The sequence below is a fragment of the Ochotona princeps genome, chromosome 4, assembly GCF_030435755.1.
Source record: "Ochotona princeps isolate mOchPri1 chromosome 4, mOchPri1.hap1, whole genome shotgun sequence".
NCBI classification, from domain to species: Eukaryota; Metazoa; Chordata; class Mammalia; order Lagomorpha; family Ochotonidae; genus Ochotona; species Ochotona princeps.
The window spans coordinates 26,179,973-26,250,910 of NC_080835.1; the positions used below are offsets into that span (position 1 = coordinate 26,179,973).

The 70,938-nt window shown below is 48.0% G+C and overlaps 1 protein-coding gene across 3 annotated transcripts; it reads left to right on the forward strand.

The window, feature by feature from the left end:
- Nucleotides 1–29,890: 29,890 nt before the first annotated feature.
- On the forward strand, nt 29,891–42,904 carry LMO2 (LIM domain only 2). Of its 3 annotated transcripts, none has more exons than XM_058663188.1 (4): nt 29,891–29,905; nt 30,591–30,810; nt 35,774–35,989; nt 41,918–42,904. In XM_058663188.1, the coding sequence occupies exons 2-4, from the start codon at nt 30,770–30,772 to the stop codon at nt 42,135–42,137; spliced, it is 477 nt and encodes a 158-aa protein (XP_058519171.1). In that variant the 5' UTR covers nt 29,891–29,905; nt 30,591–30,769; the 3' UTR covers nt 42,138–42,904. The 3 variants fall into 3 exon arrangements, with proteins under 3 accessions (XP_058519171.1, XP_058519170.1, XP_058519169.1); XM_058663187.1 differs by lacking the exon at nt 29,891–29,905 and adding an exon at nt 30,221–30,377; XM_058663186.1 differs by lacking the exon at nt 29,891–29,905 and adding an exon at nt 30,315–30,462.
- The last annotated feature ends 28,034 nt before the right edge of the window (nt 42,905–70,938 follow it).

A 70,938-nucleotide genomic window follows, 5' to 3' on the forward strand; every position in this document is an offset into this window, starting at 1 on the left:
TTACCAGGCCACAAGCAGGGAGCTAATCAGAAATGAAGCAGCCAGGACTTGAACCAATACTGACATGGGATGCCTGCGACATAGGGAGAGGATTAGCCTGCTGTGTCATCATGGTGGCCACCAAGAAAAGTCTTTGATTTCATTTTTTTCTTTTATTATAGCTCTCAGGCTGTGACTCACCTGGAGAACCAGTTTTGCTCAGAAACACCTCTATTTTCCTTCTTCTAATACCTGTTCTTCTTAATTATTTTTTGAAAGGCAGAGTTATAGAGAGAAAGGGAGAGGGAGAGAGAGAGAGAGAATCCTCCATCTGCTGGTTCATTTCCCCAAATGATTGAAATGGCCAGAGGTCAGCCAGGCCACAGCCAGAAGCTTCCTCCAGTTTGACCCACATGGGTTGTAAGGTCCCAAGCACTGGGGCCATCCTCTGTTGTTTTTCCAGGCACATTAGCAGGAAGCTAGATTGGAAGTGAAGCAGCCAGAACATGAACCAGCACCTATACTGGCTACTCTACTAGCATTGTGTGTGCTGTGCCACACCACCGGCCCCTACTAGTTATTTTGCATGAGAAAAAATGTCCCTTCAGCTTCTCTCCACTTTGGGACAAGCTGTCATCTGAGAAGTTTCTTGATGCTGCAAATTGGTCCTGGACAGAAGGTGGCCGGTGGCCTTCTAGGCAGGTTCTGAGAAGTCCAGGCTGCCTTTTCTGTCAGATGGAGATGGCAACACCCTGGGAAAAAGCTGGGGCCATTGCTTTGCTGCTGTGTGGGAGAGCAGGGTGCGCGCCTTGCCCAATAGGAAGCCAGCAGTGGTCTTGGTCACCACTCTGAGAGGAGTTTGGCCACTTTGTCAAGTTTTGCCATCTGAAAGTTTTCTCTCCATAAGTGTTAACAGTCTGGAAATCCAAGGATGATCCCACTCTTCTTTTTAATGCTTTTCTATGTATGAAAGAGAAATAAAAAGAGAGAGAAAGCCTTCTGATCCACTGGTTCCTACATAGGTGGACTCAGGCTGGGGCCAAGGCTGGAAGGTGGAAATTCAGTCCAGGCCTCCGTGATGAACCATGACTGCTGTCACTCAGGGTATGCATTCACAGACAGCTGGAGTCAGGAGCCCAAGCTGGGAATCGAACCCAGTTACTCCACCAACAGGTGCAGGCATCTTACACCAACTTCAATACCACTGAACCAAACACCTGCCTCTGCCAACCCAATCTTTCTTTTACTATTTAAAAATGAAGTCTCAGCATGTACTTGCAGATAAATGGAAAATAAAGTTCAGCTTTCTGTCTGCCAAAAAGCATACTTACATACAGCCTTATCATAATAACTTCTCTCTACAGCTTTAAGAGAGCGTTGCAGTCACCAGGCAGGATAAAAAGCGGAAGTGGGGAAAGTGGCCTGCTTGCATGGGGCTCCCAGACAGAATCCAAAGCCAGGTTTTTCTAACACAGATCTAGCATCCTCCTAGTGCAGCTTTTTCCTTTAAAGCATCACAGACAACACCGTCGGCAGGCCTCTCCTGGGTTATTAACCCGGGGCCCTCTTCACCACCGTGAATACGCCTTTAGAATTAGAATTGGCAATATGCCCTTAGAATTACCCCAGAAAGACTGGGGCTTGAACTCCTCCCCAAGAGGGTAAACCCTTGGAACTTCCAACCAAGAGTTAGCCTGGGGCAAGTGGACTCTAATTCTCTGATCTGAAACCCAGAGATCTGAAGCTAACCCAGACAGTCTCACCGCTTCCTGGTTGTTGAGACAACTACAGTAGCAGGAATTGCGACTCAGCGATCACTGGGGCAGAAAAGAGGAAGGAAGCGGCTTCATGTTCAATGAGTGTTTTTCAATGAGTGTTGCCCTTGTTCTAGCTACACAGAGCGCAAGAGTTTGTTGAGTTCCAGTGGGACAATCTAAATGATCAAATGCTGAGAGTTTCCTGTCCCATCTCAGAGAGGCTCAGCTCTCCATGCTCTAGAACTCTTTGGCCATTCTCCTGCTACCTGCGCTCGGCTGGTGGGACTCAGAGAAACCCCTCCATGGTCTCTCCAGAGCCTGTGGAGTGCGTCCCAGGTCCCACAGCTAGGACCGTGAGCCACTTAGTCTTCTGTCCATGTTAACGCCCTGCTCTTCTTGTCGGCTTGACTCCATCAGACTTGGTATTCCTTTGATTCTTTCTTCTTCACTTATTCTATGGTGCGTTAGTGAGTTTATTGGGCAAAAACAAAGCATCGTTAATCTTCCTGTTAGAGCTCCACTAATTCTGAAAGACAATTTTATTGCTTCACAAAATCTGAGACCCACCGGATTATACAAAGTATACTTCTTAGCAAAGCAAAAGCTGATTCTTGTCCTAAAAAATATCTTTTTTTCATTTTACTTTATTTCTCCTGAAAACAGAATTATTAATACCACAAGTGTCTCCCTCACCTTTTCCTTTACCGGATTGGCTGACTTGGTCATTTCCTCACTCTTTGATGTGTTCCCTGGAAGGAAAGCTAGGTTAGCTTCCTTCCCCTCCTTTCCCACTCACACAACGCTCTTCTTTTTCTTCCCTTTTTTGTTCTTGTTGTTGTTTGAAATCTAGTCATTTTTCAAAAATTCAAATTTTAATTATTTGAGAGAAAGGGAAAGGGCGAAAGAAAAAGGTCCCATTTGCTAGTTCATTCCTTCAATGCCCACATCAGCTGGAGCTGCGCCAGCCTGCAGCCAGGAGTAAAGAACTCACCTTGGTCTCCTATGTGGGTGGCAGAGGCCCTGCCCCTTGAGCCGTCAGCTGCTGCCTCCCAGAATGTACACCAGTGGGAAGCTGGAGCTGGGAGCAGAGCCGGTACTTGAACCCAGGCACTCTGATGCAGGAGGCAGGCATTCCAAGCAGTTTTACCACCATGCCAAAACCCACCCCTTCCTTCTCGACTGCCACCCCCAGAGCTTTTCATGATGCTAGCCTCACAAGCCGAGGCAGGAGAAATCGGTTTGTGTGATGTGGTTGAGTCAGTCACCACCACATCTTCATCCTCCCTGCTCCACACCGCTCTCCCGCTCTCCCACTCCTCCTGGTCTCTGGCCATCTCTTTGGATTACCTTCCATGGATCAACCACACTAGCCAAGGCTGAGGCAGGACACAAAGGGCAAGATGCTTCCATTTCCTTGTTCAGTGAACTTGCCTGCTGTGGATAAACTGGTGCAGTGTAGGCTCATGACAGGGAACAAGAGAAAGGGAAAGCGAGAGTGAGCAGGACACCAGGACTGTTGTTGCACGGTTTCCCTTCTGCACCAGAAATAGAAAGACAGACTTCCGACTGGCAGAGCCCCTGCACAAACCACCAGACCACACTGCCAGATAAGAGACGTGGTAGATTGTGTCATCCACTTCCTTCACCCACCCTGGTTTCTGAAAATGGCCCTACGTGTCAGAGAGCCTTACCAGGATCCAAGGATAGACAGGATCGGAGAAGGAGGAAAAAGGGACCCAGCATTGTGCTTTTCAGGTTTTTGGATTTGTTGTCACCTGCACAGGAAAAGGTGAGAAAAGATCTTGAAGGCTCAGTAGCTAGCTAACTTCCTCATTTGCATGTAGAAGAGACATCAACCGACACTGAGAGAAGGATCCTTGTTGGTTAGCAACCCAACCTCGGCTTTTTCTACACCTAATTTTCCTTTGTTATGCCTGGGGTGTTTAGCATGGTGCTTGGCACTAGTGTTGCAAGGGGGAACCACACACCTCCTAGCAAAAGCGAGAGGCTGTGGTTAGGTTCACATTCACCTGGATTCCCACCAGTGTGCGGAGAGCTACCACCATCGCGGCAATCATTTTGCTTGACTCTCCATCCAGGAGCAGCCCTGGCAGGTGGCTGTGTTGTCAGCCGTTGCAGCAAGAGTGACGGCTGGGGGGTTGACAGGCTCCTAATTGGAAGGTAGGAGTTGGTGCCAGAGATCAGCTATAAAAGACATCTCTGACTGGGGTGGGCTGCTTGTGTTTGCAGGAGACTTGGGGGTGAGGCCAGGGGAGCTGTCACCCCAGGATAGGATGAGGATTGGGCTTGGTTCAGCATTCAGGAAGAGGCCACCAGGGGTCAGAGCCATTTCAGGGAATGGCAACAAAGGCCTGTGGATGAGGATTTTAGGGACACAGGTTAAGGACAACCTTTAATGGCTCCAAATCCAAGGATGAAAGGGGGCAGCCCCCTGCCCTGAGCAGCTACCAAGAACCTAAGAGAAAACAGACTGACATCTCTTTTTTCTTTTAAGATTTGTTTGTTTGTATTGGAAAGGCAGATATACATAGATAAGAAAATACAGAGAGGAGGGGAAGATTTTCCATCTGCTGGTTCACTCCCCAAGTGGCCACCATGGCCAGAGTTGAGCCAATCTGAAGCCAGGAGCCAGGAGCTTCTTCTAGGTCTCCCACACAGGTGCAGGGTCCCAAGTCCCTGGGCTGTCCTCTATTGATTTCCCAGGCCATAAGCAGGTTGCTGAATGGGAAGTGGAGTGGCCAGGACACAAACCAGAACCCATGTGGGATGCTGACACATACAAGGCGAGGATTTGGCCATTAGGCTATCGCTTTGGGCCTGCAGCATATCTTTTTGTTCAACCAATAATGAATGAGCTAGTCACACTCTGACAATTCTTTTGAGGCCCCGAGGGGTCTGAAGAAGAAAGAAGGCTGAACATTCTGATCAGTAATCAAGAGACAATCAGATCCACACGCTGAGACCATTGCTGGCTAGGACAACGGTGCCCATGCTGCACAACATTGGCACTGGTGCAACCTTGTGTCTGGCGTTCTCTCACCAAGTCCCTCAGCAACCCTGCCAAGTGGGTCCCATGGTCCTGGCTTCACACACGAAGATGCTGAGGCTCTGAGAAGCCATGCACCTGACCCAAGTTTGTCAGGTGAGGGCGTGGCTCAACCTGGACTCCAGTATGTGCATGTGAACCTCGGGACTTTCTGGTGCAGTTTGCAGCTCCAGTTTGTTTTGTAACCAGAATACTAGAAAGAATGCTACCCTGAGCAGGAAAGAGCAAAGAGAATCCCGGCTAATGATGCAGGGCAGAAGGGTGGAGGAGTCCTGGGAGGGAGAGGGAGCCAGGCGGGAGCAGGAACTGTAGCAACAGAGTGACAGCCATGGGCTCCCTATGAACTGGGTCAGAGGATGAAACCCCAATTTGGGATTTGGGCTTGCTGTCTGGCATGGCACTGTGGTTGGCCATCCTTGAAGGCCTGCACAGAGCACTTGCAATATTAGAGTGCTCACAGCAGGTGCCAACCGCTACACACACACACACACACACACACACACACACACACACAAGCCCAGCCCTCTATACTCCCAAACAACAGTTGCTGGTTGAGCAGGAGGGTGAAGGAAACAGCCCTTGGCCCTGGAACAGACTCTGCTGCCCACAAGAGCCTGTGGGTGTCCTGGCAGAGGAAGGAGGTGGCACAGGCACCAGGAGTGGGGATGCCAGGGCCTCCCGAGCAGGAACAGGTGCGAAGCAAGGCAATTAGCCCAGAAGGCACCAGCGGGCAGCCTGCATGATGGGAGCAGGGAGCTACCAGCATGACGTCATCCATTCGCGGCGGGTGCGGGCTTCGTTAAATCGCGGGTGAATGGGGGATGGCAAGGGAACTTTTTCTTCTTCAAGGAGCCAGAAGAGGTGCTAATTAAATTTGTCTTTTCAAAGCAAAAGATTCCAAAGAAGGTGCAAGCCTTCCAGTCTCGCCCCGCCCCCTCCCTCCAGCGTCGGGTACCCTCCCACTTCCCTCTCAAAGGGAGGACGCTCCCGTCCAATGGCTGTGACTCCAGAGTCCCCGCTGAGTCAGGTGCTGGCTGGGTGAGCGGCGGTTGCTAATGTCCTCGGGAACTGCTAATTTACCCATCTAATTTGTTCCTCCACGCCAACCCCTGAGGGAGACCGCTCAATTATTTTGATCCAAGAGAGGCTGGTGTTTACCCGCATCTCCCCAGTAACTGTGCATGTTTGTGTTTGCATAAGCCCCATACTAAACCAGGAGCCAGGGCCACTTCCCTGGCTGGCTCTGTCAAAAGTGCAGGTTCTCGTGGTGTGGCTCCCATCCAGGATGGAATTCCAAATATCTCAGTGATTGGGAAGGCCACAGACCCTCCCCGCCCCACCTGAAGGCGAATCAAAGGGAACAGACATTGCGGGCATCTCTACTTGATGTCAGCCATGTGTTGGAGTTTTACCCAATTCCCCTTGCCCTGCCTCAGTATTTATGTTCAAGAGAAAACCCATTCTTTCTTAGGTCGGTGCTGCAAAGTTGAATCTCCTAGGGAGGCTTTCCTGATTTTATCCAGTAAAATCAGTCAAGTTCTTGGTGCTCCCAGAAAAATAATTTTCAATTTCAGAGGCACGGCAATCTCAACTGTCTCACAGGTAAGAGAGGGTGTACTCGAAAGTCACTGAGAGGTACAAATGAAATCGATCATGGATGTGCTTTGTTGGTGGCTGGTGCTGAGCCTGGGTCCGTCCTCGTTCTTGTCACCCATTACAGTGACTTGCCACTCCGTTCCTTGAGTGGAGGGACAGTGTCTGCTTTGGTCATTGCTCTATGCCAGGACCCTAGTGGAGTATGGCACATGGTGGCTCTCACTTGCTAGCTGCTAAGTGAATGAAGACATGAATGAAGGATAGTCATGTGGTGCTTGCCGACAGGCATGTCCTGTTAAATATGTCACTGCGTGATTTTGCTGCCTTGTGAACCCTGGAAGATTGAGTTGGTTTAGCCGGCTGCACACCTCAGCTGTGTTGTGTCACCTGGGCAGAATGCTATTAGACTTGAATTCGTTAGGTCGTTAGAAAACATTTGTGCATCTAAACATATCCGAAAGGCAGATTTAGGGTATAGGAGGGAATTTGGGGCTCCCCTGTACAGGACATGTCCATGTACAAAGCTTATAGGAATGCGCGCTGCCTTGGGTGAGTCAGGAAGTGTTAATGCCCTCCAGTGCGAAGGCTGAGGACATGGCTGTGCCCTGGACACTTGGCAAACACCCTCCCTTTGGGAAATAAATAGTGTCTAAACAGTCTTTTCAGTCTTCAACAATGAATAACCTTAGCTTACTGAAACTTTTGCTTAATAAACTTAATTTTTTAAAAAGACCTTTTGGACTGTTTTTCAATAGCTTAGCCCGCATATTATAGGCAATAGGAATTTTGTCAGCTCCATTATCATCTCACAAGTCCAGGGTCACATATGTGGTGGGTTGTAGACCGGAACGTTGTTCTGAAGCTCACGCTGTACTTATCTCTTTCTCGCCTCTGTGGCCTCACAAGGTCAGGCCCTGGACAGACCTGCTTCCGCATCTGCAAAGTCACTACTTTGTCCAGCTCCACATGGCTGCGCGGGGACTCTTCTGCACAAACACGGACAGTAGGGTGCTGCTGCCCGGCCAGCGTCCAGCCTCTTGGCTGGCTATGTTTGCTGCCACCCCATGGGTTCAGTGAGGGTGGTCTGACACTTCATCCCTAGATGGTGAACTCCTCCAGAACGGGAAGAAATTTTGCAATTTTTCCATCCTCACTGCCCAGCATAGCTCTGGCCGATAGGAAGTGCTCAAATGGTTACCCCTGGACTCAAAGGTGAATGAGCACCAGATGATTCAATCATCTTTCCTCTGTCGTCACCCAAACCCATTCTGTGTCCTGGTTTCCTGAAAAATCCCTGTTTCCTCCATTGCAAAGCCCAGAACACCTTCATTCAGCTGTGATGGCAAGGTATACAGGCTATGTGGTCATATTTCGCTAACCTTGATCTTGGTCGCCACTAGATATCAAGTTAGGAGAATAACACATACTTTATTCATCCATTAAGTTAGCATTTTTAAAAAGCTTTACTTACTTGAAAGAATTTACAGAGAGGGGAGATGAGCACACATATCCCACAGAGGGAGGCAGCGAGAGAATGAGATTGCTCTGTCATCCAACAGTTTACTTCCTACATGTTTGCAATGGCTAAGTGGAATCCAGGAGCCTGGAATTCTATCTGAGTGGCTGCTGTAGGAAATTCGTAAAAAAAAAAAAAAAAAAAAAAAATAGCAGGACTTAGGGAACAGTAGAGCCGACTGTCTGGAATCTTGAGTCCACAGACTGCTGGTGCTGGAGACTCTGGTCAAATTCTGTGGGCAATGGGACAATGGTCCGAGACCAAGGTCAAGGCCTGTGGGCAGGGGTCTGCAGTTGGGTAACAGTGAGTACAAGGCAACAGAACTGTGTGCTTTAAGAGATCCTTGAGAGCCTGGCATGGTGGCTTAGCAGTTAAAGTCCTCGCCTTGAATGGCCCAGGATCCCATATGCGTGCCGGTTCTAACCCCGGCAGTCCTGCTTCCCATCCAACTCCCTGCTTGTGGCCTGGGAAAGCAGTCGAGGATGGCCCAAAGCCTTGGGACCCTGCACCTGCGTGGGAGACCCAGAAGAAGTTCCTGGCTCCTGGCTTCGGATCGGCTTAGCTACGGCCATTGCATTCACTTGGGGAGTGAATCATCGGACGGAAGATCTTCCTCTCTATCTCTCCTCTGCTCTGTATATCTGCCTTTCCAATAAAAATCAACACATCTTTAAAAAAATAATAAAGATATCCTTGAGACAGTCACATACTGACTTCTGTATTTGGACCATGCTGCTGCTTCCTAATCAACAGCCATTGGCTGGTTAACATCCCAGGGGACACACTATCAAAGTTTGTGCCACATCAATTCCTGCGATTTAACTCCCCACATAGCTCAATAAAAGATTGAGGCAGCGAGCCTTCTAGGCCAACCTTCTTCCTTAGAAAAGGGGGCTTCCCTCTAGCTGTCCCACTTTTGTGGCTTTATCTTGTCTCTGTCTCATTTCCTGCTTTCTCAGTTGCACATCATCGCCTTCAACTCTGTTCATGCTATTGCTGTTGCTGACAGTGGAAGTGGCAGAAGTGCAAGTACTTGGGTCACCTTCTGTTGCTTTTTCAATTGCACTAGCAGGGAGCTGGAGTGTAAGTGGAGCAACCAAGACTCACACCAGTGCTCATATGGGAGGAGGGCATTAACAGGTGCTAGCTTAATCTGATGCACCACAAACCCCATCCCTCAGTCAGCATTGATTGAGCACCTACTATGTGGTGTGAACTGTTCCAGGCACTGGAGCTTTATAGATGTCAACAAAAGAAATATTGCTTTTGCCTGACTGGAACTTTCTAAGAAGAGGGGGGAGGCAGACGTTAAGCCCACAAGGAACCACACAGTGTGATGATTGATGGGGTTGGGTTCTCCAAAGGAAACAGATGGAGTGACTAGGGTGGCAGTCTGATACACACATAGGAGGAAGAAAGATCTTTTCAGTAAGAACTGATACCTGGGAAAGAATGTTCCAGAGAAAAGGAAAAGAGCAAAGTCCTAAAGCTAGAGTTTGGGGCTGGGGAGGGATCACAGAGGGTCCTGTTGCTGAAGCAGAGGAAGGGAGAGCAGAAGAGGACATGGAGGTGGTCAGGGCAGTGCCCCCTCCAGGTTGTGACCTCAGGCCCTCCAGCTGTCCACATGCTTCCCATTGTGATTAACAGGCAGGCCTTCTACTACTCTGCAGCCCATAGAGCTGATGATGTGATTGTGGAGTCTTAGGGCATCGCTAGCCGGCTGTGCCTGATACGGCTGGTGACCTACCTGGCTATGGGTCCCGGGCTCTCTGCCTTTGCCAGGACACCTGGCCAACCATGGACTCCCGAGGCCATCCCTGCTTGGAATATCCAACTCTTCATCTACACTACCACAGGCTAGGCAGATGACACTATCCTGCATAGCCATCAGGACAAACAAAAAGGAAGGCGGTCTTGCAATTTCAGTTCCCCACCAAGCTAAGCTTTATCATAGTTAGGATGCCCAGCCGGTGGCCCAGCACAGGCTGATCCTGTTCTCCAGCTCGCTGTCTGCCCTCTGCCTTGTTGTGACAGGCTTCCAAGTGATCATTATACCTCCATGAGCTGGTGCTGAATCACTCACTCTTTCTTTCTCTCTTTCTCTCTTTCTTTCTTTCTTTCTTTCTTTCTTTCTTTCTTTCTTTCTTTCTTTCTCTCCTTTGGAAAGTCAGATACACAGAGAGGAGGAGAGGCAGAGAAGATCTTCCATCTGCCGATTCACTCCCCAACAGTCAGAGCTGTGCCAATCTGAAGCCAGGATCCAGGAACTTCTTCCAGGTCTCCCATGTGGGTGCAGGGTCCAAGGCTTTGGGCCATTCTCGACTGCTTTCCCATGTCACGAGCAGGGAGTTAGACGGGAAGTGGGGTCGTTGGGATTAGGACAGGCACCCATATGGGATCCCGGTTAATGAAAGGCAAGAACTTTAGCCGCTAGGCTACTGTACCAGGCCCTGGGACTGAATCTTGACTCAAATGTTGGGCTTGCCGAGAAAGCCCAGCTCCACATTGTAGGTCAAGGCCTGGCCAACTGCTACATCCTGGAAGGTGGCCACAGGCAAACTCTGCATCTTACAGAATGTCCACCCAGATGCCCACATCGTCTACTAAGGTGGCCCATGCCAAAGCGTAGATCCCCTGTGAGAATTCCCCCCACACCATATGCAACAGATATGTGGAAGGGGTGGTCATCGGACAGACCGCCAAAGCTCCAACTTGCCTATCCTCTCAACTGGGGACAACAAAGGGTCTTCTCACTGTCATGCAACTTTCCTTCCTGAGCTACCCAATACAAGCCTACTGCTTAAGGCTATCCCTAAGCTACAGCCACATGCCAAGGTGGGGTCTCCTAAAATTTTGGGCCTGTCCTCTGGTCCTGGGCACTGGCAACAATCCTCTGAATCCCTAAGTCTTGGCCTAACCTATGCTGGACAGGGCTGACAGGATGCTGACTCCTGTACTCAGTTTGCGCTTGGCCCAAGAATGCACATCACACATCTATCCCAATGTCCACGTCCTTGTTTGTGTCTTCCTAGGTCCACATAGCATGACCAATGGCACAGTATTGCCCCATCCTTCTGACAGTAAAGCAAGGCGAGATTAGAAGTTCTGAGGGAACCTGTTTGGTAGGCATCTCCCTTGTGATGTTACTGCTACCTGCACTCACCTGCATACCACTAACCCTGACATCTTCTTAATGTTTTCTCTGTCTTCTCTGTGATTGAACCCCATTGGTAACTGTCCACATCTTTCTTCCCTTTGCTCTAGAGACAAGTGTGGTATACACCGGCAAAGAAGTGGGACCAAGGACTCACAAAATGACCCGGAGGCAAAGTAACCAAGGCAACTGAGAAAGCATCGGGTTCTGTCATCACAAAGAGAGCCGCCCTGGAAGCTTCCACTAGTAAGCAGACATTCTCCAGTGACGGGGGCAAAAGATGGACCAGGGCCAGATGACCTGCTTGATGTCCCAGGCGTAGGTATTCTCAAGGGACACCCTGTATCCTGCTGTGTGCGGATAAACATTGCAAGCAATGTTATCCGAACAGCCCACCAAACCCAAAACAAAATTTATACTTGGTACTATGGGCCTTCTGGGATTCCATGTCCCCTGCAGCCTGGGGTGATCTTGTTTTGGAAGGGGTTGGAGTTTCCTCCTACGTTGAATTTCACTTACAGAAATGGCTATATAAAATTGGAACAACCCTCACCCCAGTGTCTTAGCTGAATCTTGGCCTGCTGGGCCAAATGTCAGGGAGTGACAACTTGGGAACAATTGATTTGAGTGCACAAAGTCACTCCTAGTAAGAAGACATTCAACTAAAACATTAACCCCCACCAGGGCAGAAAGAATCAGCTGCTCTAGTCCCACCTCTTCCAGGTGCAGGGTCCCAAGGCCTTGGGCCGTCCTCAACTGCTCTCCCAGGCCACAAGCAGGGAGCTGGATGGGAAGTGGAGCTGCCGGGATTAGAACCGGTGCCCATATGGGATCCCGGGCGCTCAAGGCAAGGACTTTAGCTGCTAGGCCACACTGCCGTGCCCATGGATCTTGGTGGCTTCTTTTGCCACTACTGTGAGCAGCACCGCCAGTCCCAGCCCTACAATCCGATCCTTATGTGTTTCCTTCCAGAGACACCTGCCCTGCTTACTGGGCTGGTTAAGAGAACCGGCCTTACCATTGCTGACTGTTCATCTACGCTCTGTCCATAGTAGCTCTGTGAGCTATAGCAAGTTCTTTTTAGCCTTCATGTGACTCAGTTTCCCCACCCACAGAATCATGATCAAAATCCTTGCTTCACCAGGGTGTTGCAAAGATCAAAGGAGACACTCTGGGTAAAGCTCAGAGGGCCAGCCTCCCCACAAAGGGCATTCCCAAGTACTTCTTGTCATGGGGAAATTCAATTTCCGCTTCCTCCAGAAAGTTCCCCATCTTTGCTTCTTCTGTTTCTCCCTTATCCGCTCTAATGGCAGCTTTGGTCAGTATCTTCCTGATGATCAGGTGTGGGTCTCTCTTCCCTATGAATTCATTTCAATTCCCCGAGTAAGAGATGAGAGTGCTGGAAGGGAGAACTATGGATCACCAGCCTCTCCTGGTGACTTGCTGAGTCACTGCGTACTTCCTGGGATTACATTTCTTTTTTGCTGGGATGGCAAGCCCATGGCCTGTGTTTCTTCCCACAGCCTATTATGATGGGCATCTTCCCCCAGAACCCTTGTAATGCCCAACACAGCTTTGGAGAGTACCCACTAACTAGTTCAATAAACACGGATTAGGAGGGAACACCCCCTTACTGAATGTCCAGGAATTAAGAGCTTTGAATGCTTTGTCTCTGCCCTTATGCAATTTATCTCTTAGAGAAGAAAGGGGATATTCAAGTAGATGAATAAGGAAATGTCAGTGAAGTGTATTGATGTGTTGGTGTGTTAGTGCCTGGGAAGGAGACTACTTGAGGTTGGTTATTCAGGGAAAGACCTCGGGAAGCCCCTGGAGATGTGGATCTGGCACATTTGGTGTAGCCCTAAGAATCTGTATTGTTAACATGTAAACCCAAGAAATTCAGAAATTAGTGGCCTAGGGGATCCAGAGAGGAACTGGACACCTAGCCTTAAATCTCATTGCCTCCATTCATGCAGGCATGTGGCTGGCCCAAAGGGTGGCAGTTCTTGGACCATCGTTGTTCCTCTCTGTCAAAATGCGTTAGCACTTGCCCTGGCCTCAGAAAGCTGTCATCAAGACTAACGAGCACGGAGCCCAGGAAGAGCCTGGCACATACCAAGCACTCAATGAAAGTTCTGCTACTTTCAGCAACAGGCCTGTCCATCCCACCAGGGCATTTGTCTGAATTACTCAGAAAACAAACCCAACACATGATGCTTACTAAGTAAGGAAATTCTTTCTCTTGAAATAGCTGACCTTCCTACGAGTGAGAATGTAGGAGGCCGCTGAGCCTGTGTCTGGTCACCCTCCCATCTAGCCAGGTTTAAGATCCACCAGGGCATCAGCCTTGCATCTTCTGCCGTCGAACAGTAGCGTGGCCACCTGCCCTTGCTAACCACTGCAGAGGCTGCAGCAACCCAGGGAGCATCCAGCATCTTTGGCCAAGTGGGGTATCTCGCAGACAGGCTATGCTACAGTGTCAAGGACAGTATGGGTTGCAGAAGGAGCCACTTCGCATTTACAAGTTGGGCTGCTGCTTGAAGGGGGGAAAAGTTGAGCAGGAAGCAGCCTCTTCAACCAGTCCAGAAACCGTTAGATCCATCTCTTTGCCCTGAGGCCAGCACTCCCTCCTGCCCCACCCAGCTCTGCTATCAGGACCCTTTCCCACTATCAGAAAGCCCAGGGGGCCTTCTCCCGGGTTTATCAAGGACCCGTGGAAACATTTCTCTAACTGCAGATAAAGCTGCTTTCTCACTGAACTCCCCCATTCCCCGCCTGCCCCCTTTCTCTTACCTAGTACAACAGAGGCTTTTCATTTTCTTCCAGTAACAGTCATTCTGAAAAGAAGGTATTTTTCAGTCTGGACTTGAAGTAGCCGGTGGAGAGGCAGGTAAGATGGGTTTGACTAGTTGGCTCATTCATTCCCTACGTGTTTCTTGTGTGCCTTATGTGAGCTAGGCTCTTAGATTGAATTCTGAGCTGTCGGAACTGGCAGTTTAGCAAGCGAGGTCTAGTTAGTAACTACAAGGTATACAAAGATAGATTGGTATGGAAGCTTATATAGTGGGGGCGTTCCATTCTAGCAGTAGGGTCCAGACCAGGTGCTAGAGGACTTCTCTGAGGAAGCTAAAATTTGAGCTAATGGAAAGCATGTATTCTAATCTACTGGCTTATTATACAATGACTCTGGTCTGCCATGTGGATGCCTTAATGTTAAACAAAAAAATAAACCCTCAGGATCCAAAACTTGGTACCCTTGCATGCCAGACCACACTAGCTCCTGATAAAAGGTATTTCTAGATGGAGGGCCATGCAGGAAATACAAATGGAGGTGTTTTTTTTTTGTTTTGTTTTGTTTTGTTTTGTTTTGTTTTGTTTTGTTTTTATAAATTGTTCTTCCTTTGCAAGATATGACAGGAGGCTGACTCCCATCAAATGTTGGGAAGCACTGTAGCAGGAGGTTTGGGGGGAGGGTATTGATCCACGTAAGCCCCTGAGGCCTTTGAGAAAGGGCATTGAAGCTGCTCTGCTTAGATGCGACTCTTTGCCTCCCACCCCCTGCCTCTGTCTCCCAGACCCCCAAATGGCACCTCTACCTGCTACTACACCCTGGCTCTTGGATTCCCCAAGAGGGCAGATGCACATGCGAAGTGAATCCCCTAAAGGACATGGCTTTACATAATCACAGAGTGCACGCCTGCTCCCTCTACTTAGAGCCAAGTGGGCATCTCTCAGGACAGGTGCTTGGACGTCAGGGGCTGGCACTGTTTCCCAGGGCCTAGGTAGGCAAGGATTGTTGTGGGGTGGGGGAGGTGTTAGCATTTCAGGACTGTCATCACCCTAAGGGCAGGGTTGTGCAGTAGATCTGTGGCTGTGGCTGAGCAAGCTGGGGACTGGCTAACATGATACGGAGAGCTCAGTGTGCAAAAACGGAGCTGCATCAGAGAAGGCTCTTTACCTCCAACTAGGTTTTCTGCGCATGCAATAAGATATAAACACAATCAACTTCTCATTTAATCGTTCCCAAGCACACAGTTCAGTGGCATTCAGTGCACGCTGGGATTGTGCGGCCGTACCCACCATCCAGCCCTGGGAAAGCCCCACCCTAAGCTCTGGCTCTAGGAATTTGACTAGCCCAGGTACTCCATAAAAGAGGGATTGTGTTGTCTTTGTCCTCTTGTGGCTGTCTTCAGTCTTCAAGGTTCATCCATGTTGTAGCAATTCCAGGACTTCTTCCCTGTTTAAGGTGGAATTATATTCTGTTGATTGCATATGCTGCTTTCTAAAAATCCTTTCATCTATGACTAGACATTAGGGCTATTGTGGATAATACTGTGTGAGGGCACAGCTATCTCTTTGAGTTGCTGTTTTTAATTCTTTGGGATTCTTTGGAATTTCTGTATCATATGGTAATTCTAGTTTTAATCTCTGGATGAATTCCATAATACCCGGGCCGTTTGACAGTCCCATCAGCAGTGAATGAGGGTCCCAACTCCTGCCTATCTTCCCCAATCTTTGTTTTTAGTTGTGTTTTGGCTTATGATGGTCATTGCAATGAGTGTCAGTAGTGTCTCTCTGTGGTTTTGCTTTGTCTCTTCCTAATGATCAGTGCTGCTGAATATCTGTTCATGTGTTTATTGGCCATCTGTGCATCTTTTTCCAGTTCTTTGTCTGTTTTGAAAATTGGATTGTTTGGCTTATTACCATTCTCAAGTTGTAGGAGTTCTTTCTATGTTCTGGATCTTAACTTCTCATCAGATATATGATGTGTAAGTATATTATTCCATTCTGTGCATTGGCTTTTTTTCTCTATTGATAGTGGCCTTTGATGTATGAAAGCTTTAAATTTTGGTGTCATGCAATTTATCTATTTTGAGCTTTGTTGCCTGTGCTTTTAATGTCATATCCAAGGATCCATTGTGAAATCTAATGTCACAAAGCATTTCCCCCGTGTTTTCCTTCAAGAGCCTGATAGCTTTAGTTGCCAGGTTTTAAGAGGTCTGTGACCAATGCATGAATGCTTCTTAATATGGATTCTGTGGGCACTTTCTGCACCTGTCTGAAGACATCAGGTCTCTGTGAGCATCAATGTCGATCCAGGAATTGGGTAATTGATGACATGCATGTCATATCTGAAGCCTCTAATTCAAAAGGAATTACTGTGTATTTTCAAATTTCCATCAGTACCCTCTGAACTGGTGGCGATGGAAACCGTGGTTTCTCTTCTTCAAGGCCATTTGCTCTTTCTGGACTGGCATGGCATGCACATGAAATCATTCCCCGTCACTGTCCAGGGATGCCCCCAACCAAGCCTGCAGCCAAGAGCTGTGAGGACTTAGGCAGGGGTCAGTCGATGCCATGCTGAGCACGAGCAGAAAGAGGAAGCTTTGGGGAACAGTGGTAGCTTGAGCCTGGGAGGGTGGGGTGGGGGTAGGGTCTACCCACTGCCATTTCCTGATTACTTGCCATGTGCCAGGCACTGTGCTCGGCCTGCTGTACACTTTATCTCCATTTCTGCTCCCAACCGTGTAACTATCACTGCCCTTATTTTATCATTGCAAGCACTGAAGCTCAGAGATTTGCCTCAGATTCCCCAGATAGTCCGTTGTGAAGCAGGGACTTGAAACCAGGTTTATTTATCTCACAACCTTTACTCTCAACCACTCTACTATTCCAGCAGAAGAGCTGTGAGACTTGGACAAGGCCGACAGCCCAGGTGGAGATCCAACAGGACCAGGGGACTTCAAGAAATCTATCGGGGTAGTGTCGAGTGAAGTGTTTAGATTCAATTCTTTTCTTAAAAAAATTTTTTTTATTTTGTTTACTTGAAAGGCAGAACTTTACAGAATGAGAGGGGGGGGGGATTTTCTATCTGCTGGGTTACTCTCTCCCAGATGGCTGCAATTGGGCCAGGCAGAAGCCAGGACCCCGGAACTCCACAAGCCTAGAACTCTATTCTGGGTCTCACATGCAGGTGCAGGGCAGAAGTGTTTGGGCCATATTCTGCTGCCTTCTCAAGTGCATTAGCAAGCAGCCAGGACTGAAATGGCAGCCCGTATGGGATGCCGGCATCAAAAGTGGTGCTTTAACATGCTGCACCACAATGTTGACCATAAGGGCAACTACATTCAAAAAGCTGCCCCTTTTGGAGCAGGGGCCCTGCCATGGAGGGTCAGGCTTCCAAGGTGCCCCTGGGGCTTCCTGACATCATCACTGGTGTCATGGGGCTCCTGGGAGCTCAGAGTTGAGCCTCTCTCCCAAAGCAGACTCTTGGGCCTGAATCATTCATTTTTACTATTTTTTAAAAGATTTGTTTTTATTGGAAAGTCAGATATACAGAGAGGAGGAGAGACAGAGAAAAAGATCTTCCATCCTTTGATTAACACCCCAAGCGGTCACCATGGCCAGAGCTGTGCCGATCTGAAGCCAGGAGCCAGGAGTCTCTTCCAGGTCTCCACAAGGGTGCAGGATCCCAAGGCATTGGGCCATCCTCAACTGCTTTCCTAAGCCATGAGTAGAGAGCTGGATGGGAAGCAGGACAGCCGGGATTAGAACCCGTGCTCATATGGGATCCCAGTGTATGCAAGGAGAGGACTTTTAGTCAACAGGTTGCCGTGCCAGGCCCTACTATTATTTTTTAAATGGCAGAGTGATCCAGAGAGAGGGAGATACAGAGAGAGAGAGAGAGAGAGAGGGAGAGAGAGAGAGATCTTCTATCCTCTAATTCATTTCCCAAATGTCAGCAACAACCAGGGTTGTCAAGGCTGAAGTCAGAAGCCCAGAACTCAACCCTGGTTTCCCACGTGGGTGGCAGAGACTCAAATATTGGGGCGTCTTCCACTGCCTTCCCAGGTGCATTGGCAGGAAGTTGGATCAGAAGTGAGGCAGCCTGGGCTTGAATTGGAACTCTTAACTAGTATGGGATGCTGGTGTTGGGCTACATCACCAGCCCTTCAGGCCTGAATCAGAGTGGCAGCTGGGCCCTTAGCCCACAAGTGATGCTCAAGCAAAACTGAGGACCCTCAAGTTTCCTTCTCACCTTTTACACCAAGAACATTATTCAGGCATGCTTCAGCCGAGGGGACCAGGACTTCCGTTTGTGCATTCATTCAGCAAGTATGTATTTTTTTGCAACCCATCGATGTGTTAGGCTCTGGACACACAAGTGGACTTAAAACAGTTTGGGAAGAAAGGCCAAAATGAAATACAAAAGAACACCCTGAAAATGTATAGGTAGTAAGAAGAAAGTCAATATGACATGAAGCAGGTAAAGGGATGGAGAGGGAGGAGATGCGGGATTTTTACAAGGCACTGCTGAGCATGAAACACTGTGACAGGGACCTGAGTGAAGGCCATGGGAGCCATGGACGGATCTGGAGATAGGGCATCGCAAGCAGAGGAACGAGCAAGTACAGAAGCCCTCTGGAAGGACTCAGCCTGGTTTGTCTTAAGGAAAAGAACAAAGGCTGGTGTGTGACTTGAGCAGAGGAAGGTAGGGGGACTGCTGCCATCCCACAGGACCCCAGGGTCCACTCCTACCTGCTCGGCTTCCCATCCAGCTGCCTGCATAGGCACCAAGGAAAGCAGCAGGTAGATGATGCCTCCAACTGTCAGGCAAATGGGAGACTAGACTGAGTTTCTGACTTCTGGCTTTGGCATGATTACTTATTTCCATTGGGGGAATAAATCAGCAGATGGACAACTAATGTCTCGTCTCTCTTTCTCTCTGTGTCACTCTGTTTTTCAAATGAATAAATCTGAAAGAAAGCAAGGAAGAGCAGTAGGAAAGGCAAAATCAGATGAACCACCAGAGAACTGGCTGGAGCAGGCAGAGGAGCGGGAAACCAGTGAAGAGCCAAGCAGCATACCTTGACCGGGCATGGCCACCAGCCTGTGTTTCTGGCCAGAAGACAGAGGCTCCCCAAGCAAGCCTGAGGCCCACTGCTGCCCCAGGCTCAGGCCTGCTTTCACCTCAGTGAGAACTTTGTATTGGCAGGGAGATGATAGCTGTCTGCTACGGTAGTGTCTATGGCCAAAAGATGGGGTCATTGCAGCAGTCATTCCTGCTGAGCATTTATTATGCATCATTACTGTGGTACAGAACCCTCTGAGAACTCTTACAGAGCAGCAGCGAACCCCACGGCTTCACCCTGGTCCAGGACAGGCTAACTTCACTGGTATGGGACCTCCACATGACGGAGACATTGAAACTCAGAGAGGTTAGATAAGTTCCTCCCAAATCACACAGCCAGCAAATAGCTGATCTATGTCTGAAAACTGTTACCATTTTTCTAAGGCACAGTTGATATGCAGCATTTTAAAGCTTATCTTGAACTCTTTTCTATGGAATAGGAAGCCTGACTGACTTCTCACTAAGGCTGGTAGCAAGTCTAACATTCCGTGAAAACATATCCATCAAGCAGCTCTAAAATATTCTGAGATGAGTTTGGGAGCCAGATGACTACGACAGTCAACAGTTGAATGGTTTAAAGAAATTTTGCATGGGAGCCGAAGTCACATTAAGTTGGATCTTGATTTTGGTTCCTATATATGAATGTCACAGCTAACAAGGCCTATGTCGCAATTTAGCTTCTAATGGCTGGGGGAAAAAAGCTGTAAATTGTCATTGTCGGCTTTTTTCCAGTGACATTTGCATTTTCATTTCTATCAAAAGTCCACTTTAGCAAAGGAACCTAGGCGTAGGCGCTGGAAACTGCTCTTCCCTGGAAAACAATTGGAGCCGTTGTAATCTGCAAAAAGAATAGAAGATGCCCACACGGGAAAGATCGGCCAGGGGGTCAGACGCATCAGGCAGACTGAGTCCATCATCTGACGTTCTTCTTCAAGAGGGAGAGCTGGGGAATTTTCTAAATTGTCAGGTATATAAGAGTCCGAGAAGTGGGAGTGGGGTGGGGAGGGAAAAGGAGTTCAATTTCCATCTGAGTGATCATGTGCAGATTTCCTTAAATCTCAAGACTCATTCTGGCATGTTCCAATCACCTCCTAGCCACGATTGTACTTTGGCACGAGGCATGGACGAGGCTGTGGGAGGAAACATTAAGGTCAGATGGCTTCAAGACTCTTCATAATAAAAACACATTTTGAGATTCGATTCTAAATTGTTAAACTTAAATTCAAGTGATTTAATTGCCCGTTGAATAGAAATGAAATCCCACTGGTAGGCAGTTATTTCTTACAGCCACTGTGTGTGAAATTGAAATCTTCAGACACCATTTCAAATATTCACCTTCTCTGAGGAAGTTCTCCCCAAAGACTTGTGAAAGATAAGAAACTGACCCAAAGTCATATTCAGCAATCCTTTTTTTCTGATGCACTTGAAGCACACAGATAGGACTAAAAGGAAGCTTTATGCCCTGCAGTCGGCTGTTCTGAAGTTACCCCTTGAAACTCAAGGGAGTATTTATTTTCACAATGGATCTGAACTCCATGCAAAACCACAGCAAGGAAGGTAGCAACTTACCAGATTCCATAAAGGCAAGTAGATACAAACACAGGCGCTAGCCACAGAGAGAATGAGCATTCAAGGGGAAGAGGCTTTATTAGGAACTGCAGGGTAAGGCCAAGGAAACCTGGCTTTTTAAAAAAAATCTATATTGGGCCCGGCAGCGTGGCCTAGCAGCTAAAGTCCTCGCCTTGAATGCCCCGGGATCCCATATGGGCGCTGGTTCTAATCCTGGCAGCTCCACTTCCCATCCAGCTCCCTGCTTGTGGCCTGGGAAAGCAGTTGAGGACGGCCCAATGCATTGGGACACTGCACCCGCGTGGGAGACCTGGAAGAGGTTCCAGGTTCCCGGCTTCGGATCGGCACAGCACCGGCCCGTTGTGGCTCACTTGGGGAGTGAATCATCGGACGGAAGATCTTCCTGTCTCTCCTCCTCTCTGTATATCTGACTTTGTAATAAAAATAAATAAATCTTTTAAAAAATCTATAATAATTTTATTGGATATGCAGAGCTATAGAAAGCAGGGGACACACACACACACATAGAATCTTCCATCTACTGGGTACTCCCACTTCCCAAATGGTTACAATGACTGGAGCTGGGCCAGTCTGAGGCCAGGAGCCAGCAGCTTCTACTGGGTTGCCACGTGGGTGTAGGACACCAAGCACTTGTGCCATCCTCCATTGCTTTCCAAGGCTGTACACAGGGAGATGGATCAGAAGTAGAGCAGCTGGGATTCAAACTAGTGCCCATATGGGGTGCTACTGTCTCAGGCAGAATATTGGCCTATTATGCCACAGTGCCAGACCCTCTTTTTGCTTTTTCATAAACATGGAATAGTTTTTAAATATTATTTTTTAAAACTTTACTAATAAAATTAATAATAAAAATAAAATAATAATAAATATTTTATTATTTTAAATATTACTTTTAAAAAGTATAATTTTAACCCTTGTTTCACCCTTAAATTTAATTTCAAGCTTTTAAAAATTTCATTTAAAGATTTATTTAGTCAAAACTCAAAGTTACAGAGAGAGAGGGAGAGACATAAGAAATTGGGAAATTGGAACTGGCATTGTGGCATAGTGGATAAAGGATCACCTGTGATATTGGCATTTTATTTGGGTTCTGGTTTGAATCCCAGATGCTCCAATTCCAATTCTGCTTCCTGCTGATAAACCTAGGATATGAGTGGAAGAGGGTCAAAGTGCTTAGGCCCCTGAATCCACATGGGAGATTTGGAAAAAGCTCTTGGCTTTGGATGGGTCCGATTCTGACTGTTGAGACCATTTTGGTGAGTAAAACAGCAGGTGGAAGATCTCTCTCCTTCTCTGTAACTCTGCCTTTCAAATATATAAAATAAATCAAAAGAAAGAAAGAAAGAGAGAAAAAAGAAATAAATAAAAAAAAGAGAGACAGAGTGGGTGGGTGGGTGGGTGGGTCCTGGCATGGCAGCCTAGTGGCTAAAGTCCTCACCTAAATATATTCAGATCCCATATGAGCGCCGGTTCTAATTCCAGTGGACCTCAAGGACGCCTTTTCTACAATAGCTCTACACCCCAAATCTCAAAATCTCTTTGCCTTTACCTGAAGGGACCCAGAATCCCACTTTTCCACCCAATTATCCTGGAATGTATTCCCAAAAGGCTTTCCAGACTTCCCCACCTCTTTGGCTAAGCCTTTGCAAGAGACCTGTCTTCCTTCTCTCTCTTTTTTTCCCCAAGTTCATCCAGTTTATAGATGATCTCCTCCTTTGTAGCCCATCTCTACAGCATAGTGAGAATGATACTGCCTTCCCACTGAACTCCTTAGCCCACAGAGTATCACCCTCCAAACTTCAACCATCCACCCTTCAGAAAACCTATCTGGGATTTCTCCTTATTCCCACCCAAAACCCTATTACCCTGGACAGAAAACACTTAATTTCATCTTTCCACCAATGTACCACCAAAGAATAAATCCTTTCCTTCTTGGGAATGATGGGCTTTCTCCACTGGAGGATTCCCAGCTACTCCGTGCTGGCTTGTCCTTTGTACAACGCTATACACAACTTTGTGAGCTCCTCCTAGTCCCTATTGAGGGCCCATTCAAAAAACTCCTCCAGGCCCAAGCATTTCACCTACCTGACCTTACCAGGACTTAACTACTATATGTTACTGAAAAGTTAAGCTTTGCTCTTGGGACCTTGGGACACCAACTAGGACCCTCTTTTGCTGAAGTCACCTAACTGTCAAAAAAAGCTAGATCTCACTATCCTAGTGTAGGTCCCTTTGCACCCTGGTGGCAGCAGCGCTCCTCACCCAAGAATCTGAAATACTTTCAGTTCCCCAATAACAACCCTATCCCCTCATCATCTTTCCAAACTACTTACCTATAACAGTCTCCAAACCCTCCTTCCATCTCTCCAGGTCTCACTGGTGAAGGACCCCCACACTAACCTTCCAGAGCTTTCCACCCCTTAACCCTTTTACCCTACTCCCCCTACCCACTCAAACCAGTGCCCCAAATCATTTATCATTCATGTATAGAAACCCTAGAGGAACTAATGCCCCACCCATATCATGAGGGACCACTCCCTCTGGTGGCTCTCAGCTGGTTCACTGACAGAAACTCCCTTATATACATAAAGGCATCTGGAGGGTTGGCTATGCCATTACCACTACAGACACCATAGTCAAGGCCATAACCTTCCTGTAAACACCACAAACCAACAAGCTGAACTAATCGCCTTAACCAGAGCCTTCTTCCTTGCCCAGGGAAGAACCCTTAATGTCTACACCAACTCCAAATACGCCTTCCATGTCTTACTCTCTCACTCAGTCCTCTGGAAAGAAACATGGGGAACATCAATTACCAAAGTTTCCTTAGTTTCTGACCTTATCCAGGCTTCTTGCCTCTCTCAAGCTATTGGCATTATTCTTTGTTAAGCTCACCAAAAAGATTTCTCCTTAGTCTCCAAGGGAAATAACTTGGCTGATAGAGCAGCCCGGGAGGCAGCCCTAGAAATGACTAGCATCTGTCTCACACAGGATGCTTTTTCCACTCTCACCTACTTCTGTCTCACCCTTCCTGCCCTTCCCCCTTCGGTCCCAACTTATCAACTAACTCAGACACCCCCACTATCCACCAAACCCTCACATATCAACATAATCTCTTCTACCCCTACTCTATCAGATCTACTCTCATTATATCCAGACCTTTCTGTTCCTTTTGTCTGAAAACCTTTCCTTTCTCAAATCCCTCTCAACAAAGTGCCCTACTTGCCAAAAAATTAACCTCACCTCCAACCTTCGTCTGCCCGCATTGTGCACACATCAGGCCAGGGAGACATACTCCTGCCACTGATGAGCAAGTGGACTCACCCACATGCCAACAGTCAAGAGGTTTAAATACCTCCTGGTATTAGTTGACACCTTTTCAGGGTGAGTAGAAGCCTTCCCCATCACTAACAGGAGGGCACAGATGGTGGCAACCACCCTGTTAAAAGAAATTATATCTCAGTTTGGCCTGTTCTCTTCCATTTAGTCCGATAATGGTCCTAAGTTTACCTCCCAAATAATCCAACTTATTTGCCATGCCCTAAATCCCATGGCACTTTCACATCCCATACCACCCCCAATCCTTGGGAAAGCTTGAGTGAACTAATAGAACTCTCAAAACTCTCCTTACCAAACTTACTCTGGAACTCCACCTAGACCGGGTTACCCTATTGCCCTATTATATACAGCTGAGGTCCCTCCCTAAAAAACCCTTACTCATATCCCCTTTCAAGCTTACGTATGGCCATGCGGCTTTACCCCCAACTACGGACCCATCCATCTTTATTCCCCTTTTAAATTACCTATGACATCTTCTCTGGCTACCTACAGACAAACTCCTTCCTTCACCCCAACCTCCTAACTCCTTCTACAGCCTGGAGACCTAGTCCACCACCCTTGACCCTTCACTCCCAAATGGCAAGGCCCTGCTCAGGTCATGTTGACCATTCCCACGCTGCCAAGGTTGAAGGCCTTCCTTATTAGATCCACAATTCCCACTTAAAATTTTTTACTCCACCTCCAGATACATCCACAGATCTCCCCCACAACATCTCCAGAGATGCACCCTGGAAGCCATAGGGATACCCCAAAAAAGGCCCCCAGAAATGCCTCCAGAAACTAAGGTTCTTCACTAAGATCAGCTTTCGGAGACTATCTGCTCCTGTGAGCCTCAGGAAGGACTCAACTACTCTTTAAAAGAACTTCCCTAAGTCACCCCCTCCTGAATCTCTAACAATCCCAATTTTTCACAAATTTTTTCAATCCTGTTTACAAGAAAGCCTCCATTATCAAAACACCCATCTAACTCCCCAATCTTGTCTCCAATTGTTGGTTTCAAGGAGACCCATGTGTCTTCAATCCTACACAAATAACTTTCTTTACCTTGTGCTTGTACTTCCTAAAAAAATTTTCCTGGGGTCCCTATCCTGCTACCGCCTGCTCTGACTTCCACTCGCTGGGACAGCGCTAATCTTCGCTGTTGGCCTTACCATGGTTCTCCCTGTAGGATGCTTTTCTACTGTTCATTGCTTGTCCTTCTTCCCGAGTAGCCTCACCCCAACCGCCATTTGGCAATTTCAGATGAGGGGAAAATATAAAGAAATCACCAAAATGGGCCCGGCAGCGTGGCCTAATGGCTAAAGTCCTTGCCTTGAACGCCCCGGGATCCCATATGGGCGCCGGTTCTAATCCCGGCAGCTCCACTTCCCATCCAGCTCCCTGCTTGTGGCCTGGGAAAGCAGTCGAGGACGGCCCAATGCATTGGGACACTGCACCCGCGTGGGAGACCTGGAAGAGGTTCCTGGTTCTCGGCATCGGATCGGCGCGCACTGGCCCGTTGCGGCTCACTTGGGGAGTGAATCATCGGACGGAAGATCTTCCTCTCTGTCTCTCCTCCTCTCTGTATATCTGACTTTGTAATAAAAATAAATAAATCTTTAAAAAAAAAAAAAAGAAATCACCAAAAACATTGGAAGAGCCTATTACCCCACAAGGGGTGTTCTCACACTTTTCTATAGTCTTCCACCACCTTTCAGTCTCACAGGTCTGTTGTCACAGTCCCTACCTGTGTTTCCTCTATGACCAAATTGCCATATTGTAAGGATGCTTATGGAAAAATCTCATGGGGGATGCCCCTACTGGTCATACAGAATACATCATTGGGAATAGCCACTGCAAGAAACCTCAGCAACTTAATTTGCATCTCAAGTACCCACAATCCTAGGCTTAGGATCCAAAACCTTACTATAGTACATCCATGGGACCCTACGTGGACTACCCCTCAAGAAGCAGTTCTGTATTCCACCTCCGTGACAATGCCCCTGCTGCCAAAATTTTTGTCCACAGACAGCTTATTCCTGATCCCAATCTGATGCCTATATCTTTCACTGTTTAACAGAGCACAACCTTACCACCTTACTTTCTGCCGCAAGCACCCTGTATCCCAAAGGACACGACACCTTCTTGCTCCCTGTCTCTAATATACTTCAAGACCCCCTAGATTACAATGGGTGCTCTAGACCTAAAACCCCTTCGCTCTTCTTACTGACACTCTTCTTACTGTCATGTCACAACTCCCAAATTCACTCAGCTCCTGCCTAATGTTACCCACTGTTTCATCTACATCTTTCTCCAAAGACTGTTACTAGCCACTGTCCCTACCCACTATAGTAACTCAGGCCATACGTTCCCTCTAGCACGTCAAAACCTATAAGCTCCACTTCCTTGTGGGAACCTAGTCTTAACAACTTTACCTGCCTCTTTACCAACCAATCGCTAGCTCAGCTATACTATCCCCAGCCTCACTCCTGCACTGTCAGAGACCTACTTCTGGCATAATAAGTTCATTTTTCCCTCCATCAACCCAAGTACCCCTGGGGCGTGTCTCCCAGTAATATTAATTCTCCAACTTAACCTTCTGCACTGAGGGTGAACTTGACTGGCTTCTCCCACAAACATGCTCTAAGCACATGGTCTTCCACCCAACTATGGTGGGTGCAGCGTGGTCACATCCCTTACTGTGACTGACTTGATACTGGGGTCTTTGGGGGCATTCACTCACTTCCACCTAGGACCTTGCAGGCTGCCTCCAAAGCACAATTGATGCCACCTCCACGACTCTAGCCTCTCTTTGATGCCAATCTACCTAACCTGTCTTGCCAGCCCTGCCCCAAGTGTCCCTCTAAAACCAAAGGGCCATTAACCTACTCATCACCCAAAAGAGAGGAGCCTGCCTGCTGCTGGGAGAATGTTGCTACTATGTCAATGAATCTGAACAAAACATCCAAAATCTAACCACTCTTAGGAAACAGCTCTCATAGTACATCAGGAACAATGAGTCTCCCACTGGGTGGTTCCAGTGTCCCATCTGAACATGGGTCACCCTCTTAATCTCCCCCTTAACACTACTCACCCTCCTCTTCCTGTTTGCCCCCTGCCTAATCTCATGCATCCAAAAGGTCCTCCATACCCAAATGCAAAAAGTTTCTATCCAGCCTTCAACCAGCTCCTTTTACAGAGATATCTGCCTCTTCTGGTCTCTCATTCCTCTCCCCTACCCGCGGCCAGCTACTATAAAACTGTCACCTTGAAGAAGTTACGGAAGAAAATAAATGCCCTCTTTGCTTTATATATAACAAAAGGGAGGAATGAGAGGAGTGATTCAAGCCTGGAGTTTGTGGAACCCCACCGCCACCCATGCCATTTTATCTCCTCTCGGTCCTGACTTCTTTAAGGCCTGAGGTTTTGCATCCCTTGTTTCACACCCTTCAGATTCAAAAATTTGCTTTTGGTCAACCTGTTGTGACTCTAGAATCCTCCACCCACCAATCTCCTTGTGATCTTGTGTCCACCAATGTCCTGCTGCTCCTGCCCAAGACCTTCTATCTAAGGACCCCGTCCACCAATTTCCTAGAGCCATTACATCCACCAATCCCCTTGTGGCCTCACCCCTGAATGCCTCCCCCTCTTTCTTCTTAAAACTGCACTTCCCCCAGTCTCTCTGTCTATCTCCCTCCACTCCCTTCCTAGTGGCTGCCTCCTCCTGCACCAAACAAAAGATCTCCTGACTTCCTTCGTCTGACATCTTGGGTCTGTGGAGGCAAAAACTGAAAAGAGCTAACACCATTGAAAAGAGCTAATACTGCCTGCAATACCAGCATTCCATGTGGGCACCAATGCGTGTCCTGACTGCTCCACTTCAAATGCAGCTCCCTGCTAATGCACCTAAGAATAGCACTAGAAGATGGCCCAAGCACTTGCATTCCTGCTACCCATACGGGTGACCTTGATGGAGCTCCTGATTCCTGGTTTGGCCTGGCTCAGGCCTGGCCGTTGCAGCCATCTGGGGAGTGAACCAACAGATGGAGGGTTTCTCTCAGTCTCTCTCTCTGCAATCCCTTCAAATATATAAATAAATTTTTTAAAAGAAAAAAAAAAGCAAAGGGAAATTCACATGCCACACCTTATGAGCATTGATCACTTAAGCTTTTTAATTTTTATTTTTTAAAGATTTATTTATTTTCATTGGAAAGGCAGATCAGATTTATGAAATGACAGAAAGATCTTCCATCCACTCGTTTCCTCCCTTAAATGGCCACAACAGCCAGAGCTGAGCCAATCCAAAGCCAGGAGCCAAGAGCTTCTTCTAAGTTTCTCCTGCAGTTACAGAATCCTAAGGCTTTGGGTCATCCTCTACTGCTTTCCCAGGCCACAAGCAGAGAGCTCAGTGCAAAATGTAGCAGCCAGGACATGAACTGGCACCCGTTTGGGATCCCAGCACTTGCAAGGAGAGGATTTAGCCATTAAGTCATCGCACAGGCCTGTTGATCAACTAACCTATACAACAGCTATGTAGCTCTTCTGTCATCTCCCTTTTACAGATGTGAGCACTCACTGGGAGTTTAAATTCCTGCTGCTCACCCAAGTCCACACAGGTGATGAAGGCAGGGTTAGAACAAAGCATGGCTTCAGAGGTACTACTCAGTACTAGGTACTGCCTTCCAGATTGAGCCATTTTCCCAGGCTACACTGGCTGGTTAAAAAAAAAAAAAGTCTAAATCAAACCCCGAGGACATTTGGAACCCAGTTGCAAAGTTCCAGCTTTACTTACTTACTTAAAGATTAATTTATTTAGCTGAAAAACAGAGAGAGGTGGTTGACTGGTGGTTCACTCCCTTAATGGCTGCAGCACTGGAGCTGGGCCAGGCAGAAGCCAGGAGTCGGTTCTCACGTGGGTGGGTTTTGAGGCCCAGGCACTTGAGCCACTTCTGCTGTCTGAACCAGGCACATTAGCAGGGAACTAACAACTGAGACTTGAACTGGTGCTCCTCTGAGGAATGCCAACACCATATGCAGTGGCTTAGCTCACTGCACCACACACTGCGGCCCTTCAGGTCCTAGCATTTATTCCACTGACTGTCAGTAGGTAAATTGGTCATTTCAGCCTACTTGTTTATTTTCAATTCTTGAAGAAATGAAAGTAGGGTGGTAGGTTAAAAGTCACATAATTTAGGACTCTAAGGACTTCTTTAAAAGCAGAAACAAGGGTCTGATCCAAATATCATTTTATATACAGAAGACCTGATGTGGACCCCAAACTCGCACCATATCCAGAAGTTCACTTACTACCCCCACCCCACCTCTCACCTTCAGGGCGGTTTCATCCAGGCTAGCCAGGCCTTTGATCCATGCTGTTCACACAAAACTACAATTTTGAAAGTGTTTGGTAATTTCCTCCTTGAGAGCCTCAACAACTGGCCTCCTGCATAATCAGGCCTGCCACAATTTCCACAGGCAGACCTTTCAAGTTTGCCTTGCTGGCTGGGGAGCTCCTCCCTCTGCCAGAACTCGCTCTCGAGTTTGGGGGTCTACCCTGAACCCTCAAATCAAATGCTACGTTTTTCCTCTGCCTGCCCCAGGACCCAGTAATGTCCCAACTTGGCAATGTTCTGGACCATTGGAAATGCACTTTTCCCTGTTGTTGGAGCCGCAGCATTCTGCTGCTGGCAAGATGCTGAGGGAGAGAATTCTGCCAACAGCTGATGGAGCAGGGACCCACGATCCCTCCCTCCCTCTCAGCCGCCCTCCCTCAGGGGATTAGCTGCCCCCTATCCCTGCTCAGGCGTCCCCAGTGTGCTGTCTATGCTTGCACAGCTCCAGCGGCGTCGGTGGAGCGCGGGCTCCAGCCACAAGCCGCCGTCCGCAGAGTCGCGCCGCGCACCCGTGGACCTGGGACCTCGAACCCGGGACGCAAGCGAGAGCCACTCGAAACAGCAGCGAGCCAGGACGCGCCTGCTTCGCGTTCTCGTCGTTTCTATCTGACTTGGGCTGCCCGGTGGGTGACTTTGAGCCTTAATGGAAGCTGCTGGGGGATCGCGGGAGCGGGGAAGCCCTTAAGTGTGATCCATAGGGGACAGCTGGCCATCTCTCCAAGGAAAGGGGATCCCGGAGTGACTGTGCGTCCCCGACTCTGGCCCCTTTAAGAAACCAAGTCGGTCCTGATGTGACTACCGTTTGTATTGCTAATCCCCCGGAGCTCTGTTTAAAAAAAAGAGAAAGAAAAAAAAGGGGCCGAATCAAAAAAGGGGGGCGGGCAGCTGTCTCTTTAAATGTGATTTCCTTCTATTGTATTTGAATCGCGATCAGGAAAAAGGAAATGAAACCAGAGACAGAGGGAAGCTGAGCGAAAATAGACCTTCCCGAGAGAGGAGGAAGCCCGAGGACAGCCGCGCCGACCCCTCCCGCCCCACGCCGCCGCCTCCTGGGCTGCCCACGGCGGCGAGCAGCGCGCCGCGACCCGGCCGCAGGTGCGAGGGGCTCGGGCGGCGCCGGCGCGAGCGGGACCGGGCGGCGGCGGCAGTGACGGTGGCGGCGGCGGGACCGGGATGGAAGGTTAAGTCCTGAGCGGTGGCGGCAGCTGCACCCGAGCCGCCCGGGGCCAGGCTGTGCGCTCCGGCCCCCGCCTCGGCCGCCGCGAGCCCGCAGCCCGGTGATTCGCTCTCTCTCTTTGGCGTTTGAAGGGAGCGCGGTGACTGTCCTTGAGCGCCGTGGGGCGAGCTCGCCGCCGGAGCGCCGGAGCAAGAGGAGGTGCAGGAGCGGCGGCGCCCGCGCATCCGAGGGGGTCCGAGCCCTCGCCGCCCGCCAGCCCGGCGCCACAAAGGGAGCGCCCCAGCCGCCCGGCACGCCGCCTCCCTCCCCAATGTCCTCGGCCATCGAGAGGAAGAGCCTGGACCCGTCCGAGTAAGTGTGGCGTCTCTGCCGTCTTCCTCTCCCCCCGCCCCGTCCACTCCTACCCCGGCGTCCACGGCCCCGGGCCCAGGCCCGGAACAGCGAGGTGGCGCGAGCGACCCGCGCAGAGCTCCAGGTGCGTGCCCGCAGCCTGCCCTTGGCCCCTTCTGCCTTGTGCGCGGCTGTTCCTTACGCGGTGACTTGGAGGAGCACTGGGAGAGGAACCGGGCGGTGGGCAGCTGGGACCAGGGAATCGGGGGAGAGGGGGCATCAGAGCAGCGCCCCTGTCTGCCGCTCCAGACTGCCCGGGACGCTCCCCAAAGCCACCGCGGGCCAGAAAGTTTGCACCGGAGAAGGCACAGGGGGAGCTCAGAGTCGCGCAGGTGCAGACTAGAGAACGTTCAGGGCTTGGCTGTGCGCCCTTCTCCCCATCGCCCCATCCCTGCCCTCGTTCCCTTTGTCCATTTGGTACTGAAAAGAGGGGACATCCCCAGTGGAAGACCCTGGGGTGGGGGGTGACGACCCCCTTCCGGATCTGCATGTTCATCGACTGACGGCAGGCGGTAAAGGGCTGTAGAGGGGTCCCAACCACCCACCTCTGGCCTCAGAGACTTCTAGAGCAGTCAAATCAGGAGTTAATTGTGGGTACAGGTGCCCCGGAGCGGGCGTGAGCAAAGGAGTCTCTCCAACAGTGAGGGTCCGTGTGTCCCCGAAGTTAGTGCCCTTTTTTGTAAGTACGTATTTTTCGGGGAGCAGAGCCTCACCGTTTTGTGCCATAGGCCGACAAGGGCTTGGGGGCTTTTCCCGCTCCTGTTTTCTGAACCATTTGCTGGTTTGGAATGTTCCCCATTCCCCTTGTGTTGGCCCAAACCCATCCTCCTGCTGTTCCTGTGGGCAGCAAGGGTTTTTAAGATATCATTTTCCCGTCGAGGCAGATGCCCTTTTAAGAGTCATTAGCTGTCTGATTTTGAGAATTTTTATGCCTTTGAAGTGCCCATCTAATCCTTTGAAGGGATTTGTTACACAAGACCAAAGGAGCTGGTTAATGACTTGTCCATTTGCGCCTTTAAAAGGCTTTCTTTCTTTTTTTTTTTCTTTTCCTACGTTAAAAGAATTGTGCTTTCCTGCTTCAGGCCCTCTCCACCTCCCCCCTCCCATCTCAGTCTTCTATGATGTTTATTTACCTGGATTTTACCCTCCGTTACCAGCAGAAAAGCATGTTCTCATAAAACACAGGAAGTACCAGGATTCAAACAGAATATAAACATCACAGTTCAATCTAAGGTTCAGATGCTGGTTTCTAGAAGGAGATAGGTTTGTTAAAACAAAAACCCCCGCTCCCTGAAGCAAATTCTCCAGAGAAAATATGTTGCTTTTTGAAGAGTATGTGTCTATATGAAGGCTGGCTAGAAAGGAGAGTTTGTTCACTTTTTTCCCTCTTTTTTTATAAATCTGGAATGACAGCTGAGCCTTGGGGTTTCAGAGGCTGGCCAGGATCGTGGCTGTACAATAAAGGGAGTGAATTGGCTGGCTAGGTGCCTAATGCCTTTTCGATCAGCAGAACTTAGTCACTAATCCTTTTATTAGAAGATAAATCTGGGAGGTTCAGTTCCTTCCAGGATCTGTGCTCCTTTCAGTGTGTGCTTTTCCACTGAGGTTAGAACCTTGAAGGATGCTCACTCCTTTAACCCGCTGGTGCAGGCTCACCTGTGCCATGCCTCATGTCTTCGCTCCAAGAGGACGGATTCGCAATCCAGTGTGGACAAGCTAGTTGAGAAATTCTCACAGTACGTTTTTGAAGACTGTTGAAAAATTCATCAGAAATCCAGACTGAAGCAGGGTTGTCGGTGGTAGTCTGGTGTAATATTCAAAAACCACCGGGAGAACAGAAAATACCGTGAGGGCGAATCTCACTCAGCTGTTGACTTGGGGGTGTACACGGAAGCCAGTGGATGTGATCACTCCTACAGAGCGACAGAGACCTGTCCTTCCCCATCTCACCTCAGGCCGGCACAGTACCAGGCCCACCGAGTCCTGGATGCCTGATGGTGCCCTTAACTCAGTGGCAGCGTGGGTCACCAAGATCAGCATCTCCAACTCACAGAGGCCGGCTAGGCATCTGCCAGTGAACTGTTTAGACGGAAGGACAGCCAGAATTTGTGAAGGAGAGATGTCTGCCAGGCACTCGGTGGACCCTATGAGTTACCAGAGCACTTCGTTCTCATCCCAGGCAGGTTTGCACCGGAGGTTGGTTGCATCAGCACCCGGGCACGAGCCGGGTCTGAGGTTCCAGACATGATTCCTGTGGCAAGGGTGGGGCTGCTAGTGATCTCTCAAAACGGAGAAACAAAGGAAGCCAGCTAGGCTTCGATGAACTCCAAAAACATGGATTTTTTATTTTACTTTGAAAATTTCAAAGAAACTGGTTTGGGTTTCACATTTTCTTGTTCTAAAATAAGACAATCTCTAAAACAAACACTGTTGTTCCAAAACAAGATAATTTCTTTTTTTTTTTTTTAAAGATTTTTATTTTTTATTACAAAGTTAGATATATTGAGAGGAGAAGAGAGAGACAGGAAGTGGAGCTGCCGGGATTAGAACCAGCGGCCATATGGGATCAAGGCGAGGACCTTAGCCACTAGGCCACACTGCTGACCCCAACAAGATAAATTCTTAAAATGGTCTTCTTCATTTGCCTTCAAATGTGGGCTCCACTTTAGCATTTCTAAATATCCCTAGGGAGCACTTGGTGAGCATCAGACACAGGAACCCCGGGTGTCAAGGCTCGCTGAGGATGATGAGCCTGCATGCCACAGTTCCCCATTGTATGGGCTGAGCTTCGGGGGCATAGGCCAGTTAAGACTCAAGGCGCGCATTGGTAAGACAGTACCGACTGTGAGTCAGAAATGCAGCTTTATGCCCCACAGGGTACCTGGGAGAAAACTCCTTTTGGGGATTTCGTGGTTGGAAGAAGGTGTAGGTTTTAAAACATAGTAGATTTGTATTGAGTAAGGGTCTACCAAGCACTTGTTCATGATCACAGACCAGCAAGTGTTAAGTTTTCTTGTGTCCTATTTATCGTTAAAAATCATTCTGTCCACTTCCTTTTATCTTTAGTGGGCAGTTACTTTAAGAAAGTTATTTATTTTTATTTGCGAGACAAGGACAGATAGAGAAGATTTTCCATCTGTTGGTCCACTCCCCAAATGGCCACAATGGACAGGGCTGATTTGAAGTTGGGAACCAGGAGCTTCTTCCAGGTCTCCCACATGAATGCAAAGGCCCAAGGATTTGAGCTATCCTCTGCTGTTTTCCCAGGCCATAAACAGGGAGCTAGATTGGAAGTGGAGCTGCCGGGACACACCCAGTGTCCATATGGGATGCTGGCGCCATGGGGCGGAGGATTGGTCAGGGTTACTTATTTTAGAATGTAAAATGAAAGAGGCCAGATTTCACAGGTGCAAAATGAGTAGGAGACACTACACATGGGCTCTTAAGGAACCAGGAACCCAGGCTGGCTGTGAACACACTGCCTGGCCTGAGAGTTCAGCGTCTCCTCGGTGGCCTTCTCCTCAGTTAGGTCACTCTTGCCTCTCTGCCATCATCATCATCCCTGTGTCTACTTTTTTTTTTAAGATTTATTTTATTTTTATTGCAAAGTCAGATGTACAGAGAGGAGGAAAGAGAGGAAGATGTTCTGTCAGATGATTCACTCCCCAAATGGCCATAATGGCCAGAGCTGAGCCGATTCGAAGCCAGGAACCTGGAGCTTCTTCCAGGTCTCCCACATGGGTGCAGGGTCCCAAGGCTTTGGGCCGTCCCCGACTACTTTCCCAGGCTACAAGCCGGGAGTTGGATGGAAAGCGGGGCTGCCGGGATACGAACTGGCCCCCATATGGGATCCTGTCATGTTCAAGGCGCATGTTCAAGGTGAGGACTTTAGCCACTAGGCTATCATGCCAGACCCCCCAATGTTACTGTATCCTAGTGACTTTTTCCATTTACAGAATGAAAAGTCTACTTGATGTCCTTTGTAACTTGCAGTGGCCTTAGTATCTGAGATTTTAGGGGCTGATTTTGTGACACAGCGGGTTAAGCTGCCACTGGGGACATCCGTATCCATATTAGAGTGTACCTGGGGTTGAGTCCTGCTGCTCCTGACCCAGCTTCCTGCTCCCACGCACCCTGGGAAGCCACAGGTGATGATGGCTCCGAGCCCCGGCCACCCTTGGTGGAGACCTCGTTCCTGGCGTCAGGAAGGCCCAGCTTGGGTGTTTTGGCATTTGGGGGAGTGAACCAGCAGCTAGAAGAGTTCTTTCAAATGAATAAGCATTAAAAAAAAAAAATCTGGATTTTTTTTTCCTCCAAGGATTCATTAGAAAAAAAACTAGGAAGTGCAGTTTTTGTGATACAATGACAACTACGACTGCTACTATAGTGATAAAAGAATTGCTATGATGCTCTGAACGAACGTTTATCTTGGGAAGAGATTGCAGCGTGACGTAATTTGGGGGCACCTTTCCTCCTTCTTCCCCACCTGGGCTTCTCCACAGTTGTGAGGGGCAAGCGGAGTGTGGCAGTCTCAGCACCCTGCGAGGTGGGCTGTCGGTTTAGTCTCCAGTGCCTCCCCTGGGCCAGGCAGTGCCTTTGGGTCCTAGGGATGGTGGGGTAAGAGGGAGAACTGTGAGGAGACAGAAGGAATGAAGGAGGGTAGGCTGGGTGGGTGTGGGTGTTGGGGAGGGGACAGTGCCACCTGCAGTTGCCATGGCAGCTCTTTGATGCTCCCTGTCCAGGGCGTGAGAATGTAGGGGTGAGATCCAGCACCTTCCAGATCCACGCAAATCCAGCCGAGGGATGTGATGTCCTGCCCCTCCTCCTTATGTCCCAGGAAAGCACTAGAATGAGGCTCTTGGTGACTCTCCGGGCGCTCCCCCCCCCCCCACGAGCCTGTCCCTAACACGCGGCCTGTCTCCAGGGAACCCGTGGATGAGGTGCTGCAGATCCCCCCGTCGCTGCTGACATGCGGTGGCTGCCAGCAGAACATCGGGGACCGCTACTTCCTGAAGGCCATCGACCAGTACTGGCACGAGGACTGCCTCAGCTGTGACCTGTGCGGGTGCCGGCTGGGCGAGGTGGGCCGCCGCCTCTACTACAAGCTGGGCCGGAAACTCTGCCGCCGGGACTATCTCAGGTAGGCTCCCCAGGCTGCGGCTGCTGTGTGATGTCTGGCAGCCCCCGGGCTTGCAGGTGCACAGGGAGGCTGAGCATGTGCCCTGCTGGTCTGTTCTCAAGCATATGCGTTCCCGAAACCCAAAGTCAGAATCCCTGCGCCACCTGGGGCTCAGACCAGGAAAAGGGCTGGGGAAGGGCACCCAGGAAGTGTCCCAGCTGCTCAGGGTATTTTCATAGATAGGTTTGTGAGTAGCTTCTTAGGAGCTCATTTTATTTGCCTTTTTTCCTCCTGAAAGATTTATTTATTTATATGAAGATCAAAGCACGAGAGAGAGAGAGAGAGAGAGAGAGAGAGAGAGAGAGAGAGAGCGAGCTTTCATCTGCTGATTCACTCCATCAAATGGCTGCCATGGCTATGGCTTGGCCATGCCAAAGTCAGAAGCCTGGAATTTGATCCTGGTCTCTTCCACATGGGTGCAGGGGCCCAAACACTGAACCCATACTCCACTGCTTTGCAGGCACGTTAGCAAGGTGCTGGAGCAGAAGTGGCGTAGCCAGGACTCGCGCTGGTGCTCCTGACATGTCAGCTTAGGTTGCTGCACCAAAACAGTGGCTCCAAAAGCTCATTTCATCTGTATTTTATGTATCTTTTAAGATTTATTTTATTTATTTGAAAGGCTGAGTTGCAGAGGGAAACAGAAAGAGCTTTCATCTATTGGTTAACAGCCATTCCTCGAAATTGCTGAAGCCAGGAGCCAAGAGACTCTTCCAGGTCTCCTACATGGGTGCAGGGGTCCAAGCATTTGAGCCATCTTCCATTGCTTTTCCAGGTTCATTAGCAGGGAGCTAGAGCAGAAGTGAAGTTGTTATGACTCAAACTGGTGCCTACATGGGATGCCAGGATTGCATGTGGTAGCAAACTGCACCACAACTCTGGCCTCAGGAGCTCATTTTCACACCTGGAAACATATATTGGTTGTAATGATTCTTCTATTGGACTGCAGTATTATGTTATAAGAAAAGGAAGGATAGGGCAAAGTGTATTCCTGCTGTGAAGTTCCGTCATAGGACGGTGATGGACCCTGGGGTCCCTGATCCTAGAACTCCTCCCCTGTGAAGTGGGGATTATAGTAGAGCCCACTTTTAAGGAAGAGGTGGGCAGCCTGGATTAGAGCATGAGTAGTCCTTGGCTTGGTACACAGCGTCAGCTGCATGCCAGCTGTGCTTGCAAGCTTCCCTCCTGACAGTCAAATCAAGAAGGAGGCAGAAGAATGGAGCGCTGAAGTAGGACCTCAGACAACCAAGGGGCCACGAGCCAAGGCCATTGTGAGACCAGCCGTGTGAATGTTCCGGCACTCAGCATGCCTTTGCTTGGAATGTTCCAGTCTTGCTCGGCTCCTGTTGGCTGCTGTGGAGGCAGCTCCGTGCTCTGTGTTGTCAGATCTGCCCAGTTGTGCACCTGTCAGCTTTGCACCATCTTCCTGTGGCACGAGGTCCATGGAGTGGGCAGCCCTCATACAGTGGGAGCCTGCAGCCCATGGAAGCTTGTTCAGGCTCCAGTGCCCATAGCTGCTGGGCCAGCTCTGCCTCCCAAATCTGCTCTTGGAGCATTTTCACATTAAAGAAAATAATAGTACAGGTAGTCCCACAATGCAGGAAGCTTATCTGTCTACTCAAAGACTGATGGAATAAGTTTTTCCTCGCCCTTCAGATTCCCTGCTAAAGTCCTGGCAAATGTGGGGGTTCGGAGCAAATCAGTAAGACTTTTTTTTTTCAATACTCATGATTGTAATTTTGGCCAATTTTTTCCCCCTAAGCCACAAGAAAATAGATCAGGGAGAGATACAGACCTGGTTTTGCTCTCTCCCCTCTCCCAGGTTGCCACATCACTCACAAGGCAGCCTGGCAAATGATTCCCACGGGCCCTGCCTACCTCCCCATCAAATCATTTGAATCTTATTAAATGAAGTGCAGATACAGTGAGGTCAAAAGAGTCCCCACTTCACACTATCTCCACGGTTTTATATAACATTTGAGAAGAAACCCAGTGCTGCCTGGGCTTGTTAATCTTTTCCCTTTTCAAAAAGGAGAGGAAAAAAAAAAAAACTAGTCTGGGAGAATCCAATGTTAATTAACTTGTGTCTTGGTGACATGAAATAATTCTTCTCCCTGCTAGATTCCTCGGCAACATGTTAATTAACTCTGTGTTGGTGCTGGCGTTTCCAGCCAGCCTTTAATATTTATATTATTGTTATTAAAATGGGCAGCAGAAAGCTGAAGATGTGACACCTCTTGACAGAGGAGGAGCAAATTACTTTTTGCCTGGGGTTGGGTGTTTAGCTATGGACTTGTTTACTTGCATTCTTCGCATATCTGGTAGGGTCTGTTTAAACCTTTTTTTTTTTACTCGCTGTTGGAAAGGCAAGCAGACTGACAGAGATCTTCCATCTACTGGTTCATTTCCCACATGCCTACAACAGCTGCACTTGGGCCAGGCGGATGCCAGAAGCCTGGATTGCAATACCGAGAGTGTGGCAGGAACCCAAGAACTGGAGCCGTCACCTGCTCCTTCTGAGGGCACACACGCAGGTGCCTTCTGATGCAGGCGTCACCAGCAGTGGCTTAACCGCCATGCCACATGCCCTTCCCCTGGCTGTGTCTTTGAACATGGCCATGGAGGGGTGAGTTGATGAGTCCCCTAGGGGGCTACAGTCCTTCATCCAGGACACCTCCCCTGCCATGGCTGGCTCATCTGCCGTGGTCCTTGCAGACATTTAACCCCTCTTATTCCCAAGACCCCCTGGTGCCTGCCAGCAACAGTGGTTAATGTTGGTGGACAGCCCCAAGCCCCTTGGATCTCATTCTCTCTCTCTTGTTTTGAAACCAGTTTTGGTGTAGTGTCCCCAGTCACCACCTCGGCTGGTTGCGCTTTGGCTAGACAGTATCTGCAGCTCTTAAAAGCCAGAGGTATACTGGTTCTCCAGAAAGTTCCTGAAAAATGGAATTAGACTATAGGTTTATGTTGGCTCAAAAAAGTTTTGAAATCCACCCTCATTTTCTTTTCTAAGCATTTTCACACACTTTTGGAAGATCCCTCAACAGATATGCCTGGATCTCAGACATCTTTCATGCCAAAATGAAGCTCTCTGCACTTCATATTTTTCTTTCACTTCTAAAATATTTATTTATTTTTATTTATTTATTTAGCATTGGTAAGGCAGGGAGACAGAGATCTTCCGTCTGCTGAATTACTTCCCAGATGCCTGCAACAGCTGGGGCTGGACCAGGCTGAAGCCGGGAGCCAGCCACTCTGCGCAGCTTGCCCCCCAAGGCTGGCAGGGTCCCAAGTTTTGGAGCCATAATCGGCAGCCCTCTAGGCCATGCCTTACCAATTAGCAGGAGTGGGAAGTAGGGTCAGGGCTTGAACCCAAGCATTCCTAGATGGGATGTGGGCCCTTGTTTTTTACTGTTTACCCTTGCTCAGGCCCCCAACTTAGTGAACATTTAGGAAACCAGAGCTGTCCCCTGCCCAAGTGTCCTCATATTTGGAAACGGGCTTTGTCTATTCTGTCACGCTCCTGCAGACAGACCTCAAGCAGGGGCAGACTCTGGGCACCAAAGGCCTGCCACACAGCCTGAGCCAGGGCCACTGAAGGCTTGACTTCCATGCCAGTAATCTCAGAGCATCAAGCTAAAGTTGGCTTCTCGATGGTGTTGCTTGAGGTTGAAAAGTGGCCCCACTTGGCTCTCCCTCGGACAATGTTCTCGTGCTTCCCAGGTGACCCCGGAGGACATGCCCGTTGCAAATCTGCATGGCAGGTGCTGCTTCTGAGCTACCCAGCCCAAGACAACCAAGGCTTGGTGCCAGAGGTTAATGCTCAAGTTCAGTGTCAAGTCTTGGCCTATTGTGACTATGATCAGAGTCCCAGAATACCTGAGCAGGAAGCAGCTTTGGGGGCCTCCTATTCTGGTTCTCTTGGTTTACAGCTGAAGACAGAGAAACCTGAGGAGGCCATGGGGTTTGCTCAGGTCACCTGGCCTGTCTTCCAAGGTGATGCTGGGACCTGAACTTGGTTCCCTCCCTTCATTAGCTGCCCGATGCGCATTGTAATTTACCCCCTGACTTCCCTTTAATCAGCTCTCTCCTTCCTTAAGGCTCCTACACCGCAGGCAGTTGGAGTTATTCCAGGCCTGCTGTTTTCTCTGCCGTTTACCCTTGCTCAGGCCCCAACTTGACTTAGTGAACAGTCAGGAAACCAGAACTGCCTTTCCACCCCATGACCTCCAATGTGGCAGGTCCCTGCAGCTCCACCATCTGCTATGTTGGCATGACTCTTCTCTCCCACTAATGAGCTGGCTCCTGGGCGGTGCTATGAACACAGCTTCTCGGATGGCTGGCGCATGGCTAGCGGACTTACACAAGCAAGCTGCTGGCCCTGGCTCAAACCCTGCTCCATTCTATTCATTTTGCCCAAATGTTGTGCAACTTATCACCTGCCCTCACTTCCCCTACAACTTCTCAGAACATACCAGTTAACTCTGAGATTGTGGAACTAATAAGCGCTTCTGGGGAGAGCCAGCATCTGCTTAAAACCTTCCTAAGGATTTCACGTGGAAATGACCTGCTAGCGTACCATGGCATCAGTCTTGAGTGCAGGTGGCTTCTGGAAGCAAGATCGGTGCACGTGTTTACGAGTGCTCACAGTCCGCACTGGCCTGGTCCTTCCCCACAGTGTTCTGAGAATGTCCAGTTAGATGGATGCCACCCATGGTCACTGCCATTTTATGGAAGCTCAGAGGACTCTTGGTCATGGCAGGGTCACTCAGGGGCTCTGGGCTGGTCCTGGACCCTGGAGCCAGGCCTGCTGGCTCCAAGGTTTTATGGGATCACTTCACAAAGTTTGTAGATGCAGCTTGGGATACCTGTATCGCGTATCAGAATCAGTGGTCACAAGTCTTGACTCCTCCGTATTCCAACCCAGCCTTCTGTGCCCTGTGGCCCAGCCCTGGCTGTTGTGGACACTGAACTAGCAGACAGGAGATCTTTCTGTCTCCCTCTGTCTCTCTTTGCCCTTCAAATAAAATGAAAATTAGAAGTTCATGGAAAAAGTGGAATTAATATATTGTGCATTAAAAATTTGGAAATCCAGGGGCTGGCATTGTGATACAGGGGGTTGAACTGTAGCTTGCAATGCTGGCATCCTGTATGAGCATGGATACAAGTCCTGGTGGCTTGACTTCCACTCTAGCTCGTTGCTAATGAGCGTGGAGTGGCTGCCAACGATGACCCAGGTACTTGAGCCCCTGCAGCCACGTGGGAGACCAGGACAGAGTTTTGCGCCCCTGGCTTCAATGTAGCCTAACCCAAACCATTATGGCCATTTGGAGAGTGAACCAAGAGACAGAAAATCTCTAATTATGCTTTTCGAATAAATAAATCTTATTTGTTTTTGAAACCCATGCATACCTTTTTAATCAGTTGCTTTTCCCATGAGTTTTTTGGAGGTCCCTTTTGTGTCACCCCACTGTTGCCCGTGGACCCGCACACCATCAGCTTGCCGGAGACTCTGTGTCTCTGGCAGTCCCCCAGCAGTGCTGACCTGCTGTCCCCCGGCCTAGCACTGAGAGACGCTGTGCTGAGTCCTGCACCGGCTCTTCCAGCTCGCCGCTCTCCTACTGCTTCTGCCGGACTAACTGTGATGAAAGTGGGGTGTTTGCTGTGAACTGCTTACTCATGAATGAACGAGGGGAGAAGAGCTTGGGAACACGAATGCTGCTGCTATGGATTCTTCTAGTGTCACCACGAAGCCATCTTCAGGGTGGTCCTCAAATAAGAGGACTCAGGGAGCCCGGTGCTAAAGCAGCACAGGTTCAGCGCCAGGCGGTGTTGCGGCTGCCAGTGTGTTCCCAGCTTAGCCTCTCTGTTTTGTCCACCCCTTCCTTGTAGGCTGTTTGGCCAAGATGGTCTGTGCGCTTCCTGCGACAAACGCATCCGTGCCTACGAGATGACGATGAGGGTGAAAGACAAGGTGTATCACCTAGAATGTTTCAAGTGTGCCGCCTGCCAGAAGCACTTCTGTGTGGGTGACAGATACCTCCTGGTCAACTCGGACATCGTGTGTGAGCAGGACATCTACGAGTGGACTAAAGCCAACGGCATGATGTAGGCTGCTGCGTGCAGGTGGACTGAGCCTGGCTGCCATGACCAAGGCCAGACAGAACCCCTCCCTCCTCCTTCCCCAGCATCTCTGGGGAGCTGGTCTCCACGGGGTCCTCACTCTGGGGAACTTTGGGGGCTTGTGTTTGCAGGGGGGCAGCGTGAGGGCTTTTGTAGGGGCTGGTGGGACCTGACTGGGCCGTCAGGACAGAGCATCTAAGTGACATGACACAAGCACTGAGACTTCAATGTGACAGAGGAGAAGGCCTTGCGGAGGGTGTATGGCCGCAGCCTGATCCCTAGTAACTGACATGAGGAGTGCTTGGGCATTCTGCCACCTGCCGGGATCTCCCACCACAGGGATGGGCTTGTTTCGGCTTTGAGGCTTGCAACCTTGGGATGTGTGATTGATTTCCTTTCTTCCTGGATGTGTAACAAGCCCATTCCGGTCACTGGGTAAGGAGGGAGAGTGGCCATCCTCTTTGGCTCAGCCACTTTGCCAAGGCCTGGAGCTCTGGGCCCAAAGGAATCTGCATGGAGACATGCTTCAATTGAGAATGAAAACCACAATTTGTAGCCAAATTATTGGAATCAATGAATCACTGGTTTTAGACACCTTCGCTTTGAGGTGAGGAGTTCCACAGATTGTTTCTATACAAATGTAAATCTTAAAAAAGTTGTTCAACTATTTTATTATCTTAGATTATATCAAAGTATTTGTTGTGTGTAGTTTAAAAAAATTCTGCAGACTTAATAAAAATGACGGACTAAAAGGTAGATGGTGTATTTGACAATAACCATTTGGGGTGGCAGGAAAGTGGGCTGCTTCGCCTGTTGCAGAGGAGACGTAAATAGCAATTTTCTTTTAGGTCAAAGACAAACTTCCATTTATTGCAAGGGTTTCTGGGAGGCACACACATTGCTATATTACTGGCAATTACATAACAGGTCATGGTGTAGCTGAGAGGGATGTAGCATAATTAAATTGCTATTGTAAAATGGGCATTTCACTTGGGCATGGTATGGAAGGAGCGGAAGGCAGGCTCATTGCCTTTGGGAAACTTGTAACCTAGAAAGGACACAAATACATAAAACAGATTCCCTTGGGAGAGAAGGTAATTACCTTGCTTGAAATGTGGCAAAGATGCTGAGCTTGACACTTCGATTTTCCGAGATGCATGTCTCAGGGTGTTTTATGACATGTGCTGAAGAGGGACATTACTTGGAGGGTGTTGAGCAGGCACCTACCTCGGTGCGTGCCTTTGCTGTCACCCCCAGCCCAGCTGCCTGCCACGGTGCACTGGCTCGGAGCGCCACCTGCTGGTCGGCACCTCTCAGCGCCCTCGTCCTAGTGTCGCCAAGGGAAGGACAAAGCGAGGTGAAGGTTATCATTTTCAATTATTTCCAAAAAAATATTGGCAAACACCTTGGAATGTGTTTCATTATCAGGACCAGAAATAATTTGACCAAAGCTGCAGTTAACTGAGGTTGCTTGAAATCTCTGTCCCTGAGACTTTATTTTTTGACAGAGAAAAGATGACATGATACTTCTGTTGGTGTGGACGCTTTGGGGTAGGACATCTGGCTGCTTTGAGTGACCTACCTAGGGCAAGTCCAGGTACACTGCCTTCCAGCAGCACAGGTGATTGGAGGGGCTGCCAGAGAGTGGTTCTTTATTCTGACTCAGTGGTTCTCAAACCTGGGAATCTATTAAAAGTTGAAATTTAGGACTGGGCATTTAGCCTAGCAAGAGGCAGTGTGACCAAGTGATGACACTTGTGCCCCAGCCCTGAGAACGTGAGTTCAAGCCCCACCTCCGCCTCCTGACTGCAGCTTCCTGCTCATGCACACCTGAAGAGGCAGGGGTGATGGCTCAAGTCTTGGGCTCTTCCCACCCATTGGGGGAGAGTTGGATGGAATTGCAGGGTCCTGGCTTCCCTTGGCTCAGTCCCCAGCTGTTAGCGGGCGTAAGGAGAGGAAGCCAGCAGATGGGACCCCTCCTCTTGGTCACACTGCCTCTCAGACAGACGCGTCCATCTCAAACAAGCAGAATCAGAAACTCTGGGGGGTTCAGTGAGCTGTTCTCAAGTAGCACTAGAGATGCCAGGGCTCCTGCTCAGGTTTGAGAATGGTTATGGCCACTATTCGCCCCCTGGGTCACTCTCTGAATACTGCTTCCATGTGTCCACAGATGATACTTAGCCATGGGGTGAGATGCAGAGAGAGAGATCACCACTTGCTGGTTCACTCCCTCAAATATCCACGGCGGTGGAGGCTGTGCCGAGCCAAAGCCTTTATCACTCCATGTGGGTGGCAAGGACCCAAGTACTCAGTGTCCGCTGCTGCCTCTCAGGGCAGGCACAAGCAGAACACTGGACTCAGGAGTGAAAGTAGGATTCGACCCTGAGGACTCCCATATGGGATACCTTGGTCCCAGCAGGCGTCCTAACCGCTACACCAAGCCACATGTGTCGATTTTTATTCAGCTAACTACTGTCTTGTATCATCTACCAGATCAAATTGAGTCAATGCACCATTTTTAATCAGAAAATAATAATATGTTCTAGATATGCAATTATATTACAGGCAGCATTAAGTGAAAAGAAAGATGATTCTTGGCTTGGAAATGCATTTTTATTTTAAGTTTATTTTTTAAAAGATTGATTTTTTTGAAAGAGCTACACAGAGAGAAAGAGGCAGAAGCAAAGAGAGATTTTTCATCTGCTGGTTTACACCCCCAAGTGACTGCAATGGGGAGGTCTGGGCCAGACAGTAGCCAGGAGGTAGGAGTCAGGAGTTTTATCAAGCTTGCCATCACTTTAGGTGCCTAAGTATGTTCTCAGGCACATTAGCAGGGAGCTGGATTGCAAGTGGAGTAGGGTGGACATGGGCACTTAGATAGGATTCCAGCCCTACAGGCAGTGGCTTAATCCACTGGGTCATAGTGTTGTGGCCGCAAACTTTACTTTAAATATCTATTGTAGTAGAACACATGTAAAATTCAGGAAAGCAGCAAGTAGTTTTGACATCCTCAATATTCCCCGCTGGTCAGTAGGACCACTGTAAAGAATTAAGATGCACAGATGATCTCTGGAGCCCAAGTAGCTCACCCACAACTCCCTGGAGAGGAGAGCCATGGAAAGGTGGTGGGGCTGGCATGGTGACTCCACAGCCTAATCCTCTGCCTTCTAGTGCCAGGATTCCATATGGATGCCGGTTCATATCCCTGTTGCTCTACTTTGAATCTAGCTCCCTACTTATAGCCTGGGAAAGCAATAGAAGATGACCCAAAGCCTTGGGACTCTGCACCCATGTGCAGAGGAAGCCCCCAGCTGTTGTGGCCATTTGGGGAGTGAACCAGAGGACAGAAGGTCTCTTTCTGTCTCTCCTTCTCTCTGTAAATCTGCCTTCCAAATAATATATATATATATATTAGAAAAAGAAGAGAGATTTTGAGAGGGACCGGCTCTGAGTCTTCGCCGATGGACCTCGCCTGCATGAAGTCCATCGATCCAGACCCTGAGTCAGGAGAACCAGGTACCTGCCCCACGACCTGGCCCTCACCTCGCCTCAGCTGTTGCCTGAGCATTTTACAGCCTGCCCCCCTCATTCACATCTGCTCTCATACAGCTGCTTGATTTTTTGGAGTGACTCTCGTGGAACCACCATTTCTCAGGAAACTTTGGGATCCTGCAATGTAAAACCAGAGCAACACAGGGCGTTTGGTGAACTCAGCAGGTAGAGCCTGGGTTGAGTCCCAGCTGGCCAAGGCACACCTCGAGAGGCAGCAGGCGATGGCTTAGGTGCGTAAGTCCCTGCCACCCACGTGCAAGACCAGGTTGGAATTCCTGGGTCCTGATTTCAGTTTGTCCCCCACCTGCCCCGCCACCCTGACATAAGGTGAATAATGAGGAGGGATGTGAGAGATTGGCTTCCTTGATTTCACTCTCTGGCCATTTCTCAAGTGAGTAAAAAACGAGCTGTATAGAACAAACTTAGGAAGATTTCCTTTGTCATTAGGCCTGAGATCTATTCATGGGGCCGAGGGCCACGTGCAGGGTGATAGGGCAGAAATGTGAGCTGTAAGGTTTTTGTTTGTATATCTCAGATGGAGTTAAATGAGGTTTCAAAGCAGTAGAGCCACTTCTGTTTTCTACCAGAGGCTACATATTAATTCTCCCGGAAAATCATCATTTCTCTGAGCTAATAGAATCTTTGAAGCCAAATCAAGTCAATTTCCATTGTCACATTGTGATGCTTTTGAACTGGGCGCACTGAATTAGCCTCTCTGATGGCCACCTTGAAGATGGCTTCGTGAGAGATCTGCAACAGGCGCCTCTGTGTCCCAACCCCCTCCCCCATTCGCATTCATTCATTAATGAGCAGCCCAGGGCAAATGGTCCTTCATCACACACCAAGAGAAGCCGAAGCACATGGAAAGCAAATGAAATCAAGAAGACTGACTTTGGGCCCCGCGGCGTGGCCTAGCAGCTAAAGTCCTCGCCTTGAAAGCCCCGGGATCCCACATGGACGCCGGTTCTAATCCTGGCAGCTCCACTTCCCATCCAGCTCCCTGCTTGTGGCCTGGGAAAGCAGTTGAGGACGGCCCAATGCATTGGGACCCTGCACCCGCGTGGGAGACCCGGAAGAGGTTCCAGGTTCCCGGCATCGGATCAGCGCGCGCGCACCGGCCCGTTGCGGCTCACTTGGGGAGTGAATCATCAGAGGGAAGATCTTCCTCTCTGTCTCTCCTCCTCTGTGTATATCTGGCTGCAATAAAATGAACAAATCTTAAAAAAAAAAAAAAAAAGAAGACTGACTTTGCTTGTCATTAGGAGTGGGTCCTGCCACGGCTGAGAAAGGGGGAACGGAGGGGAGAGTAGCCCCAAGAATGTGGGACTCAGGATTTGGCAGAGGCAGGTAAGTATGGGAAACGAGCGAACATTGGGTGGTTGCGGTTCTCCACGTCATGTGCCCCATGATCCCCGTCTCTTGGCGTCCCACCCTTGTGATGCTACCACCTGCGTGGAGTAAGACTGACATGTTTAACTGGTAAGATGGGGCAGAAATGAGGACCTGTGATTTCTGAGGCTAGCTCATGAAAGGTTTGGTGGCTTCCACCTGGCTGTCTCTTGGGTTGCTTGTTCTGGAGAGAACCAGCAGCTGTGTCAAGAAGCCCTCCCATCTCCGGAGGGGTCCCTGTAGGAAGAGGACCTGAGGTCCCCCAGCAGCAGTAGCACTCACCGGCCAATCGCATGGAACTGCCCCATGACAATGCAGGTGCCCCAGCCCCAGTCAGACCCCCAAACCCTGAACCCTTGGATGACACAGTCCCAACTTGTGTCTTCGGATGTGGCCTACTGAGAACCACATCCATCCACACCACCACCACCAAACCAAATGCTGCTCCCGAATTTCTAAACTGAAATAATCATGTAAGATAAACAATTATTCTTTGTTTTTAAAGATTGGAAAGGCAGATTTAGAGAGAGAAAGGAGAGACAGAAAGATCTGTCTGCTGGTTTACTCCCCAAGTGGCCACAACAGCCAGAGCTGAGCTGATCTGAAACCAGAAGCCAGAAGCTTCTTCCTGTGTCTCCCATGTGGGTTCAGGACCCGAAGTATTCGGACCATCCTGCATGGCCTTCTCAGGTCACAAACAGGAAGCTGGATGTGAAGTGGAGCAGCTGGGACATGAATCAGTGCCCGTATTGGATCCCAGCACTTGCAAGGCAAGAATTTTGCCACTGAGCCATTGTGCCAGGCCCAACAATGATTGTTTTAAGCCATTGAGTTTCAGGACAATTGGTTGTGCATCCAACTATAATTAAAATACATTTGGAAACTTTGATAGCAACCAGAATGGGCAATTTTTTATGTCTTTTATGTATAATGATATTAAATTTGATCTTTTAAAATTTTGTATGCCTTTCAATATCTTATTTGCCAAGTCACTCACTTTTTGTTGTACTGTATTATACAGAAGGACCCACACACCCACCGGGGGATTAGACCCACCCACCCACCGGGGGATTAGACAACTCAAAGCAACACTAAAACTAAAAACACTGAACAAAATAATGTAGTCTTGATCATAGGCTGAGAAGCGTTTCAGATTTATCTAACCCCATTTGTCAACAAGTTGTCTCTTGCCGAATGGGATGTGGGGCAGACTGGGCTGGTCTGCTACACAGACTGGCAAACCAGGGTAGGGGGCGGGCCTGGTGGGGGTTATTGTGTGTTGTTCCGACTAGGCTGCAGCTCCCACTGGTTTTTGTGAGGGCCGAGTATGTGCTGGGCAGAACCAGGCTGGACTGCAACACACATTGGTTCCAGTGGAAGTCGGGGCTGAAAACAGAACCAACCCAGCAACTGCAACCACCAGCTGATCAGGGCGATGGACTATGCCGGGCCTTGTGCTTGCTAGTACATACAAGAATCTGGTCTGGGAACACCTCAGACAAAGTTTCTTTGGGAATCTCCCCAATCGAACTGCTGGACTCAGAACCTTAACCATCAAAAGACAGAAGACAGAATAAGTCAATCAACCACCTCAGCTATATGTTGACAGTGAAATACTGGGCAAACGGAGACTCTATGATGGACTATGTCAATCAGTGGATTCTTCAACAACCTCATAGTGCTTGAAGTAGCGAGATTGGCAGCGATTCATAACTGTTGAACTATCAAAACCACTTGAGCAAGCCCCACATCTGGGACCTGGGGTGGGTGGGAGACTGGGTGGGGCTTCTCCCTTAATATCTCCCTTTACCTCAGATACATGAAAGAAACAATATGGAAATAATAGTCTTACCCACTTTCCTGTAGCCCTTGAACCTTTTTACCCTAATTAACTATGTAAAGATCGTCAAAAATGTAATTTAAAAAATGGAAAAAATTAAAAAACAACAGCAACAAAAAAACAAGTTGTCAAAGTTTTTCCAGCCATGAAATTCTGCTTCCTGGTAGCACCATAACTTGTAATATAACACTCCTTTTTTTTTTTTTTTTTACAAGACTGGTGTCTTGACTGAGAGTTTTTAACAAAGATTTATTTATTTATTTATTTATTTATTGCAAAGTCGGGTATGTGTAGGGAAGAGGAGAGACAGAGAAGAAGATCTTTCGTCCAATGATCCATTCCCCAGGTGACTGCAATGGCCAGAGCTGAGCCGATCCGAAGCCAAGAGCCAGGAACTTCCTCCAGGTCTCCCACACGGGTGCAGGGTCCCAATGCTTTGGGCCGTCCTCGACTGCTTTCCCAGGCTACAAGTAGGGAGTTGGATGGGAAGTGGGGCTGCCGGGATTAGAACTGGTGCCCATATGGGATCCCGCGGCATTCCAGGCGAGGAATTTAGCCACTAGGCCACAGCGCCGGGCCCTAAGTATTCCTTTTCCCCTTTCCCTTTCCCTCAGTGTTCCTAGGATCATCCTCACACCCGGAAGCAGCAACTGTTTCTGTCTCAATTTTATAAAAGAGGAAAAAGGTTTGAGGTAAAATCTAGATTTTAATTAGTCCAAGTCATTCTAAACCCATTAGTTGTATCACCACCATTCATTTATTTATCCTCACTTAGCCATATTTACAGCTTCAAACATGTTATCTCTGTTGAAATGCTTTCCCCACTTATTTTAAGGAGAGCAGGACAGAATTCAAAGCGTCACCCCCATGGGAGGAGGAGCCTCACGTAGAACAGTGTCGCACAAGCTTGGCGCTACTACTAGTCAGACTTCTTGCTTGTGAAATGGGCCCGTGATCCTGACTTGTACCTGTTATTGTAAAAACCACAGGCGAGCTGCACAATGTGTGCTATTCACACAAGCATGCATGCCTTCCATAAATCCGTGCCGAGAGTCTCGTTGGGCCAAGCCCTGTTCTTGGCAGAGGAAGCACAGTAGTGAACAGATGAGGTAGGCAAAGTTCCTGTTACCATGGTGCTTACAACATAAATAAGAACACAAATCAATCAGCAAGTTTCTTTCAGAGCGTGATGGATGAAATGAAGAGGTTAAAATGGAACAATGTGGTAGAAAGTAAAGGGGTGCCAAGTGCTGTCTTCATTTAGGAGGGGGCACTCGTGGCCCTGGAAGGCCCTAGTGAGGAAGTGGCATCTCACAAGCTTTGGGTGCCGTGGAGGATTCGCTGCACAGGCCTCCAGAAACAGGGAGAACAGCCAAGTGCAGAGGACTTAAACTGGAGACAGGCTTGGTGAGTTCAAAGAGGGCGAAGGACTTTGAAGTATTTGGAGGAGAAGGGTGGTGTTCACGCTGCCAAATTGTGTGGGATCCATGGGTCTTAGAGGATCTCAGATCTGGTTTCAACCACAGTGGTGAGCCCGAGGGACTCCCTAAGTCAGACAAAGGCGTACACACCTGCCTGGTACCTGGCCACAGTGAGCATGGAGGGACATGGAGAGACCAAGTGGGAGGCCGTGGCATACTCCAGCAGACAGACAATAGTGGCTTGGACTCTGCCCCAGGGCTGGTAGTTAAAATGACTTAGTGGACACTGCGCAGATTGCTTGCTTCATTATTATTACCATTAACAGAGACTTCTAAACCATCTTGGGATGGAAGATCTTCCTGTCTATCACTCCTCCTCTCTGTATATCTGACTTTCCAATACAAATAAAATAAATCTTTAAAAAAACATTTTTGTATATAAGAACCATTAACCTTGCCCAGGACACATCAGTGCACGCACACATACACACACGGGGAAGTCTGTAAGGAAATACATTTTCATTTTCTTGAAGAATTTCTGCAAATTAAAAAAAGCTATAGCTCTTGGTTATTTTGAGTGACTCTTCTGTCTTTTAAGGTCTTTTCCCTTTCTTTCCCTCCATGAAGAATCCCAATCTTCAATTGAAACAGACGTTCTGGTTGAATTCTTGTTCTTCACCAGAGCAAGTGAAGAAGGGAGGCTACATCCTGAGCTAGTTTGACCCAGGTGCTCCCATATCCTGGCACCTGCAGGATGGAACAGTGCCACAGGGCATGGAGCTGCTTGGGATCCAGCTGCCCCTCCAGGGGTGCTGCCGATCCAAGGCCCACCTGCCACCCTTTCTAAGAACATCAGGGTTCTCTACCCACCAGCTGGGCTGTTCTGGCCCAGGCACAACAGCTGCAAATCTAGTAATTGCTAATTAAGAAGGACTGATGTTGTCAATGCCAGTTGTTTGTGATCCCAACTGTCTAGGAAAGCTAAAACTTAATCAGAGCATCTCACTCACAGCCAGATTCCTGGACAGTACTCAGGAAAAAGAATGGACAATGGGCGCAGGGGGCCAGCATTATGACGTAGCAGTAGAGCTGCCCCCTGTGATGCCCGCATCCCATATGGGTGCTGGTTCATGTTCTGGCTATTTCACTTCCAACCCCGCTCCCTGCTAATGTGCCTGGGAAAAGCACCGAAGGACACCTAGTGTTTGGGTCCCTGCACCCCATGTGGGAGTCCAGATGAAATGTCTGGCGTTGGCCCAGCCCTGGCTGTTGACGGTCATCTGGGAAGTGAGCCAGCAAATGACAGAGCTCCTGCACTCTGTCCCACTCTCCTTCTGTCTCTGAGACTATGACTTTCAAAAATAAGTAAATAAGTCTTTTTTTCTTCTTTTAACGGGAATGAACACCACTGCTGAATATATCTTGGCTGCTTAGTGGTTTTGTGACATAAAGTTTTGGCTTAAAATCTTTGGCTTATGATACAGAATGGATCTGGGGCATGTTGTAGATGAGTTTTTATCCATTCACTATCCTTTCTTGTCCATCTGTCCAAGGAGTCCCTGTGGTGGAAACAAGGCATATTCTAAACTATTTCTTAGAATTGTAAAACTTGAGTGATAATTGCTACCAATCCACATATACATGGTTAAGTGGAATAGATATTGCATGGAGTCATATATGTCACATAGTAAATGGAGTTGGTTGCAATTGTTATTTACAAGTTTACATTTCAAAATGTTTTATTAATAAGGAGAACAGATTTTATATATTCCCCAGGTGCAGTTCCAAGAAGATGACCCCACTTCTCTTACTCTACTTCTTCCCCTCAACATCCCTCTCTCCCTCCTCTCTTCATAGGTTTTTGCAAAGGCATAATAACAATCCATTTTATATTGTCTTAATTTGACACTAACCATGATATTCAACAAGTAAAATGTAGGCAGGTCAGAGTTCACTGGAATATTAACATGGGCTAAAAAGGACAATCATAACCCAATGTGATCATTTCATTCCTATATATTTTTTAAAAGATTTATTTTATTTTTATTGGAAAGTTAGATATATAGAGAGGAGGAGAGACAGAAAGATCTTCCATCCATTGATTCACTCGCCAAGCAGCTGTAATGGCCAATGGCTCCAATCCCCGAAGTCAGGAGCCAGGAACTTCTTCTGGTTCTCCCATGCAGGTTCAGGGTCCCAAGGCTTTGGACCGTCCTCAACTGCTTTCCCAGGCCACAAGCAGGGAGCTGGATGGGACGCAGGGCTGCCAGGATTAGAACTGGCACCCATTTGGGTTGCTGGTGTGTGCAAGGTGAGGACTTTAGCCGCTAGGCTACTGCCCTGGGCCCTCATTTCTATACATTTCCATATTAGCTATTGCATACCGGAAAAAAATATGGTATTTGTCTTTTTGAGACTGGCTTATTTCACTAAGTATGATGTTTTACATTTGTGCCCATTTTGTTGCAAAAGACAGGATTTCATTCTTTCCTATGGCTGAGTAGCCTTCCATAGCATAGACAGATGCATAAACACAGACATCATGTTTCCTTTAAGTAGTCATCCATTGATGGGCATCTGGCTTGATTCCACATCTTAGCTTCTGTGAATTGAGCTGCAATAGGCATTCACATTTTGAAAGCTTTTTAGTTAAGGAAACAATCATGTTAAATTTGCCAAGTTTATCATAAAGGATTGTGACTGGGGCAGGGTTGGGCCCAGCAGTTAAGACACTGATGAGGACACCCTGTAAGGAGTTATTCCAATATCCTTCCCTGGACCCATCGCCATTCCTTCTTCCTCACAGCTCATGAAGTTGGCGCCGGCCTAGCTATCCACCAATCGGATGTAACCTGGCATTCACCTGAATCCCACCTCCCAATCTTCCAGCCCCCTCCCCAACTCCGCCCACTCACCAATCATCCCTAGGCATTCACCTGCAGGCGCCAATCCCCTGGGGGCCTGGCCTCAATCCCTCCCAATCCCCACCCCCTACACCTGGAAGACAAAAAGGTCCCCCCCAGGTGCGGCTCGCTCTCTTATCCCGCTCTTATCCTACTCCTACCCCGCTCTTACCCCCCTCTTATCCCTCTCTCTCTTACCCTGCTCTTACCCCTCTCTTACCCCGCTCTTACCCCTCTCTTACCCCGCTCTTATCCTGCTCTTATCCCGCTCTTATCCCTCTCCTACCCTTCTCTCTCTCTCCCCCTCTTTCTTGCTGTTCCTGCCCCGTTGGAATAAACCTCCTAAGATACCTCGTTGCGTCTGGTGTGTTTCAGCTCACGGTAAAGAACCAGGTTGTGGGAATTAGCTGCGCGTAATGGTGTGTTTCAGCTCACGGTAAAGAACCAGGTTGTGGGAATTAGCTGCGCGTAATAATATCATAATGATATCGTAATATCCTATGAACTAGAACTCTACCATCTTTTTAAATAACTAACACACCCGTCTCTCACAACCATCTCTCAATCCCAGCTCTGACTCCTGGCTCCAGCTTTCTGCTAATACAGTCCCTGGGAGGCAGTGATAAGGTCCCAAGTAGTGGGTTTTGGCTACCTGTATGGGAGGTCTAGATTGAGTTTCTGACTCCTGGCTTCAGTCTGCTGCAGCCATTGGGAACATCGCAAGGAAAGAACCAATCAGAGGGGAGCTTTCTCTCTTTGTCTCTTGATTTCTCAAATAAATAAATAAGCAAATATATAAATTGTGATTTCTGCAGGAGAGGTGAGTTCAAGATACCTGGGAAGTTCGCCAATGCTCCCATTAGTCACAAACAGCTGAACAAGACAAAAGGATCAGGGATTCAGGAAGCTGGAAGGAAAATCCCCCAAATTTCCATTTCCAGAGGAGGACAGGGTATCCAGAGGAGAAAGAAACCATAACAAACCCCAAATCCCAACAAACAGCACACATGCCCTGTCCTGAATGCTGGACCAGGGACTGCGGGCGGGTATCAAGAGCTTCAGAAAAGCTAAACGCTCTACAAACAAGGATATTCTTTGGGCAAATCAAATTAGAAGACGCTGATCAGTCCCTCCACTGGAAATGACAACCAGCTGAAGCAGCGTGCCTTGAGACTGGGCAGAGAACAGACCTGAGCTGTTGCTCATGGCACCCTCCCAGCTGTGACACCTAAGCAGAAATGTTAACCAGGCAGGCCAACAGAGACAAACCTCGCAGAAGGGAAGGCAAGTCTGCAGCTCCTGGCAATGGCACACGGTGTTCAAATTGTGCTCTTCTGAATTGTGTCTCAAGGCAGCCTATGCTTGTTTTAAAGACAACATTTTTGTTTCACTTTGGGCACTCTTCACTCTCTGGAATAGGGAACAAAAAGGAAGAAAGAAAGGAAGGACAGAAAAAAGGAAGGAAGGAAGGAAAAGAAAGAGAAAGCAAGGAAGGAAGGAAGGAAGGAAGGAAGGAAGGAAGAAAGAAAGAAAGAAAGAAAAAGAAAGAAAGAAAGAAAGAAAGAAAGAAAGAAAGAAAGAAAGAAAGAAAGAAAGAAAGAAAGAAACTGCAGTTACTTTCTAATGAACACTCTCATCCCAGCCCCCCTGCAGCACCAGCCCTGAGGCGTGCTGGGGGCGCAGGGGCAGGAAGGTCGGGAAAGCCTGCCACCTCTCCCGCGGATAAGGATGGCTGCAGCTGCCGGGGCAGGTAACGTCGTGCTTGCCATTGTCCTTGTATCTCAGGATCAGATGATTTGAATTCCAGACACATCGACAGCTACCGCGACTGCGCGCCCCTGTCAAGTTTTTGTAGCTTCCAGGCTCCTGCAGTGAATTCAGCGGGCAGGCCGCTTCCTGCAGGTGCATCCCTGCGCTCTCATCCAGGAGCGCTTGGCGCCTTCCTGCAACCTGTGCAGAAACCCCCCTCCCAGTCAGGCCGCCCGCCTCTTCAGCCTCTGTTGGTGAGGAAGTGGAAGATCGGAGCTGTCCTAGCGACTCCAGCAGACCTTCCAAAGCCAGGCCTAGGACTCAGAGTCCCAGGGCGCAGCACGCGGGCTTGTCCCCACGGCCGTCCTACATTTTTGTACAGATGAGGAATGCTTAACATTGACGCCTGTCCGCCAGGGGTGAGGCAGCTGCTGAGACCCCACCCAGTGTTGGAAGGTGAAACAGTGGGTCTCATCTTCAAGGGGGTCTGCTGGAGTATCCAGGAGACAGGTCTGTGATCAAGAATCCTGTTCTTAGTGTTGTGGCCGTCCCTGTAGCAATCTTTGTAGACACCCATTGAAAATCCCCTCCTAGGAGGCACGGTGTTGGGGCACAGCCGGTTCAGCTACGGCTTGCCCAGAGTCATCCCATATCCAAGTACCAGCATGAGTCCCTTGCTGCTGTGATCCAGCTCCCCACTAATGCGCTTGTGAAAACAGCAAGTGAGGGATAGCCCGAGGGCTTCAAGGGCACCCATGTGGCAGTCTGGAATGGAATTTCTTGGTCCTGGCTTTAGCCTGTCCCGGATGGACCAGGCTGTTCAGGCAGTCAAGGAGTGAACCAGCAAATGGAAGGGAAGTGTGTGTGTGTGTGTGTGTGTGTGTGCTCTCCACCCCAGTCTCTCTGTGTTGCTCTGCCTTTCTATGAGAGAGGAGAGAGAGACTTCAGTTTTGCTGCTGTTTGGAACACATGCAACTCTTAACCAGAGTCCCAGCTACTCGCTGCTTCTGATCCATCACCCTGCTGATGTGCCCAAGGAAGCAGTGAATGATGTCCCAAGTGCTTGGACCTTTTCCTGCCAAGTGAGAGACCCGGATTCCTGGTTCCTGGCTTTGGCCTCTCTCAGCCCTGGCTGTTGTATGTATTTGGAGATGGAAGACTCTCTCTCTCTCTCTCTCTCTCTCTCTCAAATAAATAAATAAATAAATAAATAAATAAATAAATAAATAAAGCTTAAAAATAAAACCCTCTCCTGGGACACAAGCATTTAGCCTGGTGGTTCATCTGTGAATGAGTGCTTGGTTTGATGTCCACCTGCAGCCCCTGACTCCAGCATCTCCTCCAACACAGAGAGGCAGCTCATGCAGGCTTGTGCACTTGGTCCCTGCCACACACATGGAGACCTGGATTGAGTAACCTGCTTCTGGCTTTGACCTAGCCTAACCCCAAGGGATTGAACCAGCAGTGGGAGCTGATTTTGTCTCCTAAAATTAAAAAAAAAAAATTTTTTTTCATTTAGCACTTCTCATTTTATTTATTTTTTTTTAATGGCAGAATTATAGGGCAGGGGGTAGAGATACACACAGAGAAATTTTCCGTCTGCTGGTTCACTCCCCAAAAGGTTATAAGGGCCAGACTGGGCTGGTCTGAAGCTAGGAGGTTCTTCTAGGTCTGCCACATAGGTACTGGGGTCGAAGGACTTGGGCCACTCTGCTGTGTTGCCAGACACATTAGCAGGAAGCTGGATTAGAAGTAGAGCAAGCAGAATTTAAACCAGTACCTATATGGGGTGCTGATCCTGCAGGTAGCAGCTTAAACTGCTCTTCTGCAACCCTTAACCTTCTAATAACCTTTTTAGTTAAAAAGACCACTTGTATTTTTAGTGTTTCGTAAATAGATGAATGATGTATAAAATTCTTTAATGTGCTCATAAATTTCTAGTGAACCTTTTCATCCAGGTTTGTTGCTTTATGGTCAAGCAATTCTTCAGTTTGCACAGGAGTTCTAGAAGCCAGCACCAGAGCATCATTAGGAACTTAGTAGGAATGCAAAATTAAGGTAGGCATTGTGGCACAGTGGGTTAGGTCACCACCTGGGAAGCTTGCTTCTTATTTTGCAGTGTCTGGCATAAGTTCAAGCTACTCTCCTTCTAGTTCATTTCCCAGGTGGATTAGAATGATGACCCATGATGACCCAAGTCCTTTGGTCCCTATATCCCCACATGGGAAATGCAGATGAAGGTCATGGCCCCTGGCTTCAGCCTGGCCCGGACCTGGTTGTTGTGGGCATTTGAAGACATAAGATTTCTCTGTGTGTCTTCCTCTCTGTCACTCTGCCTTTCAAATAAACACATATTTTTTAAAAAGATTGTATTTATTCAAAAGGAAGATTTACAGAAATAGAGAAAAAGAGAAAGATCTTCCATTTACTAGTTCACTCCCCAAATGATTACAACAGCCGGAGCTGGCCCAATCCAAACCTGGAGCTTCTTCCAGGTCTCGCACATGGGTGTAGGAGTCCAAGGACTTGCACCGTCTTCTGCTGCTTTCTTAGGCGCATTAGCATGGAGCTGAATTAGAAGTGGAGCTGCCCAGCACAGTAGCATAGTGGCTAAATCCTCGCCTTGCTCCCCCCCAGGATCCCAAATGGGCACCAGTTTATATCCTGACCACTCCACTTCCCAACCAGCTCCCTGCCTGTGGCCTGGGAAAGCAGTCGAGGACGGCCCAAGGCCTTGGAACCCTGCACCTGCGTGGAAGACCTTGAAGAACTCCTGGCTGCTGGCTTCGGATTGGCTCAGCTCTGTCTTTTGTGGCCACTTAGGGAGTGAACCAGTGGACTGAAGATTTTTTCTCTATATCTCATTCTCTTTGGAAATCTGCCTTTCCAATTAAAAAAAAAAAAATTGGAGCACCACAGGTTCAAGCTTAACCTACTATGTCACAGCATTGGTCCCTCAAATAAATACATCTTTAAAAAAAAAAAGACGAAGACTGACAGGGCACAGTGATTAACGGCTACTTGGGAGTCGCTGGGTTAAGAGCCTGCTCCACTTTTCATTCCAGTGCTGGCTTCGCCCCGGGAAGCGGCAGTGGCACCTCAAGCACTTCTGTCTCTGCCAGCGTCGTAGCAGACCCAGGCTGAGTTCCCAGCTCCTGCCCAGGTTGGCATTTCGGGAAGTAGATCAGAAGATGAGAGATCTTTTGGCTTTGGCCCTTTGAATGAAGGAATGAAAAGAAGTTTTTAAAAGGGTGCTTTTTACAAACAGATTCTCAGCCCAATCTAGAATTATGAAATCACAATTTGTATATAGAGAAACACGGGGGAAGCACTGGTTTGTCAGACACGGCGAGGGCCATCACCAATAGTGCTTTACAGATGACATTGCTGTGACCACAGAGAAAAAGAAATGGGTTCTGGGTCATGGGTAGATTGATCTTGGAAATTACATTGGGAATGAATCCTTCTCCTCTCCTTGGTATTTTTATATCAGAGAAGTTGAGGTCAAGAAACTGAACAATTTGCTGAACAGCAATGATATCTTTGTGTAAATAACGTAAGCTGGACTTTGGATTTTCTAGACTTGCAATGTGCATTTAAGGGAATGACATACCCTGACTTGGAAATGCCTGTCCTATTTTGTGTATAGCATTAATTGTATCATCATATCCGATTGGCATTGTGCAACCTCATTTTCAAGAGATCTCCAGAGGTGTACTTCTGACTTGCATTTTAGAATCTGCATTTTTATTTATATCATCAGCATGCGAGGCACAGTCCTCTAATTAAGTTTTAGTAGCAAAGATGGCATGTATTCAATCTTCTCATCCCATACTCAACCATAATTTAAAATTTTATGTTCTGAAAATGCCTTTTCTATACCCACTAACATTTGGTTGGAACAAAGAAGTAATTATATAAATTCTTGAATGTTATAAAAAAAAGGCAGTGCTGTCAAAATATATTTTTCCCTGCATCATTCAATATCAGATTTAAAGATACAGAACAAAAAGCATAGGATGCCTTAGAATTTTCTTTCAAGGATCTTCTGTTGTAATCCATTATGCTTATACACTCTTGTGGTTGCTGATTCCAACCTTTTTTAGATTGAAAGCAGCGTTCTCAGAGTGTGCCGTGGCTTGCTTTGTTTGGTCATCAACTGGTCAGTCTCCTCTGCCCAAACACATACAGGACGTGCTGCTTCTTGAAAGGCCAAAATGCTAATAATTCTGCCTGCTTCTCATGGTTTACACCAAGGATTGTATCTAAATCAAGAATCACACACAGCATTTCTTGCCTTTTTCAAAATCACTGTCTTTGCTATGATTTTAACTATCCAGTTAAGATAACTTAAGATTTGTTTATTTTTATTGGAAAATCAGATATACAGAGAGAAGAAGAAACACAGAGAAAGATCTTCTGTCTGCTGGTTCACTCCCCATGTAGCTGCAACGGCCAGAGCTGAGCAGAACTAAAACCAGGAGCCAAGAGTTTCTTCCGGATCTCCCACACTTGGGTGCAGGGTGTCAAGGCTCTGAGCCATCCTTGACTGCTTTCCCAGGCCATAAGCAGGGAGCTGGATGGAAAGTGGAGCATCTGGAATATGAACCACTGCCCATATGGGATCCCAGCACATGCAAGGTGAGGACTTTAGCTGCTAGGCTACCATGCTGGGCTCCTGATGCTTCGTTCTTAAACACTTGTAGTGGTATTTGATGTCAATGTGCTGTTGTATTATGAACTTTGTAGTAAATTCTAACAAATGAAGACAACTTTCACCTGTGCTCTTGTAGTAGACTGCACAAAGTTCTCCGGAGGTGTGGACTGGTTGAAAGCTGAGTCCTGGGCATTTTGTGCATATAATGCTATTTCTCAATTTCATATCATCTTCGTCTCTCAATTTGTATATTTCAAATCCTGCTTCAACTTTGAATTCTTACCATTCTTATTGAAATGCATTTTATTGTGCCCAGTGTGATGGCTCAATTGACTAATCTTTCACTGTGCTAGCACTGGGGTTTCATTATGGTCATTGGTTTGAGTCTCAGCTACTCCACTTTCCATCCAGCTCCCTGCTTGTGGCCTGGGAATGAAGCAGAGGATGGCCCAAAGCCTTGGGACCCTGTACCCACGTGGGAGACCTGGGGGAAGCTCCTGGCTCCTGGCTCTGGATTGGCTCAGCTCTGGTAGATGCAGCCAATTGGTGAATGAACCAACACATGGCAGATCTTTCTCTCTGTTTCTCATTCTCTCTGTAAATCTGCCTTCCCAATAAAGATAAATAAATCTTTTAAAAAGAAGAAGGAGGAGGAGAAGGAGGAAAGAACTGCAGTTTACCTAGTTGTTAGTACTGCATAATCAGCATCACCCGTCCTTGCTTACTTTTTTTTTCCAAAGATCTATTTTATTTTTATTGGAAAGTCAGATATACAGAGAGGAGGAGAGACAGAGAGGAAGATCTTCCGTCCGATGATTCACTCCCCAAGTGAGCGCAACGGCCGGTGCTGTGCCGATCCCCAAAGCCAGGAGCCAGGAACTTCTTCCAGGTCTCCCACACAGGTGCAGGGTCCCAATGCATTGGGCCGTCCTCGACTGCTTTCCCAGGCCACAAGCAGGGAGCTGGATGGGAGGTGGAGCTGCCGGGCACCCATATGGGATCCTGGAGCGTTCAAGGCAAACAGGTTAGGGGCTAGGCCATGCTGCTGGGCCCCTTGCTTACATCCTGATGCCTTATCTAATCGATATTTTCTTTCATTCCTGAAGAATGTGCAATATAGGGAAAAACAGACCTGATTAAGAGAGAGGAACAATAGAGTTTTAATTACTAATAATAATTCACAAATAAGTTTGAACAACATTAACCTGTACTGGCAGTAAATTTGATATTTCATGAAAATAAATTTGATGACAAGTTAAATTTCTCACATTTACTTTGTAGACACTCTTCAGCTAGTATGTTTCATTGTTAGACATCTAGATTACAAAGTCAGGTACCTTGAGATGGAAACAAAAATCCGGTTTGCTTTTTCTCAAGCTATGCTTACTTAACTATTGAGATGGGATGGGCACGGAGCCCCAAAGCTAAGGTGCTGCTTGAGATGCCCTGGGATGCTGGTTCCAACCCTGCTAAGGCAGGTCCTGCAGGCTGCTGTGTGGCTCAAATGCTCAAGTTCCTGCCATACACAGTGGAAGACCAAGACTGAACTCTCAATTCCCAACCGTGGCCATCTGGGAAGTAAATCAGTCTCAAATAAATAAACAAACAAGCAAATAGTTTTTGAAAATACATCAACATGGGCCAGCGCGATGCCACAGCAGTTTAATCCTCCACTTGCCTGTGCAGGCATCTCAAATGGGCACCTGTTCATGTTCTGGTTGCTTGACTTCCCAATGTAGCTTCCTCTTTATGGCCTAGGAAAGCAGTAGGTGACGGTTCAAGTCCTGGGGCCCCTGCACCCATGTGGGAGACTCAGAAGAAGCTCCTGGCTCCTGGTTTTGGACTGGCTAAGCTCTGGCCTTTGCAGCCATTTGGTGAGTGAACCAGTAGATGGAAGATCTCTGTCTCTTTCTCTTTCTGCCTCCCTCTCTCTCTATAATTGTGATTTACAAATAAAATAAATATTTTAAAAATTATATCAACAGTCAATTCGCAACCTCATCCGACATTCTTTGCCCCACTGTTAAAACAGTTTATTTCTTTTCATTTTCTTTTCTTTTCATTTTCTTCTCTTTTTTTCTGATTCTGAGACTCTTTAAAAAATTCCTTTGTAGCATTTGAGCAAAAATCAGTTCTCTTTAATCTTAAAGCCTGCATTCATGTAACACAAAAAAGAATACCTGAACAAGCCACTCAATGTCATCAGGTATTAGTATTTTTATTAATAGGGTATCCATAGCAACCAACAATTGCTATTACATAATTACCAGATCATTAAGTGATAATCTCTAATTTATGTCCGTGGAATTTATTTTGTCAATAATTTAGGCATCTATAATTTGATGGTGACTCATGAGCTAGCGAACATTTTTGTAGATTTAAACTTGGAATTTAGCAAAGCCTTTTGGGGTCAGTAAACAAACGGCAGACGGGAAATGCAACATAAAATACTAAATTAGTGCACCAGTAACGGGGATTAAAATTCCTTTTAAATACCTATCAGCACAACAGTTAGAAAAGCAGGCGCTCATTCAGAAGAAGCTATTTTTAGATGACATTAGATCTGTTGTTGGGGTTGGTGACGGATTCATTTTCCCTTTGTGAGAGGAGGCCTAACAGGATACAGGAGACCACTTAGACAACAAGATACTTTACTGCCACCTGCTGGCAGGTGGCAAAACACAAATTATTCCTTTCTTCCATCAGTGAAATCAAACCAATGTTCTCAGACTGTCTCTAATGCTAATTTCCCCCCAAGCATAAGGAGTACTTGTGCAGTGCTGAACTTAGGCAACCATATTTGATTGCCCCAATCCCAACCTTACCCAGGTTCAACCCTTACTGCTTCTAGTCTTCTGTCAAAGGAGAAAAATTCCAACGTGTTATTTGTCCTTTAAAAAAACAACTGTAATGGGGGAATCTCAACTGAACTTGAGCTGTGGTTATGCAACAAGGTGGAGGAATCCACCATGGTGGGAGGGTTTGGGGAGGGGTGGGGAGAACCCAAGTACCTATGAAACTGTGTCACATAATACAATGTAATTAATGAATTAAAAAAAAAAAAAAAAACCAACTGTGTTGCTCATTTGTCCTTTAAGTGGAAAAATGAGAGAGGAAAGCATCATGTACAGCCCATCATGTACAGAAGGCCTGTCTACTGCAGCAAGTCATTCTGGGAACACAAGAGTTTTCATCACTGTAGGCAGAGGGCAGAGCTGTCCAGAGAGACTCTGTGAGGCTGACGCCACCGCCCCTTGGGAGACGGGGGGGGGGGGGGGGGGGGGGCAGGGGGAGGAGAGGGCAGGAACCCAGACAAACACAGAAAAGGGAAAAACAACTCTCCAACATCAGGGTGGTCTGACCTAGGCCAGCAGGATCCCCAGCCAAAGAATTTTAAGGAGTCAGGGAAGGGGGCTCCAATGCAGACTCACAAATTCTTACTGGCACAGAGTAACAATGATTCTAAGTATGTTAATAGTTGGCTTTTAAATATATACATGTATCTATTAAAGATTTATTTTTATCCCAAAAGCAGAATTACAGAGAGGAGGAAAGACAGAGAATTTCCCATCGTCTGGGTCACTCCACAAAAAGGGTGGCCAGGTCATGTAACCATGCATGAATAGTTTTCAAAACATGAACAGAAACTTTGTGTTAGGAAAAACTATACAAGGATTTCTAACTTCTTTTGCCGTCAACTAAACCTCGTTTTGAATTTCACTTTTCCATGGACTCAGGTTTTTCCTGGAAACTCGCCCATTGGTTTTCCAAAGTGGATGTAGCCTTTTACATTTGCACAGCAGTCTTGCCAGCTGTTTCATTCACTCGTGTATAGGTGTGGTCATTTGGGGTCTCACAAGCTTTCCTCTGAGGACTCATGACGTTGAGCACCTCTCCACGAAATCTTCTGTAAAGTCTGTGCCTATCTCTTGCCTATCTCAGGAGCTTGCCACATGTCACCACACACAAGTTGGGTTAAAGCAAAGAATAACGAACATTTACTGTCTCCTCCTTGCACAGGGGGAGGCATGGCTTAGCTGGGTCTCTGCCGGAAGCCTCCTATGTCACGTATCTTGGAGTCAAACTGTAGGCCCTTGTCCCTGGGGGAGGTAGGTTCAGGTGGACACAGGGCTGTGGTTCTTTCCCGTTTGGGGATATTCGTGCAAATATCTTTGCAATCTTACCAGGGTCTGCTGTATTTCACAGGGGTCACACTCCTGGGACCTGGACAGGTGGCTTGCGCTCGCAGTGCCCCTGCCTTTTTGCCAGGTGTGGTCCTGTTATGAGTCTTCAGGCATTTGGTGAGGGTGTGTGTGTGGGTGTGTGTGTGTGTGTGTGTTGGCACTCTGGTTAGCACTGTGGGTGCTGAATCCTTGCCTGTGGCTTTCTGCCTTCAGAATGTTCTGTTCTGGCAGAAGCCTGCGCAAGAGCCAGTTTAAAAGGATTGAGCTGTTTGCCTTCATTCTGATTTGTGGAGCTGCTTTATTCTGGATATATCCCTGAGTTAGATCTAATTGTTAGCAACAGCATGGTATTGCCAAGACTTCAGGGTAAATAGGATTAAAAATTATTTTGGTGCAAAAACACTTTGCAATTCATGTAATATGATGCCTTCGAAAAGTTAATGAAAGAAATGTCTTAAAAACTATAGATTCCAAAAAAGGTTTGTGCCAAAATAAGTCTATTTTTTAAGCTTTATTTTTAAGATTTATTTATTTGAAATGTAAGACAACAGAGGCAGGGAGAGGGATAAGCAGAGAGAGAGAGAGAGAGAGAGAGAGACTTTCCATCTGCTGGCTCACTCCCCAAGTGCCCACAGTAGCCGGGAGCTGTGGCCAAGTGAAGCCTGAAATCTGGACTCCATTTGTGTCTCCGACCTTGGATGGCAGGGCCAAAAACTTGAGCTGACATGCACTGCTCTCCCAGGCACATTAGCAGCATTATCAGAGGCTAGAACTCAAATCTTCACTCCTATTGGAGGTTCCGGCATCCCCTGGCTTAACCTGCTGTGCTACCACGCTGACCTCTAAAGGTATCTTTCATTTTAATTTTGTTTTAAAATGCCCTTACCCTGGGTTTATTTTCTTGATTATTTTGTTATAGCTTTTTTAAAAAAAGATTTATTTATTTTTATTACAAAGTCAGATATACAGAGAGGAAGATCTTCCATCCAATGATTCACTCCCCAAGTGACCACAACGGCCGGTGCTGCGTCGATCCGAAGCCAGGAACCTGGAACCTCTTCTGGGTCTCCCAAGCGGGTGCAGGGTCCCAAAGCTTTGGGCCGTCCTCGACTGCTTTCCCAGGCCACAAGCAGGGAGCTGGATGGGAAGTGGAGCTGCCGGGGTTAGAACCGGCGCCCATATGGGATCCTGGCACATCCAAGGCGAGGACTTTAGCTGCTAGGCCACACTGCCGCCAGGTCCTGTTATAGCTTTTAATGAAGAGACATTATCATGGTATGTATTTTTTCATTTTCACATTATAAAATGCCACTTTGGTGGCTGGCATTGTGACACATCAGGTTAAACTGCAATGCTGACATCCCATATAAGCACCAGCACCAGTCCTGGCTCCTCCACTTCCAATCCAGTTTCTTGCTAGTGCACCTGGGAAGACAGTGGGAGACGGACCAGGTGCTTGGGTCCTGCATCCACACGGAAGACCCAGATCAAGTTGCGGACTCTTAGCTTCCTGACTTTCTGTCTAGGTTGCAGACATTATAGACATTTGGAAATGAAGATTGAAGATCTCTGTCTCTCCCTCTTTCTGACATTCTGCTTTTCAAGTTAAAAACATTCTCAAAAGATCGCTTCTTCCCTGTCTTCTTCCTCCTTGAACTCAAATCGTATCTTTGCTAAGCATGTTTGTATTTTCCTATATGCTCTGCATTTAGTGCGATGTCATCTTTAACTGTGTCTAATAGATATAGCTATGTATTTTGCAGGTTTGGAACTTACTTTCAGCTTGCATTTTTAGTTGTCAGCTGACATTCTCAATCCCACGTGTTCATTTCTTGACTATGCTAATCATAGTTATCTTAAGGTGCATTTCTGGAGCCAGCATTATCCGCATCTCCGGGGATCTGGCTGGGCGCCTTGGGTTTGGGTTAATTCACATGTCTATCTGCGGCAGTAGTTTTTCACTGCTCTTGAACATTCTAGAGCTAGAGGCTATGGAAGAAACGGAAGGTTCTGGAAGGCACTCTGTTCCAGGGGAGAGTGGTTCTGGCATTCTCAGCTGCTGTTGGTGGTACACAGTGGGGGCTGTCAGCCCCCTCAGGGTCAGGCTTCCTTCCTGAAAGGCAAGATCCATTTCCAGATCTGCCTCAGAGGCTTGGGCAGGGAGTGAGAGAACCTAGGAGGGGGATGCAAGAAAATGGCCCCAGCCAAGAGACCACCAACAAGATTCAGGCTGCAGCTCTGCAGAGCCTACAGCCTCACTCCTTCCCATGCCAATCCTATATGGCTACAGGCAGGCACACCCGTTCCCGAGCACACACATCTCTTGTACTCAGGCATCAGGTGCCATGTTGATCATGTGTATGCTGGCCCCACGTGGAGGCACTGTTACAGCTTCCTGAAACCCTGCCCAAACTCTGTTCCATTTACATATTGAATTAGAGCTCCATCCCTTACCCTACTCAAAGACGAGCCCCAGCTTCGGCAAGGGCAGTGGCTCCTCCTTCCTCCTGGAGACAGGCTGGCCGCATTCATATCTCAAGTGTGCTAGCCCCTTTAAACGAATCTTCCCTTGCTACGTTTCTGTCTGGAAATTAACCCAGCCACGGGATATCATTCCCTACATCACCTGGAGACCTTCACTGTACTTGGAGTCTTCCCAGGCTGGGGTTTCAATGTGTCAGCCTCTCCCCAGCTGGTTAGTGTGGGCAGCCTGGGCTGAGGCTGTGCGTGGCCCCTATTCATTTTCAGGGAACCCATTCCCTTCTGGCTGTGGGTCTTGGTTCTCCCTGCCTTGGGAGCATGATACTGTGATAAAACAGCTTTTGGCAGTTTTTATTCACTGGCTTTATGGTTGCTTTCAGCGGCGGGCTGGCAAGTTCCCTCTCCTATCCATTGGATGACGTTAGCTTTCATATTTTTTTTTTCATGTTATTCTCCAAGAATAAGTTTAAGTGTACAAACTTGGTGTTCTCTCTCGCATATCTTACTGTTTTGTCCCTTCCCTAAGATGAGGGTTGAATTAGCCTTGGTGACTGAGAAGGGTACATGGGGACTAGGAGGCTGACGCATTTGTCATGTCATAGTTTCTGTTTGTTAAGAGCCTGGGTCCCCAGGCCAGAGCCTGCCACTGACTGTGGGGGAGAGCTGTGATCAGCCTGGGGTTGTCCCAAGTGCACCCGGGTAAGGCTCACCTCTTAGCCTAATTGCCTGGTTCCCGGCTGGGCTTGGGCCCTTGCAGGCTGTTATCTGAGGTAGTATTTAGCTCCTGGGCTGTCTCACAGGGCAGCTTGCACCCTGGTGGCCAGCTTCTTAGGAAAAAAAAAAATGCCAGGTATGGAGAGAGAGAGCAACAGAGAGAGAGAGAGAAATCTAAAAGAAACCCATCTTTTGAGAACTAGGCTGCCTTTGCTAGGCTTGAATGGCTGGAAGCAATCGAGTCTGTCAACCCAGACAAAGAGGTAGACAGTCAGGCTTGACTATAAATTCCTGAAGATGGGGGATTGGAAGACCTGCTAGAGGCTGGCCCACCTTACCTCTGGGCATTGGATTTAGTTCCAGTATGACCTCGTAGAGCACCAAGAGGGTGTTGTAACCAGGCTGGGCCCCCACATCTCAGCACCCAGGGTGAGCCCTGCCTGCCACACCAGGTGTCTGGCTTCAAGATTCTACCCTTGCCAATACTGTCAAGCCCAACCACAGGGCCACCTGGAGAGAACATATTCCGGGGGTGAGAGTGACCAGGGAGGGAAATAGTGGGCTCCCCGCTCTTGGGTTAGTACTCCCATGGGAGGGCACAATAATAACTAGGATAGGGACTGGGATGGCTAGACAGGGAGGCACTCAACAACATCCATGAGGGCTGGACAGTTGAGCTGGTTGGATAGAACTAAGCTCCAATACCCTTCGACGTTTGCAAGAGCCCAATGGGATATAGAGCAGACTGAACCAGGCTGCTACACATGCTGGTAAATCAGGGCAGGGGCGGGCCTGGTGGGGGTTATTGGGAGTCGCTCTCACTAGGCTGCAGCTCCCACTGGTTGGTGTGATGGCCAAGTATGTGATGAGCAGAACCAGGATGGACTGCAACGCCCATTGGCCCCAGTGGAAGTTGAGGCTCAAGATGGAACCAACCCAGCAATTGCAACCACCAGCTGAGCGGGGCACTGACTGTGCCAGGTCCTGTACTTGCTGGTACATACAGGATTCTGGTCTGGGAACACCTCAAGGTTTCTTTGGGGACCCCCTCAACCGAAATAGCGGACTTAGAACCTTAACCAAGAAGGGACGGAAGATAGAGCAGGACAGTCAACCACCACAGCTATACGTTGGCAGCAAAACACTGGACAAGGGGAGACTCTATGATGGACTATGGCAATCAGTGGATTATTCAACAGTCTCATCATGTCCGGAGTGGCTAGATTGGCAGCAATGCGTAACTGGTGAACTACCGGGACCACTTGAGCAAGGATCCCGGAGCATGCCCTACATCCGGGACTTGGGGTGGGTGGGAGACTGGGTGGGGCTTCTCCTCAATATTCCCTTTGGCCTTGTAACTTTTTACCCCCCCCAAAAAAAGACTCCACCCTTGGTCAGGCAGTAGAAACGTTCTGGATTGTTCTCCTAAGTCCTTACACACTCCAGAGTCTGATGGGCCACAGCCAGTAGAAACTTCTTGGGAGGGAGAACTGGATTCTATTGCTGTGCTGGTCACCAGTTCCAAAGACACAGAAAAAACTGTATCTCTCGGGGCTTGGCAGTGTGGCCTAGTGGCTAAGGTCCTTGCCTTGATCCCATATGGCCGCTGGTTCTAATCCCGGCGGCTCCACTTCCTCTCTCTGTCTCTCCTCCTCTCAGTATATCTGACTTCGTAATGGAAATAAAATAAATCTTTAAAAAAAAAAAAAAACTGTATCTCTTGTAGGATTTGGGTAGCAGCGGATATAGATGTCTCAGAATGAATTAGAAAGTGATCTCTCTTTCTGTCTTGAATTTTTAGGTTTAATATTTTAAAAGATTTATTTATTTTTATTGGAAATTCAGATTAACAGAGACATGGAGAGACAGAGAGAAAGGGCTTCTTTAAGTGGCCACAATGGCCACAGCCAAGCTGATCTGAAGCCAGGAGCTTCCTCGGGGTATCCCACACGGGTACAAGGTGTCAAGACTTTGAGCCATCCTCTTCTGCTTTCCCAGGTCACAAGCAGGGCGCTGGAGGGAAAGTGGAGTAGCCAGGATACAAACCAGTATCCATCCATATGGGATCCTGGTACATGCAAAACAAGGACTTAACCACTAGGCTACAGCGCTGGGCTCTTTAGGTTTAATTTTTAGCTGATGTTAAAACTTATGCATTTTCATGGAGTATCATGCCCTGCATGACCACAAGCATTTAGCATTTCTCTTTTTCAAATTTTACTTTTTATTATTATTATTATTATTTTATGGTACAGTTCCATAGACCCTGAGATTTCTCTCGTCTCCTCCACAAGTTCCCTCCCCTTCCCCACCACTGAGTTCTCCTGAAATTTTTTTTTTAAAGATTTTATTATTATTGGAAAGCCGGATATACAGAGAGGAGGAGAGACAGAGAGGAAGATCTTCCATCCGATGTTTCACTCCCCAAGTGAGCCGCAACGGGCCGGTACGCGCCAATCCGATGCCGGGAACCTGGAACCTCTTCCAGGTCTCCCACACACGGGCGCAGGGTCCCAAAGCTTTGGGCCGTCCTCGACTGCTTTCCCAGGCCACAAGTAGGGAGCTGGATGGGAAGTGGAGCTGCCGGGATTAGAACTGGCGCCCATATGGGATCCTGGGGCTTTCAAGGCAAGGACTTTAGCCGCTAGGCCACGCCACCGGGCCCTCCCCTGAAATTTTTACTACAGTATAGCTCTTCATAAACAATCATATGTCAATCACTGTGGGCATAGACAATGGCAGAGAGTCCAGTATCGTATTGTTAAGGTATAGTTAACAGTTTCATGAGGAGTCCATCTTTGTCTGGAAGTAGAGATGCATACTGCATTGAATCCTCACATCTGGATGTGATAGTCTCCATTGACAATTACTATACATCCCCTTAAATGAAAAGCTACAATAAAAAATCAACAACAGGAAGAACGAAGCAATTAACAACTCCATGAATATAAATAACATTCTACTGAATGACTGATGTTTTGCTGAAGAAATGAAAATCAAGAATGTTCTGGAAGAAAATGATGCTACTGTATGATCTATGAGTCATTGAAGAATTTAATCAGAAGAAAGTGTTTTGAAGAGATGAAACTAACAAAAAAAATCAAAATCCAGGAGATATAGTTTCCGCTGATCTTTGTTGGGGAGTTCTGTCTCCTGTAGGCAACAAATAGATGGGTTTTGTTTTTTTTTAACGCAGTCTATTAATCTATGCTGTTTGATTGATGAGCTTAAGCCGTTTACATTCAGGGTTAATATGTATGGGTGGTACTTTGGTCCTGTCATTTTAGGAATGGGTTGGTTGTTCATTGGTTTACTCTTCTGTTGTCATTTTACTGGGATAGTCTTCCCATTTGCCTCTGGTTTTGGTAGGTGCTATTCCTCTTCTCTGTCAAGAGAACATCTTGAAGTATCATTTGTAGGGCAGGTTTGGAAGAGGCATATTCTTTAAACTTTTCTTGACTGTGGAAGAATTTTATTTCATTTTCAAAGACAAAGGAAAGCTTTGCTGGGTACGTTGTTCTTGGTCAACAATTTTTTTGCTTTTGGAATCTGGAATATGTTGCTCCATTCTCTTCTTGCCTGTAGAGTTTCCTGTGAGAGATCTCCTGTGAGTTTAATTGGCATTCCTTTATATGTCAGCTGATTTTTTTTCTCATGTGCACATGTAAGGATCTTTTCCTTCTGTTCAATTGAAGAGAGCTTGATTATCATGTGTCATGGTGAAGATCGCTTTTGGTCAACCAAGTTGGGAATTCTGTGTCCCTCCTGAATGTTGTTTCCCAATTCTTTCTTTAGATTAAAGAAATTTCCCCTTATTATTTTATTGAATACACATTTTTAAACCCAGCTGCTCTTTCTGCACCTTCTGGGACTCCCATAACTCTTGTATTTGGCCATTTA

Bases quoted from the DNA above. Each gene is read 5' to 3' on its own strand.
- LMO2 (XM_058663186.1), top strand. The intron at 30,811-35,773 runs GTAAGTGTGGCG...GCCTGTCTCCAG, and splicing joins AAGAGCCTGGACCCGTCCGA to GGAACCCGTGGATGAGGTGC. The intron at 35,990-41,917 runs GTAGGCTCCCCA...CCTTCCTTGTAG, and splicing joins TGCCGCCGGGACTATCTCAG to GCTGTTTGGCCAAGATGGTC.